This window comes from Salmo salar, chromosome 20 (assembly GCF_965601325.2).
Source record: "Salmo salar chromosome 20, fSalSal1, whole genome shotgun sequence".
NCBI lineage: Eukaryota > Metazoa > Chordata > Actinopteri > Salmoniformes > Salmonidae > Salmo > Salmo salar.
The window spans coordinates 16766222-16828532 of NC_138310.1; the positions used below are offsets into that span (position 1 = coordinate 16766222).

The window sequence follows — 62311 nt, forward strand, 5'->3', positions numbered from 1 at the left end:
AATGTGCTAACTTGATATTTTTTTCTTCTCACCACACTGCTCCTCTGACCTCGGTCCCAATAATATGTCATGACATTTCTCCTCTCTACTATTTCTTTTAAGGAGGTACGGCATGATGGAGAATAAATACAAAAAAGAACGTCAGCCGCTTGCTCACATTGCAAAAGTACAGGAAATGCAGAAGAGGTTTGGGAGGTAAGGGGGAAAAAAATAAGCCCAGATGACACCGAAAATGAAGACCCAAGGTAATTGCCGACAGGATCATTGCAGAAACTGAGAAGAGGGGTGTGGCCATGGAGTTGCTGAATCTCTACAAGACGACACTTCTCTCACACGGAGGAGGCTCACAATGGTAATTTTTTAAAATCAATGTTACTGCATGTAAAATGTACCCTTAACAGAATGCAGCCGTTCTAATTCTATTGATTGTAATCCAGCCTTTTTATTACACACCCTCTAATTTAAGGTTTGAAGGTCACTGCAGCCATTTTGCGCCTCTTACCTCTTCAAAGATCCAAGTGGGCTGTATGTCAGACAGGGTATGTATTTCCCAGCAGACAAATAAATAAATGCAAAGTTAGTAGTGCTGTGCAAGATGTGCTGTGCTCAGTTAAGTTACTGTTTGAAATATGACTTGAGTAACCTTTGACTTTTTATTTTTACTTCTTGCAATGTGTAAAATTCCTATCACTTACCAGAACAATAGAGGGGAATCCCTTTTCAGATGAAAGCCACATCCAGCTCTTCCTGGATGGATAGAAGCTACTCACTGAAAAGCCGGAGGACATCTCCATGGGATTGGGAGTGGCAATGGGTGTCATTTCCTTCTTAATATTGAGTATGCAGCATCAGTAAAAAGTATTATGCTGTTAATTCAGAAATGTGTTCTGGGAATTGATGAGGGGTTAAATTACCTACAAATTTTGTATGAATGAATCAATAAAATGAATTGGCTAAGTTTGCCAATCAATGTAACTTGTATTTTATTGTTATAATTCATAATAGATTACAAAGGACAAAAAGATTCCTACAGGAACCTTAACACCCTAAAAAGGTGCTTTGAGGGAACTTTAACGGTTCCTCAGGGAAAAGGTTCCTGGAAGCACCAAAAGAGGTTCTGCCGGCATTGTAATCTGAGGAACCTTTTCTTTTTAGAATGTACACTAAGCACATTAACCTGCCTTTCCTTCTGATTTCATGCCCTATTTTACATCAAAGTGTGTTGTAAACAAAATATTGAAAAGAGCGGTCTGGTTGCCTCAGACACTTGTAGTTGAACAAGTCATTACATTTTAATTTTTTTTGTCGATAACTTGCGCTTAGAATGCACGACTTGACTCAACCTGTTCTACTTGGGACTCAACTTGACTTGCTTGTGACTCAGTCCCACCTTTGCACAGCTGTAACAATGGACAAAAACTCTCGGAATGTATTGGGGTCGGATTTGATGGTGAGGTATTCCAGATCGGGAGAAAATAACTGGTTCCTGTATGTTGCGACAATCACACCTTGAGTTATAATGAAGCACCACTCGGCCTTTAAATTTTCCTGGAGTTATTTCTTCCTACCCGTACGATGGATGAGAACCCTGGTGGGTGGGTTGGCTAGACAAATTGAAGAAAGCCACATTTCTGTACAGATTGTCGCAGTTCCTTATGTCCCTCTGAAAAAAGATCCTCGCACTGAGCTCATCTACCTTATTTTAGAGATTTTACATTTGCAAAGAGCCTTTGAGTCCTTTAAATCATGGACACCTGTACTTATGACCCTAGCTAATGTCATGCATGGTCACTGACACTAACACAAATTATGGGCATTCCTATGGATGTTTTACATTTCTTTTGTACCTGATATCATTTATTGCTGACTGTTTTTACCAATGTTACGTTGCCATGTGTTTCTGTCCCGCTGTGTTGTGATATCTTTTCCTGTGATTGCAATGTCACTGGTCTGGCCGTCAAATAAATACAAATGTTCATTTATCCAGGAGAGCTGATTTAAGGTTAAACAAAACTAGGATGTCTCCTTCAAGCTCCCATTTAAAAAATAGGTCCAATGCAGCTGTTATTTCAATTGAGTATCTTACTGTGACTTAATGGTCAAACTAAAAAACAAAATTGCTTCTTAGCAAAGTGCCATTTTTCAAACAGAATTAGTTAAGACTGTCAGAGGTCTAATTGGAGGTATATGTAACCGGAACACCAGCTGTTATTGGCTGAGGAAAGTCATTGGTCTAGTAACTGATACTGCCTAGTGATGTCAACTGGCGGTCCAAAAACCCCACACTGCCAAACAAGCTGAAATTTCACTGGGTCTTTAAGCAGCTCTTACACTAAAGTGCATTCAGAATTTTAGTATGAAAATCATGACTACCTTGCCCCTTTCAATTTAGCTTAACCCTTTACACTCAGGAGAATTGGCCTCTATGGATAGGGCAAAATTGAAATGTTTCTTAAACTATGAAAAGCACAACACATTCTCTACATTTGTTAACTCAAACCATTCAGTAAAAATAATATACCTGGAAAATGTGGGTTAGGTACGTCAGACCAAAAATGACCGGTGTGAGAGAGGACTAACTACGGTCTGTGGTGCCACAACTCCGAAGTGTGCACAGTTCATTTCAATGCACTTTGACAACTATAACCACATTACTCACAAACTGGATGGAAAATTCACAAAAGTATTTATAAAAGCCAACAATGTTCATTTGACATGGTGGTGTGATCTTTAAGTGGCAGTGGAAACATGTGAAAAGCAACGTGAAGTGTTGGGTCACATGTTCCATGAACTGAAATAAAAACATCCCAGAAATGTCCATATGCACAAAAAGCTTCAAATTGTGCTCACAAATTTGACATAACTGAGCATTTTCTCCTTTGCCAAGATAACCACCCACCTGACAGCTTCTTGCTATGCTACACCTGATCGAACAGGTGCACCTTGCCACAGATGTCTCAAGTTGAGGGAGTGTGCAATTGGCATGCTGATACTAGAATGTTTACCGTAAGCCACCTCCAGTTTGAGAATTTGGCAGTACATCCAAATCTGCAGACCTATGGTGTTGTGGTTCTGATGTCAAAGTTCTAACAATTCCCCAAGGGGGTGGTGTTATGGACAAATTGCATTTTATCAATAGCAATTTGAATGCATAAAAATACCATGAGCCTGAGACCCATTTAAGGTCTGACTAGAATCTTATTCCTAGTCATGTGAATTCTAGATTTTGGCCTAAAAAAGAAAAACCTTCTAAGTTCTTAATTTACCCTTATGCAGAAAATAAAATATTGCCAATTAGCAAGAGGGATGGGCTTCTTGTCACAAGTTCAGAACAGCTGTCAGTCAAGACCAATACAGCGCAGAGCCCTGAAGTCATTCATAGCACTACAGCGTTCCAATTTAGGTGCTTGTATATGTATGTGTAAAGGGCTACATATCAAATGTAGCAACCCGTGGTGTAAAGTACTCAAGTAAAAACATACTATTTATACCCACTACATTCCTAGAGACAATGTAATTTTTACATCATACATTTTCCCTGACACCCAAAGTCCTTGTTACATTGACAGGAAAGTGGGCCAAGTCACTTAGACTTGCGCTTTCATCCCTACTGCTGCCGATTTGGCGGACGCAAACACAAACGCTTAATTTGTAAATTAATTCTGAGTTTGTGTGCCCCTGGCTAGCTATGAATAAAATTGCTGTCTGGTTTGCTTAATAAGCTATTTGAAATAAATGTACATTTGATAAAGTGCAATTCCATTTGATAAAGTACATTTATAGCCAAACACTTCCTCAAGTAGCATTTTATTGGGTGACTAACTTTCTATTAAGGCATCTTCACTTTTACTCAAGTATGACAATTGGAGTACTTCCTACCACTACATGTAACTTTTCAGAATCATAAAAGCTCTTTTATAATTGGAATACTGTTCAAAGGCAAAGTCATTTAACCATGTGGTCAGAACCAAATGAGTTCATTTCATTGCCTAAAGGTCTATAATCTGAAACCACATCTCACTTGTGTAGACCTACTCAAAGGTAATCCCCATGGACCAAAATCATTAGAATTGTGTATAAAGAACAAGCCCATAGAAACTGCAACATTCTTTATTGATAAGGCATAAATGCCGTTTAATTATTTACGCCACAGATGACACCACTTCCTGTGAAAAAAAGCAAAAGTTGTGTTAGGCCAAACTTGAAGCTTATTTGATTTTAAATAAAATATAGAACAGCCTACTGTACCTCTGAAAAGTTAGTATCGTCAGGTGAAGGTTGTGTAGAGGGAGAATCTCCATGTTTCTCCAAGTCAGTCATACTGGTCTGCTTTACCACAGGGCCTGCTCGCCTAGGAATGGAAGAGAATAGGTTCAATCTATTGACAAACAGCTCACATTAGAAAGCATTCTAAACACAAGAAACCTAGTAGATTGATATGTTCAACTAAATGGTGGAGCCATACAAGCAGTTTGGATGGCGTACCTTGTGTTTGCAGCCTTCCTCCTGATCACGGCAACGAGGACACTGATAACTACAATCCCAGCACAGAGACCAACAGCCCCATAGATTAGTGGGCCTTGCATGGTCTTGGTGAGCTGGTCTTGGCAGGAGTCGCCACTGTAGCCTAGACCACAGGCACAGGAGGTGCCCCCATTGGTCTCCACACACTCTCCATTCCCATTACAGCGCTTCTCGCTACACTGCTGCTTGACATCCAGGTTTCTCACCAGCCCACTGTTGTCCAGAGAGGTGGTAGTGCCAGGATCTGCAGACATGGGAATGCTGGGGCTTGGAGGCAGGGTTGGAGCTTTGGACTGGACTTCAGACTGCCCTTTGAGATGGACACCTGATGGAGAATCAGACTAGTTTTGTATTCAATTGAGGTTAGGTTATGACAGTAATCATGGTCCAGGGAACCCAAGAGCTGCACATTTGTTTGCCTTAACACAACTTAAATAATCAAAGCTTGTGTTAACCACTTCAGGTGTGTAGTGCTAAGGATCCTCTAGGACCAGGTGTGGGAAATGCCAAGTTACAGCTAAGATTGTTAATTTCAGGCATTGCTAATAGAGATCTCACAATTCTCATCCGAGGTGTCAAGGCAGTCAGGATGCCCATCACAGAACTTCTCCAGGGGGAGGCATGTGTGCCCGTCCAGACAGGGTCTACTACCAGCTGGGCAGTGCTGGTCTAGGGTGCAGTGTGTGGCATTGACTGGTTGATGGCCATGGGCACACCTACAGGTCCTACCACCAGGGACAGCCAGACACAAGTGACTGCAGTCTCCATTCCCATCTGAGCAGAAGTTGAAGCCTAGAAATAGATGTGTATGAGGAAGAATAAAATGTGAGAAGTCTCAGTAAATAGAGTAGTGTGCAAATGTTGTGGCCTTTCTTACCCATCTGGCTGGACTTGCTGTAGGCCTTCAAACTGACAACTTCAGTGTTGACCTCAAACCAAAGTGTCTTGGTCAGTTGGTTGTCTCTATACCAAACTTGGGTCATGTCTGAAACATTTGATATGTTCAACAGCAATGATAATGCAAAACCATGGTGAAAGAACCATTACCCTTAGTTCTACTTTGATTAATGTATCAGAGCTATCTGGCTACAGTAATATGTGGCACTCAGTACTGGCAGCTGTGTAAAGAATAATCTACATTACCACGGTCTGTCACCCAGAGGAGCATGCCGTTGCTGAGAGCAAATGCAGTCAGGCCATCCCCAGTTGTAAACTCATTGTATCCAGACCCATCAACTCTGACAGAGCCGATCACCCCAGCACCTGGAACATAAAATAAAAGTATTCCATCACCACCTATAGATTGACTTAAAAGGAAGGTTTGTATTGTATAACAGTGGTTCCTCACCGATGTCAGCCCAGTAAATCTCCCCGCCATCATTGGAGAAAGTCAGGGAGGTGGGCTGCACAGCATCCTTCCAAACCAGCGCTCGCTTCCCCCCGTCCATGTGAGCACACTCCACATGAGCGCCTTCCCCCTGCTTGGCCAGGTTGGTAAAACAGAGTCTTCCACTAAGTGGGTGAAGAGCTATGGACTCCAGACTTCCCATATCAGGAATTAACACAGCAGTGTGTTCCCCATTGGAAGAGGTGACCTGCAGGCGTGGCTGTTTGGTGCTACTCCAGTATACATTGAGGGTTATCCAGTCTAGAGCCAGGGCTGTGACAGTGTCTCCTTTAAGTTGCAGGAACTGGCCACGAGGCACCAAGCTGGTCTCCTTCAGCTTGAAGAGGCCTACAGAAGACTGGCCAGAGTCAGCCAGGTACAGGATCTTGTCTCGTAGGGTGTAATCTAACATGGCTGCCTCATTGACATTGGCAAGAGGTAGGGAGAGGTGCTCAGGCCAGGTCTTCAGGCCCACAGCACTGAGCATGGTCTGCAGGTAGATCTAGAGACATATATACACATACATCTAAGTACATGGTGGTGGAGAAGTTTGTTGCTTACTCCTAAATTACTGCACACAAGTAGCACGCAAAGCCAATCGGGCTTCCAGACTCAAAGTACAGGTTATTACTGAGAGTTGTGATGTTACCAGGCATTCCTATGAGCTTTTCATTTGAGAGGACAGGGACTTTAATTCATTAACATGTAGCATTGAATATAGTGCGGTATCAAGTGAAGTGGGTAAACCTGAGTGGGCAGAGTCCTACCTGTGTGACAACAGTTGGAGACAACACCAAGAGGAAGGCCGAGTTGACCAGGTTGGAGCAGTTGAGGCCATCATCCGCTAGGAGCAGACCAGAGGGACACTTGCAGACCCCTTTGGGGCCAGGGGCCAACACACACAGGTGAGAGCAACGAAGTTTCTCACAGGGACTATCGGTGCTTGTTTGCAGCAGTGGATGAATGACCTGCACCCCCAGATACATACAAATCATTAAGCACACATTTGAATACGAACATGTTCTTCGTGCAATTACAGCAAACCCATGAGATTGCCATCTTATTTAGGTGAAATTAATATATTTCCAATTCACACATTGAAATAGGGGAAAAGATACTTGCTTTGAGTCCAAAGGGTTGTGCAGGTCGTTTGAGTAGAACTTTGCAGTTCTTTCCAGTGATTTTATCAGCCCCTTGAATAGTTCCCCTCTTGGTGTCTGACCAGTAGAGCAGGTCATTGAAAACTGTGACTGAGAATGGGTTGGTGGTCTCCGTCAACTGCAGAATCTTCAGGAGGGAAAGGAACAGAGCGGACATTGAAATATGGCTTTTAGGTTATCCAACAGGTAGGATTTCATTTAAAGCACCGTTACACTACAAGTCTGATCTAGTCCTATGCAAACACCCATCCATTTGTAGTACCTTGACGTCCCCGCCATCCAGGGTGGCTGAGCCAATGCACCCAAGCTTCTTGTCCGTCCAGTAGAGCCGCTCCCCTATTGGGTCCACAGCCAGACTGCCTGGCCAGCTGAGGCTGTGACTGACCACCACTCTTCTCTCAGACCCATCCATTCCTGCCCGCTCAATTTTTGCCTCGTTACTAATTGCCGACCAGAACATGAGCCTGCAATTAAATCCAAATCAATGTTTGTTGATTACTGAAAAGGTATCCTGAAAACACAACAAATCATTAAATAACATGAGCCTACAATAGGACACCAAGATTGTTTAGCAGAATGTATTAATTCAGTCAAAATTACCCTTCTCCAAACAAATATAAAAGCACTAGAATGTTTATTTGGGTGCTGTTCATCAGTCACAACTACAAAATATACTTGCCCCTTCTGTGGCAGGAGTGCCAGAGAAAGAGGTTGTTCAAAGTCCTTGTCAAGAATGACAGTGAAATCCAGAGTGCTTGTAATAGTTGAGTTTAATCCAATAGCAATAATCCGACCACCTCCAATGCCATCAATCCAGTACAGGTTTCTCCCTACCCAGTCAACAGCAATGCAGTCAAATTTGACACCTGTAGAGGTCAAAATGTTTAACAATAAATGAACAAATAACTTTGACCCGTTTTCACAGTGCCATTTACAGCCGCAATTGTTACGCTTAATTTAACCATGATACTAACCTTTGAAAAGAGTGCCTTGTTTTTTTTGGTCTAGAGAGGACCACTTTATGCTCTCTGAATCCAGGCTGACCCAGAACACCCTCTGATCCCGCCAGTCATAATCCACAGACACAATGGATTTCTTAGCAGACGACACCAGGACATCCAGACTACTGCTTCTCAGCCCAACAAGGAACAGGTCTGTCTGCACAGAGGCCAGAAGATAAGGCTCACCTGTGGGAAAAGAATGTGGGTTGGTATAGACCTGTGTGATGTATACGAGTACTTCAGCTAACATACCCTGCATTCCAAAAGTCAGTTCACTGACTTGCACATTGATCCCCAATTTAAAAAAATAAAACAAGCAGAGGGAATTTCCATGATTGTCACTAAGCCTTGATATTTTACCCATGATCTTGCAGCGGCGGCCATCAGATTCCAGCAGGTAACCAGGGTTGCAGTGACAGTGGAAGGAGCCCTGAGTGTTTATGCATGAGTGGCTGCAAACACCTTGTCTACCACCTTCACACTCATCAATATCAAAACAGGACACTGCATCCTTGTCGAGCTGGTAACCAGCCTTACACCCACACCTCTTTATGTGAGAGAAACAGAAGCGGTAGAGGTGGTCAAACACAATGAGAAGCAGATAAGTAAAACAAATCTCTCAACAGCATTTCCCCATTACTCACTGTTCCCTGTGGCGTGCTGTAGCAGTTTTGGACACAGAGGGCTTTGTCTGGACACTTGGTTTCGCAGTCGCCACCCTCATCAGAACCATCAGCACAGTTTCTGACCAAGTTACACACCAGGGCTGTGTCCAAGCACTCCGACATACTAGCACACTGGAACTGGTGAGAGGGGCATGTTTCCACCTGACCACCTATTAACAAATGTACAAAAACACAACTTAGTCCATTTTTACTGATGTCTGAATAATTAAAAGGCTTATTCATTTACTATTACAAATCCAGTTTCAACATACCAATCCAGTAATTAACAAATCATACATAGCTAAAATAAGTTTCTCAAATTACGCACATCCTGCCTCATCACTTTCGTCAGCACAGTCCTTTGTTCCATCACATCTCCATGCTTTGGGAACACATTGACTCTTTGATGTACAGGCCCACTGGAACTCCCCACACTTCAATTGGACCATCTTGCAATCCTGAAAGAGAATTCAATATACTGCATTATACCCAAGTTTTGATTTACACCATGAGGTAAAAGCACATTAGCTACTAGCCTTGTAATTACCACTGCGCTATCGTATAGCGAACAGCCATGCAAGCTTGTGAGATCAGGTGGCTTGAGGCTATCCTAAATCAAGAGTAATAAATAAGGCTGTAACCCATTAAAGAACTCAATTCTACATCGTACAAATCTTTTACATTAGCCATCCTGCCTGTCAGTTTCTGCCCACTTGCCAACTCCTTAATGAATTGTCATGCGAAACATACTTCACCCAGGCCAAATATTCCCACCTTTTCATCAGAGCCATCTTTACAGTCCTGCTCCCCATCACAGACCCACCCCTCCAGCAAACACTCCTGGCTTTGTGGGCAGCGGCGGTTGGTGGTGCACTGGGGGGGCTTGGTGCAGCTCTCCTCGTCAGAGTGGTCCCAACAGTCAGGATGCCCGTCGCAGCGCATGCTTATAGAGGCACACTGACCACTAGTGCAACGGAACTCCCCACTGCTGCAGCTCTCATCAGCTATGGGTAAAGGGGACCAATCAGCAATTTCTTAAATTGAACTTCCTCTAAAATAAAGCAGTTTGGACAAGATTTGACAGTTTCAACATGGCCCCAGTTCTGCTTAAGTTTAGCAGTTCCTTGGAAATGAAACTAACCACAGTTGGCCTCGTCAGTGCCGTCCAGGCAGTCCCTCTCGCCATCACAGAGGAAGGTGTCAGGGAGGCAGCGGGTCTTGTTGTCACAGTGGTGAGCACAGCCCTCCATGGGTTTCAGGCAGTGCATCTCATCAGAGCGGTCCTGACACTGGGCCACCCCGTCACACACCTGCCTCAGGTCAATGCACTTCTTCCCATGGGTACACTGAAACTGGCCTGAACATACAGTTTAAGAGCAATCAATAGGTCACCTGTGACGAATATTTCTAAGATGGAACTCTAAATATGCACACCATGCAACTGTTCTTTGTGTACATGTTCAATGGGTTTGAGTGAATTCCTGCTAGTTAAAGGTTACAGTAAACATGTATTACACTAGAGAGCAGTACTGTCATGTACAGAATAAAAGCAGGTGGAGGAATATGCTTTTCAAAATGTCAAGCTACTATTCATGTTTATTTTTTATGTTGACCGATTCTTACCACTTCCACATTCTAATGAACACCCTTCCTCATCGGAGCCATCTTTACAATCTGCCTCTCCATCACACACATGGCTGTAAAGCACACACTCAATATTGTTCTGGCATGGTTTAGTGCCAAAAGTACACTTCAGGGGTGCTGGTACCGACATTGAGGTGGCATTCCCTTCGTTGTTGCCGTCATAATCTTCAGCAACAAAATAGCGATGATTTTTCTGAGCATCAGTGGAGTCTGAATCTAAGGGTGAAATACTGACTTTAGTATCAAAGGACAAGAGGCAATAAATTATAGCTCAACTTGTGTAAAGACAAAGGATCATTGTTTAAGCAAAACTCAAGAAGCTATAGTGACAGTGGGGGGGGGCATTACCACAGTTGGCCTCGTCGGTGCCGTCCAGGCAGTCCCTCTCTCCATCACAGAGAAAGGTGTCAGGGAGGCAGCGGGACTTGTCACAGTGGTGAGCACAGACTTCCATGGGTTTCAGGCAGTGCATCTCATCAGAGCGGTCCTGACACTGGGCCACCCCGTCACACACCTGCCTCTGGTCAACGCACTTCTTCCCATGGGCACACTGAAACTGGCCTGAACATACAGTACAGTTTAAGAGCAATCAATAACAATGAAATGGTGACCCGTGAGGAATATTTCTAAGATGGAACTCTGAACATGCAGTGGTCTACGCAACTATGTGCATGTTCTATTGGTATTTGAGTGAATGCGAATATGCTAGCTAGTTCAAAACACTGCTCCAGTTAACATGCATTACACAAGATGCTCTGGTTCCCACCTTCTGCGGTTACTGTACCACCAACTGAATTTCTCTGCCTGAAGTACCCCCTCATGTGCATTTTACTAGTAGGCCTATGGTCTCATTAGTCTTGAAGTACCCCCTGTGGATAGGCCATGTAAAACCCAGGGATCCTAGTAGCCCTGGTTGGGAACCATTGCACTAGAGCAGTATTGTCTTAAACAATATAAAACAGGGGGAGGAATATGCTTTTCAGAATGTCATACACATTTCTACACGCTGATTCTTACCCTTTTCACATTCTAATGAACATGTTTCCTCATCTGAGCCATCTTGACAATCTGCATCTCCATCACACACATGGCTGTAAAGAACACACTCAGTCTCATCCTGACATGGTTTAGTGCCAAAAGGACACTTGAGGGGTGCTGGTGCAGACATGGTGGTAAACCCTTTGTAGTTCCGCAATTCATTTTCAGAAACTTCAACATGATTATGACCATCAGAGTCTGAATCTGGGGAGATTAAAACTGACTTTAGTGTCAAAGGACAAGATGCAGTAAATTGACATGTGTTTACATAAGTTGAAAGATGTAATAAGGACCATGTTTTATCAAAACTTTAGAGGCAATAGTGACAGGGGCATTACCACAGCCTGCCTCATCAGTGCCATCCAGGCAGTCCTTCTCTCCATCACAGAGAAAGGTGTCAGGGAGGCAGCGGGTTGTGTTGTCACAGTGGTGGGCACAGCCCTCCATGTGCTTTAGGCAGTCCACCTCATCAGAACGGTCCTGACACTGGGCCACCCCGTCACACACCTGCTCCTGGTCAATGCACTGCTTCCCATGGGCACACAGGAACTGGCCTAAATGAATGGATTAAACACTACTTCAAAATGTTGGAGGGACAGAGATGTAACTTAACTGATGATTTTATTGATTTAAAGATCCTGAAGTCCATCCGAGGAAATCACTGATCTAACTCTAGAAAGCAATGTGAAAGCAATGGAAACCTTCAGTGCATGTGACAGTGCAGTCCTCCTCATCAGAGCCATCACTACAGTCGACTTCTCCGTCACACACATGCTTGTAGAGAATACACTCAGATCCAGTCTTGCAAGGTTTAGTGCCCAGGTTGCATTTCAATGGAGTCAGCACAGCGGCACTCAAAGCTATTTGGAAGTAAGGAATAACAAATAATTCTCTAAATATGAGATATCTGAACAATGACACGCAAAGGAATTAAAGTTAATCATTTTTCTGTGACTAACAATATGGATTGTATAGGGCGGTCTAGTCAGTTTTTTGGTACAACTATTGGGCATTCACATGCTGTTATGGAGTTATCAAAAGTTCAGAGTTACGACTGGGAAGTTTCACTTGAATGACTAAGTCATAATTACAAGTGGGAAACAGATTTTAATTAATTTTTTTAAACCCAAGTTGGGTACTGACCTCTCACCTCAACCAAAGACAACAAATCTATTGACAGTTCCAAACAGTGTTGATAACGTAGTTAGCCAAATGTATTATTAGCAACATTGGCTACTTTATGAAGCTAGCTAAATTCTTACTGGTGGCAGATTTAGTCCAACGTCAAAAACACTTAAACACAAATTCAACAGATTAGTGAAAGCCGTCAACCACAAGCATGCCCCATTACTCACCTGAGATTTCCAAAATTGCTATACACAGAAGCAGATAGAAAGCCATGCCTGATGAATGCAAGATGACCAAGTAATGCAAGTGCTCAGGTCAAGGATTTTTATAACGATGCCAGGTGATACTAATTGAACATTGAACCAATCAGTGAGGGTGAAGGAGCTCTATGAGGGTAATCTCACATGGACAGATGACAATTGTTTTTATTTTACTACTAAAAAAACAACATTACAATGTCTTTGTTCAATGTCCGATTACAATGGCCTCCGACTAACTGATCTACAAATTACCTTGCATCATAAATAACTCATTATTATTTGTAGATCAGTCAGTCATTCACAATTTACCCATGATACATTGAGGTTTTGATCCTCTCGAACACGGCCTTTGAGGACGACTTGTGGAGTTTGGGAGAATCTCAATTGCATTTCCTTGATTCCTTGCATCCTCTCTCCTCACCTCCTTCTAATGGGTTTTGAGAAGGAGGTGAGGAGAGAGAACGCAAGGACGAATCAAGGAAATGCGAGGAGGAGTCAAGGAAATGCAATTGAGATTCTCCCTGTGACCCAGTAGTCTACATTGGCTTCCTCTCTTTGGCAGTGTTCGAAAGGATCAAAACTAATGTATAATGGATAAATTGTGACTGACTGATCTAGAAAATAATAATAAGTAGTTAGTTATGATGCAAGGTTCTTTGTAGATCAGTCAGTCGGCAGTTGCCTGCACTGTTGGCTGCAATATTGAACACCCAGGGCTTGACTACTTTAAAGGCGATTCTTTTGACATTGCAGCTGACTTTAAAGGTTAGTCGAGACTGACTGACTGATCTACAAATCACCTTACATCCTAAATAACTACTCAATAGTATGTGTTGATCAGTCAGTCAGTCTAAATTTACTCATCATGGTTTTGATGCTCTCTAAATTTTGCTTCTGCCCATCCCGGTTTTCCACATCCATGCAGATGAATGGAAGGAAATTAGGAAAGGAAGCCACTTAGACTATTAAGATGATACCATGGTGGTGAATCCGTTCGTGTCAGGGGGCTAGGGTCAGTCTGTTATATCTGGAGTATTTCTCCTGTCTTATCCGGTGTCCTGTGTGAATTTAAGTATTCTCTCTCTCTCTCTCTCTCTCTCTCTCTCTATCTCTCTCTCTCTCAGAGGACCTGAGTCATAGGACCATGCCTCAGGACTACCTGGCCTGATGACTCCTTGCTCTGTCCCCAGTCCACCTGGCCGTGCTGCTGCTCCAGTTTCAACTGTTCTGCCTGCGGCTATGGAACCTGGACCTGTTCACCGGACGTGCTACCTGTCCCAGACCTGCTGTTTTCAACTCTCTAGAGACAGCAGGAGCGGTAGAGATACTCTGAATGTGATCGGTTACAAAAAGCCAACTGACATTTACTCCTGAGGTGCTGACCTGTTGCACCCTCGACAACCACTGTGATTATTGTTATTTGACCCTGTTGGTCATCTATGAACATTTGAACATCTTGGCCATGTTCTGTTATAATCTCCACCCGGCGCAGCCAGAGGAGGACTGGCCACCCCTCATAGCCACCCCTCATGGTCCTGTGTGGCTCAGTTGGTAGAGCATGGTGTTTGCAACGCCAGGGTAGTGGGTTCGATTCCCACGGGGGACCAGTACGAAGAAAGAAAAGTATGCATTCACTACTGTAAGTCGCTTTGGATAAGAGTGTCTGCTAAATGACTAAAATGTAAATAGCCTGGTTTCTTCCTAGGTTCTGGCATTTCTAGGGAGTTTTTCCTAGCCACTGTGCTTCTACATCTGCATTGTTTGGGGTTTTAGGCTGGGTTTCTGTATAGCACTTTGAGATATCAGTTGATGTAAGAAGGGCTTTATAAATACATTTGATTTGATACTGTAATAGCGTGCTCAGCCCCCTCCTGTACTCCCTGTTCACCCATGACTGTGTGGCCACACGTCTTCAACTCAATCATCAAGTTTTTTGACGAACAAGTGGTAGGCCTGATTACCAACAATGACCAGACAGCCTACAGGGATAAGACCCTAGCGGAGTGGTGCCAGGACAATAACCTCTTCCTCAACGTCAACAAAACTAAGGAGCTGATCGTGGACTTCAGGAGCCAGCAGAGAGTACGCCCCATCCACATCGACGGGTCGCAGTGGAGAGGGTGAAAAGATTCAAGTTCCTCGGTGTGCACGGACAACCTGAAATGGCCCATCCACACAGACAGTGTGACGAAGAAGACCCTCACGAACTTCTACAATGCACAACTGAGAGCGCCCTGTCGGGCTGTATCGTCTCCAGAGGGTGGTGCGGTCAGCCCAACGCACCACCAGGGGCACACTCAGTGGTGTAGTGGAGGGTATATGCAGGTATACCCACTTATTTTTCAGTGAGCATTGCATATACTCACATCTTAATCCCCACGATGCATATCAAAGTAGTGTAGTGGAGGTATATGCTGTATCAATTAATAAGGTTTGATTTAATTTATTAGGATACTCATTAGCCGACGCAAAAACCGACAGCTAGTCTTACTGCGGTCTGACACGTAATGAAAAATACATTACAAACAAAAGAAAAGATGACAAACTGATGGAACAGACTAGAATGTTTAGCTTAAAATGTTGATAAAATATTTCTTCACATTTTAGGCACAGCAATGTGCAAGCACAAGGTGGTAGGCCTACGCACCAATGTTCCAAAATGTAATTTGCGGGAAAACACCTTTCTAAAATGTGCACCACGCATGCGAGCGGTTTCATGGACAGAGATGAAAATATCCATTCGAAAATTAGAAAGAGGTGAGATTAAAGATGCAACAACTATCATGGTTACTAATATGAATAGGATAATGCCTTTCCCAGCTAAACAATGAAAGGAAGAAAACCAACAGAACAGGAAAATAATTAATCAGAAACCTGTGAATTTCTGAGTCAGTTGACAGCCTCATTTATCTGTTCAATAGTAGGCCTACCAATAGCTTACCTGCACAGTACAGCTTGGGTTGGCCTGACTGTGAAAGACCAATATGGGATTGATCATTTTTGGTCATTCAGTGTGTCACTGTTTCTCATAACATTTTCACACAGGGTGCCTTTCCTTCACCGGGTGGCCGTTTGGAAATGTTTTGTCAAAATTAGAGTATACCCACTTCTCCAGAAACCACTAGGCACACTGCCTGCCCTCCAGGATGTCTACAGTACCCATGTGTCACAGGAAGTTCAAGAAGATCATCTAAGACCTCAGCCACCCAAGTCACAACCTGTTTACCCCGCTACCATATAGTAGGCGGAGACAGTACATGTGCATCAAAGCTGGAACTAAGAGACTGAAAAACAGCTTCTATGTCCAGGCCATCAGACTGTTAAATAGTCACCACTAGCCCCACTGCCCAGTATCCTGCCCTGAACTTAGTCACTGTTACTAGCCGGCTACCATACGGTACTCTACCCTGCACCTTAGAGACTGCTGCCCTATGTACATAGTGATTGAACACTGGTCACTTTAATAATGTTACATACTGTTACCCACTTCATCTGTAAATCCTATATAACTACTGTTGTACACTCCTTTCATATGTATATACTGTCCATACGCACCATTATATACATATATGTTTTATATCCGGACTCTGACATTGCTTGTTCTTATATTTCTTAAGTTGTTTCTTTTATTTTGGGGATTTGTGTATTAATGTTTTGTATTGTTAGGTATGGTGCGTTGTTGGAGTTAGAAACATAAGCGCCGATGCACCTGTGGGGGGTACAGGTTAGTCGAGGTATGTGCAGACCTATGCGACCAATACCATTTGATTTGATTTAGGAAGAGCTTTGAAACCTGCCACTCTGATGTGTTAGATCAATGATTTCAACGGAGGAATGAGAGATACACAAGCCGCGGTTGCTACTTTCAAACAGAAACATCATATAAAGTTGTCTCATCAACCTGTTATCTAAAGTAGCCTTTGCCTGGATTTTTTTTTCGCATGAAATCTTATCTTTGAGTAACCAATTGTGCATCATTTCAAATTAGGGGATGCCGCTACATGCAATATTTCTTTCCTCGCCTCTAGTCTTTATGGAATATGAGAAAGGTTTATCAGTTATATCAATTCATATAAAAGTATGTATCGGAAGCTAGTTCCTCACTCTGACAATGTCAACGACAGATTCGAAAAATAAACCATGCTGTCAAATAAACAAAAAAGATTGACATTGCTGTAGGCCAATCCGATATGCTAAAATCATATCATTGTCTTATTTGATCCAATCAGGAGGGATTAAGATTCTGAATGCAGCTAGCCTACTAGGGTGTCTTTCTTGTTCAGGTCTAGGTAACTTGTGAAGCTAAGCGGCTAGCCAGGTATCAGATTTGAGAAAATACACCAATCTTCTCGTCGAGATAGCGGCTACATTTATAGTTGGGTTTAAAGGAAAGGTTTCCCCCTTTGTCTACTGCATATATCGTTACACGGAGAAGAGCTCGAGATTCTCATCATCTAGGGGTAATGCAATGCTTTTCATTTTCCCTCGACTTTTGTTTTGTGTGATGTTAGCTGCAAGGGTTTTTTACATTTGGTCTAGGTATCCTATTTATCACTTCAAGTGTTAATATAACATGTGATTGTTATTCTAACTGGCAATGGTGGTGGTGTATCATGTCGCCATCAAATAATTGTCTCATTATAGTATACGTTAGCGAACTAGCTAGCTCGTCATTTAGCTAACGTTAGCTGTATTGAGTAAGCCTGGGTTAGCTAACATTGGCTAGCTAGCTAATTGTTGCGCTGAGTCTTGTTGTAGCACAACAATAGGAATTGGCGATAATGTACTCCAACCATACAAGTTACGTACTCAATCATTTGCTTAGCTTTTCATAGCTACCTTATCTATGAATAATCAATTGTTAAGTTGGCTATCTAATTTGACTAGCTATATAATTAACGTTAGTTGATTTACTGCTGATAAAATGGCCATCAACCAACCGGCCTGGAAGTGCTAGCTAGCTAACGTTAGCTATGGCCCGGATAACTAGCTAGTCTCATACCTTAGTCGAGATAGCTAGCTTGCTACTACTTGTACCTACAATAAATAATCTAACCAGCATTGGAGTTTATGAATTAAACAGTTAATCACTGTAGCTAGCTAACCACCCGGTAAATGAAGATGTGGTGTTATACAGAATCCACCCGCACTGTTATTATTTAAATATTATTTTTGTACATGTGTATATTCGCAAACAATGGTAGCTATGATGTTAACTTGTTGCTATAGCCAGCAGATCCGACCCACTTGCTTACAGCTGCACTAGGGTTGGACAGCATTCCTGTGTATATTAAAGGGGAATGGAAACACAAGGCTTTAGAACACCAGCTAACTAACTTTAAATCGCCATAGTGGCATTTTTGCATTACTGGCAGGTTTTCCAAAACTGTCTGAAAGACCATGAACTCTGCGTGCATTACAGAGCAAAATTGCTAATATCAAACAGTATATGAAAACATGCTACATATTTTGAAAGCTGAGAAACAGCCCTTTCAAATGATATCAGTCAAGACAAAACATGTGAACGTCTATCTTATACGAACATCTACGCTTTTCCCCCAAACTGCCATTTAGACAACATCCTAATGAAGATAGAGGAAACACTTGAGATTATTGAGTCTTCCGTATTTTGTAAGGATTGAAACTCAGAATAGTAATACACTACATGGCCAAAAGTACACTACGTTCAAAAGTTTATGGTCACTTAGAAATGTCTTGTTTCAATGTCAACAGTGACGAGGCAACTCCGGGATGCTGGCCTTCTAGGCAGAGTTCCTCTGTCCAGTCTCTGTGTTCATTTGCCCATCTTAATCTTTTATTTTTATTAGCCAGTCTGAGATATGGCTTTTTCTTTGCAACTCTGCCTAGAAGGCTAGCATCCCGGAGTCGCCTCTTCACTGTTGACGTTGAGACTGGTGTTTGCGGGTACTATTTAATGAAGCTGTGACTTGAGGACTTGTGAGGTGTCTGTTTTTCAAACCAGACACTCTACTGTACTTGTCCTCTCGCTCAGTTGTGCACCGGGGCCTCCCAATCCTCTTTCTATTCTGGTTAGAGCCAGTTTGCGCTGTTCTGTGAAGGGAGTAGTACACAGTGTTGTACGAGATCTTCAGTTTCTTGGCAATTTCTCGCATGGAATAGCCTTCATTTCTCAGAACAAGAATAGATTGACGAGTTTCAGAAGAAAGTTCTTTGTTTCTGGCCATTCTGAGCCTGTAATCGAACCCACCAATGCTGTTGCTCCAGATACCTAACTAGTCTAATCAAGGCCAGTTTTATTGCTTCTTTAATCAGAATATCAGTTTTCAGCTGTGCTAACATAATTGCAAGAGGGTTTTTTTAATGATCAATTAGCCTTTTAAAATTATACGCTTGGTTTAGCTAACACAACATGCCATTGGAACACAGGAGTGATGGTTGCTGATAATGGGCCTCTGTATGCCTATGAAGATATTACATACAAAATCTGCTGTTTCCAGCTACAATAGTCATTTACAACATTAACGATGTCTACACTGTATTTCTGATCAATTTGATGTTATTTTAATGGACAAAAAATGTGCTTTTCTTTCAAAAACAATAATTTCTAAGTGACCCCAAACTTTTGAAGTATGTGTATATATATATATATATATATATATATATATATATATATATATGGGACAGATGGACATATTTGTCAAATGTATTAAGGAACTATTGTCATTCTCAATGGATTCTGAAAAAGGTTACTTGCTGTTTAGAGGTGAAACATTTTGAGAAGCTCCACAGCTCACTGGCAGTGGTGAGTTAATTAGATCAGAAATACTATCAGAGCTCCCCAAATGGGCCAGGTAGGCTAGGCCTACTTCTGTTTGCGTAATCAGGTGCTTACTCAACATTGACATAAGCGCACCAAATAAAAGACAGTGAATAAATTGAGAACTCTTAAATGGAATTAAATAAACCAAAACTTGTTTCTCAAATGTAGCATAGGTTGTGAGCTCTGCAAACAACGTGTCCACCCCGACAATGGGAACGGTACATGACTGTAACAATATATTGAATGCATTAAGAGAAATTACCTTAGCCAAACAAACATTGTAGATTTAGAACAGTAAATGTACTACTGGTGTGCCAGCCCCACGGCCTCCGAACTGAGACATGCGTGAATCAGGCAGGAATGTATTAACAGAAATTACCATAACCAAGGAAACATTGTAGATTAGAAATTGTGGGAATTAACTGTAAATGAAGGCTACTACATTTACATGTAGGTTACTACATGTAATGGGGATAGACATTAAAAATCAAAGGGCGAACTATTCACAAAATATAAGTTATGAAATGCTGAATGAGCACGAAATGGTGGGAAAGAGTGCATTCTGGAGAGAGATGTGCCTTGTGCATCTTAACCACACTCCCCTTCTTCTAGGACCGTGGCTTCCCTGCAGCCTCAATCAATTAGTCCACTGAGAAAAAACATCTATTTTGCTACTTCTTGACCCCAAAAAATGTAATCTCGGCTGACCAACAGCCTATCAACCAAACAATCGACCAGTGGACTAATTGGGGTCAGCCCTTGAACCCCTATTATTTCATAGTCCGTGTAACTTATGTGATTAATACATTTTACTCCAGAACTAATTTGGCTTGCCTGAACAAAGGAGCTGTGACTACATTTGAGTAATTACTTTGTATCAATATATATATTTTTTTAAATAAAATAAAAATGCATTTTTATTTCACTTTGACAGAGTATTTTGAGTAGATTGTTGACAAAAAAATTACTATTTTAAATACATTTTCATCCCACTTTAACACAATACAATTTGAAGAAATCCAAGGGGTCGGGATACTTTTGCAAGGTAATAGTACATAACAATAATACATCATTGACCGTTACCAGCTAGACCAGGATGATTTAGTTGCAAAGCTGACTACCAGCCTGAGCTTTCAAATGTCATAGCTTTAGCTAGTTTTCGTCATAAGGGTTAAGCTTCAGCCTTAGGCTACATTCATTCTTGCAATCAACAGCCAGCAAGTTTACTATTCTTAGGAATCATATCACATATAAACAGACACCTAATGATCTAGCTAGCTAATAATTATATGGGTATCATACATTTTACTGGTAAAATAGCAATCCTGCAGCCCTCTTAGTTGTGGCTGGTAAGCTATCTGCTGTAGCTAGTTAGCTGCAAATCGAATCAGACACTAGCCAGTTCATTTTAGCTCTTAGCTAGCTAATACTAATGATGACAAATGTTCTCCAAATTGTCAATATCAGCATTTTATTTTGTACAGTTATCAACGTCTACATTAACATAAAGACAAAATGAGCTAAATCAAGTAGGCTGGCTAACTAGCTACCTTGTTTTTGGCTGACTGTCAAAAGTTAATTTCACACTCATCTTATCAATCAGAAAGATATATATGTACATATTATAATTACTAACATAAAAACAAATTGTTGTCCTGATCTCAAAGCTGTCAAAGTTGTGAGAAACCTTTCAGGTCCATTAGAGGCGAGGGTCCTTCCGGTAGCAGCATTCGTTCACTTTCAGTCCCTGTACCAAAACTCACAATTTGCTCAAACCTGCCAATAACGCAATTGGCGTCAATCATTACTATGGCAATTCAAGATGGCGCTACCCATACCTCAAAATAAACGTTCAATATAAAAATACTAAAAAGAAACATGAAAAGTGTTGGTTTTATGAGCTGAAGTAAAAGATCCCTGACTGCAGTTCGGTGTCGTAATGGACTTTAGTGGACAAATGCTCACCATCGATGGACACTGGCAGGCTAGAGAAGTGTGCTCTTCACGGGTGAATCCCGGTTTCAACTTAACCGGGCAGACGGCGTCGTGTGGGTTTGATGATGTCAGCATTGTGAACAGAGTGCCCCACGGTGGGGTTGTGGTACGGGCCAGCATAAGCTACGGATAACGAACAAAATTGCATTTTATCGATGGCAATTTCAATGCAAAGCAATACCGTGACGAGGTTGAGGGCCATTGTCGTACCATTCATCCGCTGCCATCACCTCATATTTTAGCATGATGATGAGGATGCATGGCCCCATGTCACAAGGATCTGTGCACAATTCCTGGAAGCTGAAAATCAAACAGCCTGAGCAACTCTATGTGAAGATGTGTCGCGCTGCATGAGGCAAATGGTGATCCGCAACCATACTTTTTTAAAGGTATCTGTGACCAACAGATGCATATCTGTATTCCCGTTCATGTAAAATCCATAGACTGATTTTCTTATGAACTGTAACTGTTTTTGAAATTGTTTGTTTTTGTTCAGTGTATGTTAGTGTATGCACATGTTTAGTATTAGTGGATGGAATATATCTAGTTGCTTGGCTTTACTTCCTACGGTGTTTCCATTCCCCTTTTAAGACACCACAGAGCCAGCGTGAGCTATGGTTCGGAAAAAGTACCTCAATCCAGGGATGTACCCTGAATTGTCCCATTATCCCAACTGTTACACCGAGAAGATTGAACAACTGTTTTCCGAGCCATATCTTGTGCCGGCTCCGCAGTATCTTGATATACACTGTGTACCAAACATTAAAAACACATGCTTTTTCCATGACATAGCTTTTAACTGGTCAGTCTATGATCCCTTATTGATGTCACTCGTTAAATCCACTGCAATCAGTGTAGATGAAGGGGGGGAGACTGGTTAAAGAAGGATTTTTAAGCCTCGCGACAGTTGAGACATGGATTGTGTATGTGCGCCATTCAGACGGTGAATGGGCAAGACTAAATATTTAAGTGCCTCTTGAACGGGGTATGGTAGTAGGTGCCAGGCGTACTGGTTTGTGTCAGGAACCCAACGCTGCTGGGTTTTTCACAACACACAAGGGGTAACTGTTAAGCAAGAACGGTCCACCAGCCAACTGTGGGAACGCGTTCAGCGCCTTGTAGAGCCCATGCCTGACGTATTGAAGCTGTTCTGAGTGCAAAAAGGGAGGGTGCAGCTCAATATTAGGAAGGTGTTCCTAATGTTTTGTTTTTTATTTATTTAACTAGGCATGTCAGTTAAGAACAAATTCTTATTTTCAATGACGGCCTGCCTGTTCAGGGACAGAACGACAGATTTGTACCTTGTCAGCTTGGGGATTTGAACTTGCAACCTTTCGGTTACTAGTCCAATGCTCTGACCACTAGGCTACCCTGCCCCCCCCCCCCCCCCCCCCCCCCCCAATGTACACAGGAAGGCTGTCTGACCCTAGTGCAGCTGTAAGCAAGCGGGTTGGATCTGCTGCCTAATGTAACTGCAGTTGTAGCTGATAAAAGGGTGTGATGGTGGGATTAGCTGACTAAACTCAACTCCCTGATTTTATGGGTGGTCTTGAAAAACTAGTTGGATAAATCCCTCATCCACCATAGCCGATTAGTGTGGGCGGACTGGAGCTACGATGTCGCATTTTTAAAATGTATTTCAGCACATAAAGAATAGCCCGCTATTACACTCAACTTCGGAGCTCCAGTTCACCCACACTAGTCGCTGCTAAACTCCATCATAAATTGTGGGGTTGAGTTTAATCGGCAATGGTGGATAAGGGATTTAACTAGTTTTTCAAGACCACCCATTCACTTTGAAAAGGACCCCACACACAATCGAATGCATTATCACATATCACAATCTCTTTTTTCAGACATTCATTACTGAATTCCTGTTTGATTTTACCCTCAGGTGTCATCTCTTCTGCACATATCTAGCTCATCCTCACACCAGCCCTGTGATTCCTCACGAAACAGAGGGACCACACCAGAGAAAGGGCCAAACTGTGCCTCCCTTCCTCCAGGTCCCCTCTGCCTCCCGAGTGTGTTTTGAGTTCTCTCAAGAATCCTCCTCGCTACACCCAAAATGTCCTCCATCTTGCCTTTCACCCCTCCGGTCGTGAAGAGGCTCCTGGGGTGGAAGAAGTCAGCCAGCGGCCCCGGGGGAGCAGGGGGTGGAGAACAGAATGGCCAGGAGGAGAAGTGGTGTGAGAAGGCTGTCAAGAGCCTGGTTAAGAAGCTGAAGAAGACTGGACAGCTGGATGAGCTGGAGAAGGCCATCACCACCCAGAACTGCAACACCAAGTGTGTCACCATCCCCAGGTACGTAACCCCATGCCAGGTAACAACACAGAGCTCTGCTTACAGTCGTTGTATGGTTCTGTGGAGTGACCATGCATCAGAAACCTTTGTATGGAGATGATTATATACGGTGTATTTTTCCTGTGTATTTACTATCAGCTAACCCTTTAGTGGCCTCCTCTTTCTTTAAACAGCCTCTCTAACATACGAGGTCCTAAAACAGAGGTCTTAACTCCCAAATTATTTTCTTCTTTCTGTCCTCCATTGAATCTCAGAAATTGTCCTACAGTTAGTTTTGTAAATGCTGACTCAGCACCCCACCATGTACTTATGCCATGCTTTCAAAGTATTCATACCCCTTGATGTATTCCACATGTTGTTGTGTTACAGCCTGAATTGAAAATGGATTAAATCTATTATTTTTTCCCCTCATCATAGCATGCCACCATCATGCTTCAAGGTAGGTATGGTGTTAGACAGGTGATGAGCTGTACCTAGTTTTCTCCAGACATAGAGCTTTGCATTCAGGCCAAAGAGTTCCATTTTTGTTTCATCAGATCACAGAATCTTTTTCCTTATGCTCTGTCTTTCACATGCCTATTTGCAAACTACAGGTATGCTGTGCTGTCATGTGCTTCTGTCTAGCCAGTCTCCAATAAAGCCCAGATTGGTGAATTGCCGTAGGCTCTAATTCTGGCAGGTTTTCCCATCTCAGCCAAGGAACTTTGTAGTTTTGTCAGTGGTCTTGAGTTCTTTGTCACCTCCCTGACCAAGGTCCTTATTGCCTGGTAGTTCCATATTTTGGAGACCACTGTGCTCTTGGAAACTTTCAACACTTTAGAAATTGTTTTATACCCTTCCCTAGATATGTCTCATCACAATTCTTTCTCGGAGATCTACAGACAGTTCCTTGGACTTTATGGTATAGTTTCTTCTCTGACATGCACTGTCAACTGTGGGACCTTTTTATATAGACAGGTGTGTTTATTTCAAAATCATGCCCAAACAATTGAATTGCCCACAGGTGGATTCCAATCAAGTTGTAGCGACATCTCAAGGAGGAGCAAAGGAAATTGGATGCACCTGAGTGCAATTTGGAGTGTCATAGCAAAGGGTGTGAATACGTATGCAAATTAGATATTTCTGTATTTCATTTTCAATAAATTTGCAAAAATTTCCAAACATGTTTTCACTTTTGTCATTGTGTGTAGATGGGTGAGAAAATACATTTTCAATTCGGGCTGTAACAACAAAATGTGGAATAAGTCAAGGGGTATACTTTCTGAAGGCATTGTATGACATTTGTCTGAGGATGTCAGGTAATCAGCCAGTTAACCTTGATGTCCTAGAGTAGAACATGTTCTCTGGGTATGTTGTAAAATACCCTTTTTATTCGTTGATGACCTGCTTAGAACAGTTCACATGTTTGTATGTATATTAGGTACTGAGTAAATTTGTATAGATCTTGTTGACAGGTGGAATCAATATTGTGTAAACCAATAGGTGGTCTTGTAAAATGTATTGCAACCAGGGCTCGGAAGTTCGACCATTTTGTTCACACATGCTCCTAAATGTTTTGCTGTGCGACCAGACATTCTATTTTGCGAGCACCAGTGCGGAGGGAAAAAAATCTCCCAGATAGTAGTTGCAATGATTCAGCTTCGCTGTACCGTTATTTCCGAGTGCCCTAGAGAAAAAACACCGCCAATTCGTACCTGTCATTACTACAGTGAAAATGGCTTGTTTCTAGCTCAAACAATATATGACCGGTGCAACGTTTTTTATATTCCTATTGTGCATTGGCGGGCTGCATTTTACATTCATTAACCATGTCGTGGGCCGTACCAAAACCACTCGTGGCCATTTGTTTGCACCTTGTTCAATCATGTTACTTCATTAGGTAGCTAGATAGCGAACAGCCTGGTTACTTTACCAGTATATCCAAACATTTGGGGGAACAAATAAAGGGATAGCTTCTTCTGGAGATTGATGAATGAATGACTGATCTCTTGCATGTCGTCACTGACTCACCAACCCTGCGCTCTTTAAACCCTCTAAGATTGATGTCTGCGCCCGTGCGGAAATCGGCGACGTCATCACCTTTTTATTAAATACAACGCTGTGTTTACGCTACAAATTTCCAGGTTTTTGCATGGGCTGCGTCTCAATCCGTGGATCGCCGGTGTCAGGTTTCTGAATCTGCGGTAGTTTGGCGCGGTGTTTGTCAGACATGAGACGATGCCAAAAAGTTACTGTTCACTAAAACATCCGTAAAGTCGTCTGAATGGTTTGAGCTAGGATTCCACTATCGAAAACTGAGATTCTCATGAACACAGACATGTTGCCTGTTTTGCTATACGACGCCCACAAGCTTCACAGGACTCGTGTGACGTCAGTCCTTTCGTTGTGCTAACTTTTTGATTTCTTCTCAGTAATGTCTGTAAAGTCAGTAAAGTCAATGGTTTGAGCTCACTAGGGTTGGGTGACTATAACAGTTGCATCGTCCATCGACGATGTTTGACCGCTATCATTGATGGTGACGTCATTGCGATGTTACAAACGATGGTTTACCATATTTGAGCTTGACTGCACGCAGTCGGGCAGCGCATCGAGAACAGTACGTTTCTGCTTTGCTTGACCAACTTGTAGGCAAAATAAATTGTGCCGTCGGAAAATCCCTCCTTGCAAACCAAACAGCCAATAATATAGGCCTACCACAGGCTACTGCCAATAACAGTTTCAGTAAAGGTTACTTTGACAGGTTTATTCATATTCTTGAATTTCACAATGTGCTTGGAAAAACTCTTGCAGCAGCACTTTCATTACATGTGAACACTTTTTTTTTTTTTATTGGATTTGTCTCACAAACAACTTTAATTTGAATGGCTTACAAATGGTGCATTTATATAAAAGTCAACAACAATCAGATAAAACCAATTATTTAGCCTATTACATTCTTTAACAATTGAATGAACATTGGGCTAAAAACGAATAGTCCTATTATTCTTAGGCTGTGCCTTTTTTGCTTATCAAACTGTAAAAATCCTAAATATACAATCGGATAAAACAAATAATTTGTAACTTCTTTATAACAAGGATCACCTGCATGTTCTCCCCCATAGTAGCTAACTCTGCAGGATGATGGACGTTTGTAGTCCTTTGCCCTGATAATCTTTTAGCAAATTCTGCAAGTGACTTGGATCAGGTCTGCTGGCTCACCTTCATCATTCAGCCTGAAACTGAAGAACTGCCAAAAAGGTGAACACGTAGTTTTCTTTCCCACCAAGTCAGCCATCGTGCGAAGGCAGCCTATACTATAGTTAGAGAGTGAAATCCTGTCACTTATTTTTTTTGTCAACTGTCAAAATGTAGCCTAATGGAAGAATGGCGCAAATGCACTAACCCAGATGATCAAGATGAAATGACAATAGCCTACACTTGATACAGCTTTAATATTCGTTTTTAAAAGGTAGGCTATTATAACTGATATCTGAGAAACATGGCCCTACCAATTAGAAAATCATTTTGTTTTGAACAATGATTTAATGACGTTGTGTGGCTTTTGTAACAATTTAAATACGATTTACATTATGCACCAAATCACAGTTCTAATAGAACCAATGTATTATTTTCTATTGCCTTCTTCCCTCCCCCCAAAAAATAGATAGATATATAAACAATACAATTGTATATCAACAATGTTTGGACCGGACGATGTGTCATTGTAGACACTGTCCAACCCTAGAGCTCACACCCACAAGCTTCACAAGACTTTTATGAAGGTAACCCGGTACCGGCCGGTAAAAAGGACTAAAAGTTAATAGAATTACAATATGCCCAAACGCGATCCAGATTTTCATACCGTTTCTGTACGATACCGGGCTATATGGTATTACCGAAGGTGCACACAAGGGGTGCTATTTCAAAACGACACACAAAACAATTTAGGCAACAGGGATCTTGATCCATGAGGGGATTGGATGCATCTGCTGTAACCAAGAAGCTTGATCTTGACATCTAGCCACTTAGCTAGCAAGTTAGCAAACCAAATGCAAAACTGGAGCCCTCAGCTGGACATCATTTATTTGACGCTAGTTATAAGCACTGGCGTAGCACGGTTTTGAAAATCATACCGGTATTCGATATATCGCACAAGCGGTATATTTCTCAGATATAGGGCAGACACTTCAAAACATACTTCCTTTTGATAAAAAAAATAAATGTTTTGGCATGTATGAAAGTTATTCAATGTGTTTCTATGGGCTAATAGCAATAAGGCCAAATTCAATGTTTCATCAAATATATACTTTTATATATCAGTTTATTTAAAAAAAAATTATATACCTACATGGTTTCTACCGATGATTTTTTTAAAATTTTTATTTAGAGCCCTGATTGCAACTCGCCAACTCCATGTGTCATGCTTATCATGTATTAAGAGGGAAGTTTAGAACCTATTTCAGAGCTCTTTTAGGAACACAACATATAGACCTACCCTATAGTTTAGATTCAGTCCCACTTCTGAGGTAGGCTATATCAGCTCTGAATTCTGATTCTGGATATTGTATCAGAAGCAAATATCACATCATATTTCGCCATTCCATTTTTATTTAATTTCTAGAGTTAATTTTGTAATCATTCCTTTCTACGTGTCCATTAGAATCACAAAGTGAATTGTAGAGGGTGGTTAAATGGAAATGTACTTTTTTTCCAAGGTTGCGCCCTCCTTTTTCTTTTAGTCCCATTGTGTGTCTTCTGTGTTTACTTGAATGTCTCAAGATAAGTTAAGTGCTTCCAACCTACACAGCTGTGGTGGAAAAGTTTCACAGTTTTTCAGAATATTTGGTACAATGCCACAGTAACATTAATGTTTTTTTTTGTCTTGCATACTGTTTCTTTGTATATACTACTATACTCCAGAGGCGGCTGGTGGGAGGAGCTATAAGGGGACGCGCTCATTTTAATGCCTGGAATGGAATTAATGGAACCGTATCAAACATATGGAAAGCACATGTTTGACTCTGTTACATTAATTCCATTCCAGACATTACAATGAACCCCTACTACTATAGCTCCTCCCACCAGCCTCCACTGCTGTATTCCCATCTTATGCCGTTTTTCTTTATTCCGTCAAAAGGCTTCTCTTATTTGGCGTGTCTTTTTTCAGTTCCTGACTGAAAGAATGAAATACCTAATTGAAAATGACTCTAATAAAAGAGGCCTTTTAATGTTTACATTACCCATACTGGTATTTCTGAATGACTCATGCCCCATGTTTATCATTTGTTTTTGTTTTGTTTGGTTTTTCTGTGCACAGCAATTGCTCTGAAATATGGGGACTGAGTACACCAAATACGATAGAACAGTGGGATACCTCAGGCCTATACAGCTACACTGACCAAACCAGGTGACTATCTATCCTCAACTGTCCTGTGCTACATACTGTTTTACAACCTTGATGTGGGAAGTAATCATTCCAGGGGGGTGAGAGACATTGAGAACACAAATTCCATTCATGCCTCTATCATTCATACCTCATCACTCCCCTCTTCCCCTCTCCACCTTTTGTCTTCCTGGCCACATGCATCTCCATCTCTTCCTCTCTTCCTATCGTTTCCTCCCCCATTTCTTCCTTCCCTTACACTTTCAATTCTCACATCTATTTCCTCCATTGTCCATCCTGTCAGATCCCTGGATGGGCGCCTGCAGGTCTCCCACAGAAAGGGTCTTCCTCATGTCATCTACTGCCGCTTGTGGCGATGGCCCGACCTGCACAGCCACCATGAACTGCGTGCCATCGAGGCCTGCGAGTACGCCTTCCACCTCAAGAAGGATGAGGTCTGCATCAACCCCTACCACTACCAGAGGGTGGAGACCCCAGGTAGGTTGTCTTTTGAACCAGTGGTGTGTGTGCTGACTTGTAGGTGCCGTAAAAGCCTATGTTAACAGCTAGTTCTGCGATTCTTTCTGCTGGCATGAGACATGAAAAAGGATGGGATAAGTGGGAATAGTCTTCATTGATATTTTGTAAAGAACTTTGAACTTTGTTTGACATTTGAAGAATCTTCTCTCCTCTAGTTCTGCCTCCTGTACTTGTGCCAAGACACTCGGAAATTCTGACAGAACTGCCCCCATTGGATGACTACACTCATTCCATACCTGAGAACACAAGCTTTCCTGCGGGGATCGAGCCTCCAAATAACTACATACCAGGTTTGTGCATCTACCATGAGTTGATATGCAAATGGCCTTCATGATAACGATGTATCAGGTTCAACTCATCAGTATTTTCCCCCCTCTGTTACTATAGAAACACCACCACCTGGATACATAAGTGAGGATGGAGAAGCCAGCGATCAACCGATGAATCAAAGTATGGACACAGGTATATTCCACTTACCTCAAATAGGAAGTTCTAACATAAAATAAGAAAGAAAACAGTTGTCAAACTGTCAAGTTTCGATTTGTTGATTAAATATCTTAGTGGATTCTTTGCAACAATAAATCCGACCATGCGACTTAATAATTTTATTTTTGTATTTTTCATATCAGGTTCTCCTGCTGAATTGTCCCCCGGCACCCTCTCACCTGTCAATCATAGCATGGGTAAGAATAACTGTCTCTCCACGTCTGTCTAAAGCATCAGCCATTTATCAGTCACTTGTAATCTGACCAAATTTGACAACATTCATTGAGTACTATTTAGACAGCCCAGTGCCTACTCTGGAGATCATTGGTCTAGTCCCGTCAACATGTGTAGTTCCTTTTTATAATGACATCCCCCATGTTTTTCAGACCTGCAGCCGGTGACCTACTCTGAGCCTGCGTTCTGGTGCTCTATAGCCTACTATGAGCTGAACCAGCGTGTTGGAGAGACATTCCACGCTTCACAGCCCTCTCTGACCGTGGATGGTTTCACAGACCCCTCCAACTCAGAGCGTTTCTGTCTGGGCCTGCTCTCCAACGTCAACAGGAATGCCACTGTAGAGATGACCAGGAGGCACATAGGTACAATGGGCGACGCCACAAGAGGCACACTATTCCTTATGTGGTGCACTACTTTTGAAGGCTTTGGCCAAAAGGAATATGGTGTCAATTCAGATTTGCACAGGATTTGTTCTGTAATTTAACACCCATGTTTTGTTAGTGCTGAGAGATTAGTGCTTTTTGAGTTCAGTTCTATTATTAAAAAAAAAAATGATCACTGTTTTCGGTTTCGATAATTAAAGAAACAAACATTAAATGTATTGTGAAATAATGATTTTAGAGCTTTTTAATGGAAATGCCAAAGCCCAAAATAGTGAACTTCAATTTCCAAAACATTGAAAATATTCCATTGTCTCTGTCAGGTCCACATTGGGTAGACGTCAATAGAAAAATATGAAATAATATATTTGTTGTGTATATTACTTCGTTTTTATTTGATGACTTTCCATTTTTTGGGTATTTTGCCCCCTTTTTCTCCCCAATTTCGTGATATCCAATTGCGATCCAATTACGATCTTGTCTCATCGCTGCAACTCCCCAACGGGCTCGGGAGAGACGAGGTCGAGTCATGCGTCCTCCGAAACTGACGACCTAAATCAGCCTGCAGGCGCCAGACCCCATTAGGGGTCGCTAGAGTGCAATGAGCCAAATAAAGACCCCCCCCCCCCGGCCAAACCCTCTCCCAACCCCAAAGGCGCTGGGCCAATTGTGCACCCCCCTATGGGACTCCCGGTCACTGCTGGTTGTGACACAGCCTGGGATCTAACCCGGGTCTGTAGTGACGCCTCAAGCATTGCGATGCAGTGCCTTAGACCGCTGCGCCACTCGGGAGGCCACGACTTTATATTTTTTTATTCCTTAAAGTAATCATCTCACCTTTGCTCAAGTAGTAGCTGTCAGCCAGCCAGGCCCTCTGACGTTACGTACAGTAGTCTTTAGTCATCCAATTTAGCGTGCCTGCCTAAGTTTTCTGTAGACCTTTCTAACGAATTCATTTGACTAGTTCTTCAAAGTAGATAAAGCTATACTTAAACTAATTGTCTCTGTCCCTCTCGTCGTTGTGTTCCATGCGGTCTGTGTGTATCTAACGGTTCTAACCTAACGTGGCAGGTGTAAAAGTGTATCCATCCAGAGATCTGTATACAATGGCCGTCGTCCCAAAGGTGGTAAGGCAGGCGACAAGCTCAGGTCCAAAATAAAGCCATAGAAACGGATTGTGTTTATTTTAGAAAGATTTTGGCGAGAGTGCAACCTCTCGCTTCGCCTCTTCCTCTGATCAGTCTCTGAGCTGGAAAAAACTTGCGCAATGGATTATGGTCATTGTAGTTAATTACCACATTTCTGCACTGAACTAGGTTGAATATTTGCGTAATGAAAACTACAGCTTCCTTCATCCCAGTGTAGTTCTTGAGTTGATTTCTCAGATTTCTCTCGTGAATTATTTGATTTCTCTCTAAAGAAACGACCTGTTGGACTCACAAAAAAACCTAGAACTAAATGGAATTAAAGTAATTGAGCAGCACTATGTTTTGTAGCTGAAATACTCATGCTTATTTACACTGAACAAAAAATATAAACGCAACATGTAAAGTGTTGGTCCCATGTTTCATGAGCTGAAATAAAAGATCACAGAAATGTTCTGTACGCACAAAAGGCTTATATCTCTCAAATTGTGTGCACTAATTTGTTTACATCCCAGTTAGTGAGCTTTTCTCCTTTGCCAAGATAATCCATCCACCTGACAGGTGTGGCATATCAAGAAGCTGTTTAAACGGAATGATCATTGCACATTATAAAAGGCCACTAAAATGTGCAGTTTTGTCACACAACACAATGCCACAGATGACTCCTGTTTTAAGGGAGTGTGCAATTGGCATGCTGACTGCAGGAATGTCCACCAGAGCTTTTACCAGAGAATTGAATGTTAATTTCTCTACCATAAGCAACCTCCAATGTCGTTTTAGAGAATTTGGCAGTTTGTCCAACCGGCCTCACAACCACAGACCACATGTATGGCGTTGTGTGGGTGAGCGGTTTGTGCCCCAAGGTGGCGGTAGGCTTATGGTATAGGCAGGCATAAGCTATGGAAAACAAACACAATGGCATTTTATCGAAGACCATTTGAATGCACAGAGATACATTTTCGTGCCATTCATCTGCTGTCATCACCTCATGTATCAGCGTGATAATGCACGGCTCCATGTTGCAAGGATCTGTACACAATTCCTAGAAGCTGAAAATGTCCCAGTTCTTCCATGGCCTGCATACACACCATACATGTCACGCATTGAGCATGTTTGGGATGCTCTGGATCGACGTGTACAACAGCATGTTCCAGTTCTCGCCAAAATCCAACAAGTTCGCACAGCCGTTGAAGAGGAGTGGGACAACGTTCCACAGGCCACAATCAACAGCCTGATCAACTCTATGAGAAGATGTTGTGCTGCATGAGGCAAATGGTGGTCACCAGATTTCTGATTCATGCCCCGTTAAAACATTTTTTTAAAATAATTATATCCACGGTATATGTGACCGACAGATGCATATCCGTATTCCCAGTCATGTGACTTGATTAGGGCCTAATGCATTTATTTCAATTGACTGTATATGAACTCTAACTCAGTAAAATCTTGGAAATTGTTGCATTTATTTTTGTTCAGTATATTTTGCATTATTTCACAGGAAGAGGAGTCCGGCTGTACTATATTGGCGGTGAGGTGTTTGCTGAGTGTCTCAGTGATAGCGCCATCTTTGTTCAGAGTCCAAACTGCAACCAGCGGTATGGGTGGCACCCAGCAACCGTTTGCAAAATTCCTCCAGGTAACTGAGACCAACACCATCTCTTTGATTTCTGATGTGCTCACTCCTATACTCATTTCATAGTATTACTAATATGTTTTCTGTTGTCTCAGGTTTCGATTATGTTTAGTTAGTCTTCCTACTTGTTTCTACAGAAAATATAATATTGTTAGCAGGGAGGTTCTGCAGGCTTTACTTATGTTCTAAACAAAGTCCATACATGATTCCCAGCTGACCCCCTCCTCCCCTCACTCCCTCAGGTTGTAACCTGAAGATCTTCAACAACCAGGAGTTTGCAGCACTGCTGGCCCAGTCCGTAAACCAGGGCTTTGAGGCTGTGTACCAGCTCACCCGGATGTGCACCATCCGCATGAGCTTTGTCAAAGGCTGGGGGGCTGAATACAGGCAAGCATGATGACTGACTATTACAAGAGTACTTTTATTCTTGCAGTTGTTCACATCTAAGTAGTTAGTAGACGATGGATAGTCGGAGGAAGATGGTAATATTAATGTACTCATTGGCATACATAAAAAAATAACATTGTAGCTTGCTAATGGTCCGCTTTTCTGGATTTATAGGAAGTTTGGAATGTTTAAGGAGCTGGAGGGGTATTCAAACATTACTTGTCCCTCTTCAACAATACCTTTTGTTACAGGGCAAGAAGTAAAAAAAAGTTCAGGCTAACCTTGGGTTTTGGGTGATGTTCCTGTGATTGCATGCCGAGTGATTTCACTAATTTGGCTTTGTTGTGGTCTTTTTTTTGTCTCCCAGACGGCAGACTGTCACAAGCACTCCCTGCTGGATTGAGCTGCATTTGAATGGACCCCTGCAATGGCTGGACAAAGTGTTGACTCAGATGGGTTCCCCTTCTGTACGTTGCTCCAGTATGTCATAATCCAAGAAAATGACCCAAATAGTCGCCCACTCAAAGATCATAAAATTCGAACTTGAGTCCCATTGTGAAAAAAAGCTGCAGAATACATTTCTGCTGTAACATACTTCATAGTATTGTGGCCTAGTGCCACGTCCCTGTCTAAACGCACACACGCCGTGAGACAGACTTTTCAGAATATAATTTGGCACTTTGTTACCCATCTTTGCGTTGCACCTTGTTAAATTGCTTTTCCCCAAATCCTTAATATTAGATCTATTTGTGGTACAAATAAAATGTATATTGGTTTTAAAGTCCAGGGATGAATTGTTGTAGGCAGGGGAAATACCAAAAAATATTCTACATAGTTTCTCAGTAAGAGAATGCTTGTATAAGTAACACAAGCGTAAATGCTAAATATATTCATCCATCTTTTTGACCATGAGGTAACTTTTCTCTGGGAAACATGGATACATATTTTTTTTTGTCAGGGGGAGTTAGCTTGGTTAAGAAATTATGATGGCCTTTGTTGCTTTCTCCTTTAAGGGAAATGCTAAATTATGTTTTTAAATGTAATTGCTTAATTGACGTAATTAACTATTTTACTCTTGTCAGAATATTATTATTATTTTTTTTTTCTCCAGATGTGTGTCGTTGTAAGACACACTTCTTAATGGACATATAGGAATGTTTAGCAAAAAAACTAAACAAGCTGCAAAATCAATCTGGCTATAGTTGACATTAATTTGAGCTCTTTGTCATTATATGGCATCCTCAATGTTATTATAGGTAGCCTATGTTTCATTTCCACCACACACAGCCTCAGAATGCAGGCTAGTAAGTCCTGAACTTGCTTAAGTTTGGATGCACAAAGCAGGGACCAGAGAATATCAGCTCCAAAAGCTTTTTCTCATGTTTCACTGGGTGTCTAAGTCTCTCGAGGTGAATTATTGAAAGGTTATTTATCTTGGAGAATTAAAGGTATCAGTGAATTTCATTCTATATTGTGTTTAGCCTATATCCCCTTTCTTTTGCTACTTTTTTGTATTCTCATGTATTTTTATATATAAATATACTTAAATGTTCTTCTGTCATTCACTTTTTATTAGAGTTAATATTTTCAAGACTGCCTGTTTTTAAGTGACATGGCTCGCAATCTATGGAGAGCATGGATCATTCCAGTTTATTTTTTTTAAAGGTTAAACTTTAATCTAATTCCAAAAAAACCTGCCCCACGTAATGTTAACAGCTATTTTTTCAAAAACAAAGAAAACAACAACCTGGTACATCAAAAGTACACAAATCAAAGCTTAAATGCCTGTAACCTGATATCTGTTTTCCTGCAATGTATGGTTAGGTTATGTGACTCAGAGGCATGTTGTATGAACTTTTTTTTACTCATTCATCTCTTCACTCTTGGAAGCCATTTGGTGCTCAATAAAGGATAAAAGGTCAACCATAAAACAGTTATTTTTTTTCTTCATATTTTTTATTTTTAGCTAAATGTTACAGAAACTTGGCAGTATTCCATATTCTTACATGAGAAATGAAACTGCACACTGGGACATAGATTCTGTATTAGTGTATGTATTTGTTCTTGTCTATAAAATACAGTATGTACAACAAGACTGAGCTTGCAGTATGCCATTGTCATTTTGTGGCTGTTGCAAGATTTTTTTAACATCTGTTTTCTCCCTTCTCCTTTATTGATGTTATTAATCTGTTAACCTTACGGCACTAGTGATTGTACTTTGTAAGTGCAACTACTGTAGTGAGTTTGGATTTGGGGAACTGAACCATGTGTTAGGGTCCAGTGTTGAAGCCTTGTACCATTGGCCTACGAGATATGAATGTGAAGAGTACATAACAAATCTGAAGTGGACCAGACGTACATAACAGTAGAACAGTAATATGTGTATTTAACAGTAAACTATTTGCAAAGCAGTCAGTATAGTAGTTGTCACAGTTGTTTTACCAGTAGAGGGCGTTATTGATAGAGCAGGGTTTTTTTTCTGACCATAAGCTTCTCAGGCGTGTGGCATATTATGCAGACTTCATAAAACACTAATAAAGATTTTTATTCTCATGATGAACATGTTCCTGTCACCTTTATTAACACGAATGTTTTCCACTGATCTCAGTCTACAGTGGCGTCCTCATGTTTACATTTTCTCATCTATAGAAATTAAATTTGACCGTTTATAGTAAATCGTTGCAAATTGAGTCTTTGATCTTATTAAATGAGAGCCATTCAATTATATGTCTATGTTTACATCCCTAGCCTCCCAGGAATATTCGTTTTTGGACAACGTTTTCAAGCACTAACACCATCAAATCAATAGCTACCCATTTGGCCATGAGTATGGATTATTATTATACATTATTGGTATTACATTGGCCGTTTACCTTGTCACTCACTTTTCAGGAAGTCACGCTTTCGAACTGCTCGTTCATTTAGTCCTTCTCAAGCTGCCATAGCTGCATTTAGGCAACGTCACAAGAAATACGTGAAGCTGCTAAAGTTAGCTAGCTAATACTTTACAGATATCAATGGCGTTTACATTATATTCCCTTATTCAAGCGGTGATTTTGTGTGTTAATGCTGTCGCCGTATTGCACGAAGATAGATTTTTAAGTAAAAGTAAGTGGCTGTGCATATTTTGTTTAACATTACTTTCAACAGTGTTTTGCTAACGTTAGCTAGCTACACTAGTAATACGTGGAAAAGCTTGTTTATTGATACAAAGATATCGCTTATGGCCTAGTGTTTGCATATAATATAGCATTTTTCCCCCGTCTAGTTGGCTGGGGTGTGGACCAAAGTGTTGGTGGATTTGGTGATGAACCAGGCATCAAAGTGCAGCTAATGAACCTTGTCCGCTCTGTGAGGACAGTGATGAGAGGTATGACCATAGAGATGGATAGAGGACTTTAGCAAAGATATGTGTGTGTGTGTGTATATATATTATAACTAACCCAAGATACACTACATGATCAAAACTATGTGGACACCTGCTCACCTTGCACTCCTTGTAAACAACGCACGTTTTAAAAACTTTGTCAAAGGGTCACGTCTACAAAACTTTGGAAGTTTTGGAGACAGAACTGTATTGAGGTTGGGCTTTTCTTCGATAAGAAAATCTGCAGAATGTCGACTCAGTTCCATCTCGCTCCATACTCTCCCACTGCCATCTACTTGACTTCCTCTCCTCACCATATTTGGTGAGGGGTGAAAATTCCTTCCGGATGCTTCAGATTTATACATCCGGTGAAACATCTGGCTCCTTGTTCTATCTGTGACTTTAGTGCCCAAAAGCTTGTTTTAGACTGAGCAGCGCCATTGATTACTTTCACCATTTTGAAGTAGTCAACTGGGCGGGACTTCATATGGGTTGTAGTGATGTGCAGTTGGTGAATGATTTATGCTTTTTTATACTGACTCGAGAGTCATGATTAGTTTTTCTGAGTGACCTGTCATTTTGGTTGTTCGTTTGATCTGCTGGCCATATTAAGTCCCACAGCATGATTGATACACACTCAGTGGTTCCAGAGACGTTCTCCGACCATAGAAATAGCGTACATAGAACAGATGTACTGCTTCTTAGACTGGCTTTCAATGAGAATGACGGATTTATAACTCACATTTCTATGTGAATTTGATCGGGTTGCGGAAAAAGTTACGATGGACACAGCTTTATAAACAAACTTGAACTCGAGAACGAATTGTTTGAGGTGCTGCATTTCGCTAACGATATTGTGCTTATCACCCTCACAGCAGTCAAGCAAGGTGGAGTTGGCATAGAATCAAAGGATTGTTGACAAGATGTGAACTATATTTCCTTTCCTAATCTTTATTGAAAACAGAAATAAATCTGTACAATGACCACTTGTCTTTTAAGTTCGTTAGTTGTTGGTTAATTTTGGTTAACTAGCTAGCGACATTTAGCCATATTGGCATAGGCGTGACAAGTCAAAACACCTCAAAAATAGACATGTTATCAATAGCAAGATACAACAAGCTGAAACGAGCCACCTGCAATTCCCCACATTGCAACGTGTTGTAATTTTTAATAGTTATCTGATCATCCAGAATCATAACACACAGAATTTCGCCCCATCGCCCGGGCATCATTTTCGTGACGTTGTAGCCTAACCCATCTATGGGTTAAGGAAGGATCACATAATTCCATCAGGTTACCAGGAGGGATCAGGCAATGAATTATACTCTTGAGAAAACATTCCATAACTGCGGGTGGCAGTAAATTACCAACCTTTACTTTATACCTGTTCAAACCACACATTCTACGTGGCAGTGTGCACCCTTTCCGTTTGTTTGACAGCACAAAGTAGTAGTACAAAAATATACTGCTCAAAAAAATAAAGGGAACACTTAAACAACACATCCTAGATCTGAATGAAAGAAATAATCTTATTAAATACTTTTTTCATTACATAGTTGAATGTGCTGACAACAAAATCACACAAAAATAATCAATGGAAATCCAATTTATCAACCCATGGAGGTCTGGATTTGGAGTCGCACTCAAAATTAAAGTGGAAAACCACACTACAGGTTGATCCAACTTTGATGTAATGTCCTTAAAACAAGTCAAAATGAGGCTCAGTAGTGTGTGTGGCCTCCACGTGCCTGTATGACCTCCCTACAATGCCTGGGCATGCTCCTGATGAGGTGGCAGATGGTCTCCTGAGGGATCTCCTCCCAGACCTGGACTAAAGCATCCACCAACTCCTGGACAGTCTGTGGTGCAACGTGGCGTTGGTGGATGGAGCGAGACATGATGTCCCAGATGTGCTCAATTGGATTCAGGTCTGGGGTACGGGCGGGCCAGTCCATAGCATCAATGCCTTCCTCTTGCAGGAACTGCTGACACACTCCAGCCACATGAGGTCTTGCATTGTCTTGCATTAGGAGGAACCCAGGGCCAACCGCACCAGCATATGGTCTCACAAGGGGTCTGAGGATCTCATCTCGGTACCTAATGGCAGTCAGGCTACCTCTGGCGAGCACATGGAGGGCTGTGCGGCCCCCCAAAGAAATGCCACCCCACACCATGACTGACCCACCGCCAAACCGGTCATGCTGGAGGATGTTGCAGGCAGCAGAACGTTCTCCACGGCGTCTCCAGACTCTGTCATGTCTGTCACGTGCTCAGTGTGAACCTGCTTTCATCTGTGAAGAGCACAGGGCGCCAGTGGCGAATTTGCCAATCTTGGTGTTCTCTGGCAAATGCCAAACGTCCTGCACGGTGTTGGGCTGTAAGCACAACCCCCACCTGTGGACGTCGGGCCCTCATACCACCCTCATGGAGTCTGTTTCTGACCGTTTGAGCAGACACATGAACATTTGTGGCCTGCTGGAGGTCATTTTGCAGGGCTCTGGCAGTGCTTCTCCTGCTCCTCCTTGCACAAAGGCGGAGGTAGCGGTCCTGCTACTGGGTTGTTGCCCTCCTACGGCCTCCTCCATGTCTCCTGATGTACTGGCCTGTCTCCTGGTAGCGCCTCCATGCTCTGGACACTACGCTGACAGACACAGCAAACCTTCTTGCCACAGCTCGCATTGATGTGCCATCCTGGATGAGCTGCACTACCTGAGTCACTTGTGTGGGTTGTAGACTCCGTCTCATGCTACCACTAGAGTGAAAGCACCGCCAGCATTCAAAAGTGACCAAAACATCAGCCAGGAAGCATAGGAACTGAGAAGTGGTCTGTGGTCCCCACCTGCCGAACCACTCCTTTACTGGGGGTGTCTTGCTAATTACCTATAATTTCCACCTGTTGTCTATTCCATTTGTGATATTTATTGTCAATCAGTGTTGCTTCCTAAGTGGACAGTTTGATTTCACAGAAGTGTGATTGACTTGGAGTTACATTGTGTTGTTTAAGTGTTCCCTTTATTTTTTTGAGCAGTGTATAATTGTTGTCGATAGTTAACACAGCCACAAAGTCAAACTCTTCCTATTTCTACAATTTATCATCTTAAAATCTGACTTTAACCTAACCTTAACCACACTGCTAACATTATGTGTAACCGCTAACCTTAAATTAAAACCAAAAATCACATATTTTTGTTTTCATACATTTTTTTCGATATAGACAATTTTGACTTTGGCTATGTCATCTAGTGGAAACCCTTCAAAATGGAGATGGCCTCAGTGGTGCTGCACGTGCTCTCACAGACGCCATAATGGGACAGATATAATGCGATGTCCATCTAAAAATCAATACCATATTCAAATATCAAAAAAATATATCTGCATTCATACTGTTGTTTTTTTAAATAGATTATTCTTGTTTTCCTCTAACAATTTGATGTTGACCAGACTGAACTGAGACTGGTCTGGCATTATTCATAATCTTTACTCTCATCTTGCAGTGCCCTTGATTGCTGTCAATTCTGTCTGCATTGTGTTGTTGCTGCTTTTTGGCTGAAGAGAAGACTGGACTGAATTTGGACGCTGAACTAAGAGAAGACACTTTTAGGGGTCAGGGGGATGTCACCCTGGCACCTGGAGGAGAGACCCCCCAAGAAGAAGAGCACACCCACACGTTTATGTATCTCAGAGATTCAACATTAAATTTGATTTCCTTTATTATTATTCCTTACCTCATTTGTCAAACCTGTTGGGCTTAGGTCAGGTTATGTGACAGTTCAGATGCAAGAAAAATCTGGGTTTACTACATTCACAGTTTCTTTTACAGACACCTGTTAGTCAATGTTACAGCACAAAGCAGTTCAAAAGTGCCTACGGTTGCTTTTGGAAGATTTCTTCATTGTAAAAGGATAATTGACTTTGATCTCATGATTCAACTTTCTTTCTCCTTATTTGAAATTGTGGTGCATCACAGTTCTGATGGTATATTCTATGTATGTTGCTTTTAACATATTCCTGGATAAAAAGTTAAGTGTATGTAATTTGAACAGATCTACTCTAAAACACCATTAGTTGGGATATGTCATATTTTGTGTCCCATGCGGAATTTAATTATGTATGACCTTTTCTAAGTAACTTTCTATGAATTACTTTAAAGAAAATAAAGATTTTTTAAAAATCTACCACTTTTGAGTTTGTTCATAACCCAACATTAGCTATAAAAAAAGACTGATTTACTGTAGTACATTACATAACTTTTTGGTCCCAGAACACACTACCTACTTACACAACTTTTCTTTGATCATGGCTGTGTCAAAACCACATTAAGAAGACCAAAGAGACCTTGCTGAAAATATATTTGCTAAGTGGCTAATTGTTTGCATGTAAACAAAATTAATCCTTCCTATGGCAAATCTGTAAAAAATGTTAGCAATACCCTGTACAAATGGCATCAATCAGTGCACTCTTGAACTAGCTGCAAACTTGAGCACAAGGGTGACCAAATAAAGTGGGTGCTTTTACCAACACGGGTGTATTTACATACGCTAGTGTTGCTTTCAATTGTATAACTGTTGGTGGGAAGGCCGGTTGGTCATGACGACGGGGGAATAGAGCTCCACGTTGGAGGTGTCATAATACCAGTCAAACAGGGAAATGGTTCCAATCATTCATTTTTCCCATAGAGGATTTTAGAAACACTTCAAATAAGGGCTGTGTTTCGTGTAGGTTTACCCTGGAGTGACGTTTTGATAACCATGCAAATCTCTCTCGGATATAAACTTGGAGTCACACGATGATTTGTTGTGTGGTCCACTCCGACTCGGGAAAACCTGCAGTTTATTAGGCTACAGATTAAATAAATTATGAGCTTGATGCTCCTTTCCAATTAATATTGAGGGTCTTATTCTGGTGACATGATGATCAATGCTTGGCTGCCCTTTGACAAATAAAAATAATCTTGCTCTTTTGTCCATAATAATCTGATCATATAGGCTATACCCACACGGTATCTGCGAGCTGTTGGCTAGAGCACATGTGCCAAGACTGGAGTGGGCACATTCGCTATATAACAAATTTTTTTGGTGACAAAACCATCAGTAGAGTTGCAAACAAGATGGAAAGCCTTTGTAACTCGGTACATTGGAATTTAACCGCAAAAAGTAATTTTTATGTGCGTTACGTCATCACGCACATCCTTTCCACTGGGCACAGACGTCAATTCAACATCTATTCCACGTTGGTTCAACGTCATTTCATTGAAAGGACGTGGAAATAACGTTAATTCAACTAATGTGTGCCCAGTGGGTTTTAACTGCAACAAGTCAATTTGATGGAAGCACATGTTTTTATTCATGTTTGACTGACAGACCTCAAGATAGATTCCATGCTATATGTGGCTCAGTTGGTAGAGCATGGTGTGTGCAACGCAAGGGTTGTGGGTTCGATTCCCACGGGGGGCCAGTACAAAAAAAAAATGCATGAAATGTATGCATTCACTACTGTAAGTCGCTCTGGATAAGAGCGTCTGCTAAATGACTTAAATGTAAAAATGTAAATGTAAACTGAGCAGACTAGCTAATGAATTAGATAGGATTACGAGTAGGATTATGAGTAGAATTACAGGTTTTCAGATACAAAAACTACAGTCATGCTGATGGACTAGATCTCTCTCTCTCTCTATCGCTCTCTCTCTCTCTCTCTCTCAATTCAATTCAATGGGCTTTATTGGCATGGGAAACACATGTTTACATTGCCAAAGCATGTGAAATGGATAAACAAAAGTGAAATAAACACTAAAAAGTGAACAGTAAATCTTACACTCACTCAAGTTCCAAAAGAATAAAGACCTTTCAAATGTCTATATACAGTGTTGTAGCAATGTGCAATCAGTTAAAGTACAACAGGGAAAATAATAAATATGGGTTGTATTTACAATGGTGTTTGTTCTTCACTGGTTGCACTTTTCTTGTGGCAACAGGTCCCAAATCTTGCTGCTGTGATTGCACACTGTTTTATTTCACCAAATAGATATGGGAGTTTATCAAAATTAGATTTGGTTTTTTTCGAATTCTTTGTGGGTCTGTGTAATCTGAGGGAAATATGTCTCTAATATGGTCATACATTTGGCAGGAGGTTAGGAAGTGCAGCTCAGTTTCCACCTCATTTTGTGGGAAGTGTGCACATAGCCTGCCTTCCCTTGAGAGCTAGGTCTGCCTACAGCAGCCTTTCTCAAAAGCAAGGCTATGCTCACTGAGTCTGTACATAGTCAAAGCTTTTACTAAATTTGGGTCAGTCACAGTGGTCAGAAATTCTGCCACTGTGTACTCTCTGTTTAGGGCCAAATAGCATTCTAGTTTGCTCTGTTTTTTTGTTAATTCTTTCCAATGTGTCAAGTAATTATCTTTTTGTTCGCTCTCTCTCTCGCTCGCTCTCTCTCTCCCTCCCCACTTTCAGTCTGTAGGCATATTTGTATTGGGTTCTGCTACCATGTCCACCTATGCAAGGGGTTGATAACAAATCAAATCATATTTGTCACTTTTTAACAGTTGTAGACCTTACAGTGAAATGCTTACTTACAAGCCCTTAACCAACTATGCATAATTTTTTTTAAGAAAGAAAGAATTAAGAAGCAACAATAAAATAACAGTAGCAAGGCTATGTACATTTTGTTAAGTTACAGCCTCATGCTAAAATGGATTAAATATTTTTCTTCCTCATCAATCTGCACACAATACCCCATAATGACAAAGCAAAAACAGGTTTGTATACATTTTTGTGAATTTATAATAAAATAAATTACATTTATATAAGTATTCAGACCCTTTACGCTGTACTTTCTTGAAGCACCTTTGGCAGCGATTACAGCCTTGAGTATTCTTGGGTATGATGCTACAAGCTTGGCACACCTGTATTTGGGGAGGTTCTCCCATTCTTCTCTGCAGATCCTCTCAAGCTCAGGTTGGATGGGGAGCATTGCTGCACAGCTATTTTCAGGTCTCTGAAGAGATGTTCGATTGGGTTCAAGTCCGGACTCTGGCTGGGCCACTCAAGGTCATTCAGAGACTTGTCCCGAAGCCACTCCTGCGCTGTCTTGGCTGTGTGCTTAGGGTTGTTGTCCTGTTGGAAGGTGGACCTTCTCCCCAGTCTGAGGTCCTGAGCACTCTGGATCAGGTTTTCATCAAGGATCTCTCTCTGTACTTTGCTCCGTTCATCTTTCCCTCAATCCTGACTAGTCACTCAGTCCCTGCCGCTGAAGAACATCCCCACAGCATCATGCTGCCACCATCATGCTTCACCGTAGGGAATGTGCCAGGTTTCCTCCAGATATGACGCTTGGCATTCAGGCCAAAGAGTTCAATCTTGGTTTCATCAGACCAGAGAATCTTGTTTCTCAAGGTCTGAGAGTCCTTTAGTTGCTTTTTGGCAAACTCCAAGCGGGCTGTCATGTGTCTTTTACTGAGGAGTGGCTTCAGTCTGGCCACTCTACCATAAAGGCCTGATTGGTGAAGTGCAGCAGAGATGGTTGTCCTTCTGGAAGGTTCTCCCATCTTTACTGAGGAACTCTGGAGCTCTGTCAGAGTGACCATTGGGTTCTTGGTCACCTCCCTGACCAAGGCCCTTCTCCCTCGTTTGTTCAGTTTGGCCAGGGAGCGGCCAGCTTTAGTAAGACTCTTGGTGGTTCCAAACTTCTTCCAAACTTCTTCCCAGATCTGTGCCTCGACACAATCCTGTCTCGGAGCTCTACAGACAATTTCTTCGACCTCATGGCTTGGTTTTTGTTCTGACATGTACTGTCAACTGTGGGACCTTATATAGGCAAGTGTGTGCCTTTCCAAATAATTTCCAATCAAATGAATTTACCACACGCGGGTTCTCCAATCAAGTTGTAGAAACCTCTCAAGGATGATCAATTGAAACAGGATGCACCTGAGCTCAATTTCGAGTCTCATAGCAAAGGTTCTGAATACTTGTGTAAATAAGGCATTTCTGTTTCTTATTTTGAATACATTTGCAAACATTTCTAAAAACCTGTTTTGATTTGTCATAATGGGTTATTGTGTGTAGATTGATGAGGGGGGAAATAATTTCATCAATTTTGGAATGAGGCTGCAATGTAACAAAATCTGGAAAAAGTCAAGGGGTCTGAATACTTTCTGAATGCACTGTATATAATGGAAAATATTACAATAGCTTTTTTGGTTGATAGACAAGTCTGAGAGCATTCACTTTGAGGTATCTTACATCACTTTAGCAGTCTGAGGTAATTCAACTCAGAGAGAGTGCTCTCAGTCAGGCCAACTTGTAGGGGCCTTAACGATTTGGGGGCAATGCTATTGAAGAGCCCACTAACCCCAAATTGGACATCGAATCAGTCCATAGGGGCCCCCTATGTTTAATTTTAAACATTAGTCTCAATGCCTACCGTTAACTTTGTGCCCTGTTATACAGTGAGTGTAGAAAACATTAGGAACACCTTCCTAATATTGAGTTGCACCCCCTTTTGCCCTCAATTCGTCAGGGCATGGACTCTACAAGGTGGCGAAAGCATTTCACAAGGAGAGCTGGCCCATGTTGACTCCAATGCTTCCCACAGTTGTGTCAAATTGGCTGGATGTCCTTTGGGTGGTGGACCATTCTTGATACACAAGGGAAACTGTTGATCGTGAAAAACCCAGCAGTGTTGCAGTTCTTGACACAAACCGGTGTGCCTGGCACCTACTACCATACCCCGATCAAAGGCACTTAAATCTTTTGTCTTGCACATTCACCCTCTGAATGACACACAATCCTTGTCTCAATTCACTCAAGGGTTAAAAATCCTTCTTTAACCTGTCTCCTCCCCTTCATCTACACTGATTGAAGTGGATTTAACAAGTGACATCAATAAGGGATCATAACTTTCACCTGGATTCACCTGGTCAGTGTGAATCCAGGTGAAAGCTACACTCAGTGTTTATATGCTACGTTCGTTCATACCTCATAATGCTCTCTACTAACCCAGGGCCCTGTGTTTCTAACATGACATACCTGTTTTTCAAGCTTTAAATCAAGATATTAGAATGACAATAAAAATGAAAACAACAATCGGAGGATTGTACTGGACCCTTTGGCCCCGCAAAATAAAAAAAAGGGAACAGTTTGATGAAAAAGCTTTAAATAAAGGTTACAGTCCAGGTATGTGACATGATCATAACATCCCTGTAAAACATGAACATTGCAGTGAATTAAAAGCAAACCAAAGACAGAAATTATAACGAGAGGTATATGTTTTATATTATTTAACATTAGTCTTCATAAATCATATAAGGGAGAGAGACAGAAAGAAGAGCCAGGGAGCAGAAGTGGAGGTGAGAGTTCTTGAGGGGGATACGACCTTTGAGGATTTCATACAGAAGAGTCTAGGCGAAATAGAGGAAGCATATATCTTCACCAAACACAAACAAAAGCCTCTTCACTACCACTGTGAAAGGCATGACAACCGCAAAGGGAAGTCACCTGGGCAGCCTGATGAGACCAGGGCAAACAGCTGTAAGGCCTATGTGTCCTTTGACCTAATGGATGGACCCACCATCATAAGAAAGATGTTCGGGCACACTGGACACAGTAACATGACTGAAGAGCAGAAAAACAACAGGATCCACCCAGACCTGACGTCCCACATTTCATTCCTGGCTGTTGAAGGGAAGGCGTGCCATGAGATTGCCATGAGTGTATCTAATGGAGTGTTCTAAGGCTAGAGGCTTCATGGACATGCAAGATAGGTGCTATGTCAAGAATGTCAAGAACAGGATGAGTCGCTAGAGAGGCATCACAACAGCGATTCTCTGAGTGTGGATTCTCAAGCTAAGACGGACCTGAAAAAACGAGACATTGAGCATCCACTGCTCCTCATTCTGCTCCTCTTTCTTCAAAATCAAGAGCAGGCAGAAGATGGTGAAATGTGGTAAAAACCTGTAGCTCGTGGATGCATCCTATTCTGGTGTTTAAACAAATGGTAACACTTTACACTAACAACATTCATATTCGTTCAACATCAGTGAAGAGACGTTTTCAAGATGCGCACATAGAGGGTCGAACGATTATCAAAGCCTGTGTGACAGCCTGTGTGGCAGTGGCACAATGTGTTACGGATGTGGTGCAGAGCCACTACTTTCTGGGTTAACTTGCTTAGACCTGCATTTCTTTTTCAGGCCACACTGCATATGGCTATGCCATCTACACACTAGTTGTCAGGGATGAGGGTGGGTATGGCTTTCCTGTGGCAACTTTCATAATGAGCCAAGGAAAATGTTGCATTCTGCTTGAGGAAGATCAGGAATGCTGCGCAAGAATTTGAGACCAGGTATTTGTTCTGCATTAAGATGAATGGCTGTAGATCTACAGTACATGTAGGCTAACTACAGTGCCTAGAAAATCTGTAGACATTGTGTACGTGTGCAATGTGAGTGATTTATAATTATCTTTAGGGCCTTTATGGTGGACAAGGACATGAAGGAAGTGGGGGCTACAAAATAAGTGTTCCCAAATGTCCACATCCTTCTGTGCTGGTATCACATCTAGCAGGTAATTATTATTATAAGAATGGTTTTAAAGAACGCTTTTGACATTAATTATGTTCACTTTTAGGCTAGGATAAAAGAATACACTGAATGATAGGGTTATCTTTTTGCAGGCTGTAAACCGGTGGATTACAACAAAAGAATCTGGCATTACAGGAATGGACCACCTGGATGACTGCATCACATACCGGAAATTCCGTAATGTTTTTCTGTCAATACACTTTACAGGATAAAGACTTTGAAGACACTTCAACAACACTGGAGGAAGTGCTTCTGTATCCTTTTGTCCTGGCCTACCTGAGGAAGTACTGGCTTTCTTGTGCCATGAGAATAGCAACACCAAAAATCTCACTGAGAGCTATTAAAAGGCATTACTGTCTGTTCCTTGGCCATTTTAATGAATGTTGAAAAGCTATCCATTGATTGTGGACAAATAACAAACCTGTCAGGATCATATACTGTACCTGTCCACCCCAGCAAAACCCCAAATATAAGGAATTATTCCTCTATTGTTAGGAATTTCTGTTGTCATTCAAGTCTTGTTGTTTAAACAAATGATTTAACACTAACATGCTGGTCACTGTCAGTCCTTGTCTTTGAAGTATTGTTTTGTGTATCATCACAGTCTTGGAATACCATATTACTGTATGTTATAGATTCTTCCTGCGACTAAAATATCAGTTCCTGAAAGGCACAGCCAGCCAGAGATTTGACGATTTCCTGAATCTTCTAACGCATCAAGTCAATGGAGGATGGACATTACTGCCTCAATTCTATGTTTCTGTCAGAATGTGCGTTGCAGTGCTCAGTGCTCAGCTATTCACTCTCTTATTAGTTGGCCCCGTCTGCAGTGCAGACATTCATCTTTCATTGATTTTAATCCTTTCAATCTCATCATTCGATTATTGTTCATATTTTGTCAAATGATCACAATATGTGCATTGTTTGGTTACGACAAGCAAAGTATTTATACTAGGTAGTTTGGGTCCTGGATGCTGATTGTCTGAAAGCCGTGATATTTCAGACAATACTTGTTTGCTGTTCTATTTATGTTGGTAACCGGTTTATAATACCAATAAGGCACCTCAGGGGTTTGTGGTATATGGCCGATATAGTCGGAAGTCTGAGATTTCCGAGTTCCCAGTTGTTTTGAACGCAGCATTCCTCCATACAATTGAAAGCAACGCTAGTGTATATAAATACACCCGCATTGCTAAAAGCACCTGGCTTCTCATCAATTTTCTGAAAATTGAAAATATTCTGATACATTTCTTCATTGCTGGGTTTCCAGCATGTGCCATATATTTTCTTTATACAAACATGTATTGCTTTTATAAACTACTTAAAGCTAATGTCGTGTTTGACAGTCATCAAAGAATTTTATGTTTCCCTACCTTTCTCACTCTTCTTAAAAGACAGGGTCATTTATACTCCTGCGATGGTGATGTCAAAGGCAGAGTCTCTTGACAATGTAGTAGTCAAATTTGTTCTAGGGATATGATTTAATTTCATTATAATCATCATTTCAAACAGCACGCTGCCTAATAAGATGGTTGTTAGAAATGTCCTTGTTTTTTAAATAAAATAAAAAATGTTGTCCATTAAAATAACACCAAATGGATCAGAAATACAGTGTAGACATTGTTAATGGTGTAAATGACTATTGTAGCTGGAAACGGCAGATTTTATATGGAATATCTACAGTTGAAGTCAGGGGTTTACATCCAAAGTGCCTGTTCCATCTCCTCCTGATCTTTCTCAGACACAAAATAACTACAAGACAATCACCGGCCCCATGAGACCCTGCATCACTTAGTGGCACGCTGCATCACTTAGTGGCACGCTGCATCACTTAGCGGCACGCTGCATCACTTAGCGGCACGCTGCATCACTTAGCGGCACGCTGCATCACTTAGCGGCACGCTGCATCACTTAGCGGCACGCTGCATCACTTAGTGGCACGCTTACAGAGTCATATATAGAGATATGATGTATTGTGTATATGTTGCAGCACACTTAGTGATGGAATCTCAGAACAAACAACATTGCAGGTTGCTATATCCTGTATCCTGATATAAGCAGCCACAAGTGAGAGTGAGATCAACAGTAAAGTGAGATCTACAGTAAAGTGAGATCTACAGTAAAGTAAGATCTACAGTAAAGTGAGATCTACAGTAAAATAAGATCTACAGTAAAGTGAGATCTACAGTAAAGTAAGATCTACAGTAAAGCGATAGTTTTGTACCTGATGACTTGAGATCCAGCAGGATTTCATTAATCTCACAGTGAGAGTCATTGACTGGCAGCCTTGGCACTTCAAACTGGGATATGTCCACTGACTCCAGTGCATCTGAGGGAGTTGCTGAAAGAAAGAAAGAACATATAAAACAGGTTGTTATTGGTAAGGAATATTTCTTCTCAATGACTTAACTGGCTCAAGGTTAAATAAACAGATGACACAGGACTTTGCGATTAGCCTCAATCACAGTCATTCTACACGGTAAATGCTGTTCCTAGATATACAGTACATAGGCGTACACAGGCCCATTATCAGCAACCATCACTCCTGTGTTCCAATGGCACGTTGTGTTAGCTAATCCAAGTTTATCATTTTAAAAGGCTAATTGATCATTTGAAAACCCTTTTGTAATTATGTTAGCACAGCTGAAAACTGTTGTTCCGATTAAAGAAGCAATAAAACTGGCCTTCTTTCGACTAGTTGAATATCTGGAGCATCAGCATTTGTGGGTTTGATTACAGGCTCAAAATGGCAAGTAACAAATAACTTTCTTGTGAAACTCGTTAGTCTATTCTTGTTCTGAGAAATGAAGGCTATTCCATGCGAGAAATTGCCAAGAAACTGAAGATCTCGTACAACACTGTGTACTACTCCCTCCACAGAACAGCGCAAACTGGCTCTAACCAGAATAGAAAGAGGATTGGGAGGCCCCGGTGCACAACTGAGCGAGAGGACAAGTACAGTAGAGTGTCTGGTTTGAAAAACAGACGCCTCACAAGTCCTCAACTAGCAGCTTCATTAAATAGTACCCTCAAATCACCAGTCTCAACGTCAACAGTGAAGAGGCGACTCCGGGATGCTAGCCTTCTAGGCAGAGTTGAAAAGAAAAAGCCATATCTCAGACTGGCTAATAGAAATAAAAGATTAAGATGGGCAAAAGAACTGGACAGAGGAAGATTGGAAAAAAAGTGTTATGGACAGACGAATCTAAGTTTGAGGTGTTCGGATCACAAAGAATCACATTTGTGAGACGCAGAAACAATGAAAAGATGCTGGAGGAGTGCTTGACGCCATCTGTCAAGCATGGTGGAGGCAATATGATGGTCTGGGGGTGCTTTGGTGGTGGTAAAGTGGGAGATTTGTACAGGGTAAAAGGGATATTGAAGAAGGAAGGCCAACACTCTATTTTGCAACACCATGCCATACCCTGTGGAAGGCGCTTAATTGGAGCCCATTTCCTCCTACAACAGGACAATGACCCAAAGCACACCTCCAAACTATGCAATAACTATTTAGGGAAGAAGCAGTCAGCTGGTATTCTGTCTATAATAGAGTGGCCAGCACAGTCACCGGATCTCAACCCTTTTGAGCTGTTGTGGGAGCAGCTTGACCGTATGGTACGTACAGTGAGGGGAAAAGGTATTTGATCCCCTGCTGATTTTGTACGTTTGCCCACTGACAAATAAATGATCAGTCTATCATTTTAATGGTAGGTTTATTTGAACAGTGAGCGACAGAATAACAAAAAATCCAGAAAAACGCATGTCAAAAATGTTATAAAATGATTTGCATTTTAATGAGGGAAATATGTATTTGACCCCTCTGCAAAACATGACTTAGTACTTGGTGGCAAAACCCTTGTTGGCAATCACAGAGGTCAGACGTTTCTTGTAGTTGGCCACCAGGTTTGCACACATCTCAGGAGGGATTTTGTCCCACTCCTCTTTGCAGATCTTCTCCAAGTCATTAAGGTTTCGAGGCTGATTTTTGGCAACTCGAACAGATTTTCTATGGGATTAAGGTCTGGAGACTGGCTAGGCCACTCCAGAACCTTAATGTGCTTCTTCTTCAGCCACTCCTTTGTTGCCTTGGCTGTGTGTTTTGGGTCATTGCTATGCTGGAATACCCATCCACGACCCATTTTCAATGCCCTGGCTGAGGGAAGGAGGTTCTCACCCAAGATTTGACGGTACATGGCCCCGTCCATCGTCCCTTTGATGCGGTGAAGTTGTCCTGTCCCCTTAGCAGAAAAACACCCCCAAAGCATAATGATTCCACCTCCATGTTTGACGGTGGGGATGGTGTTCTTGGGGTCATAGGCAGCATTCCTCCTCCTCCAAACACGGCGAGTTGAGTTGATGCCAAAGAGCTCCATTTTGGTCTCATCTGACCACAACACTTTCATCCAGTTGTCCGCTGAATCATTCAGATGTTCATTGGCAAACTTCAGACGGGCATGTATATGTGCTTTCTTGAGCAGGGGGAACCTTGCAGGCGCTGCAGGATTTCAGTCCTTCACGGCGTAGTGTGTTACCAATTGTTTTCTTTGTGAGTATTGTCCCAGCTGCCTTGAGATCATTGACAAGGTCCTCCCGTGTAGTTCTGGGCTGATTCCTCACCGTTCTCATGATCATTGCAACTCCACGAGGTGAGATCTTGCATGGAGCCCCAGGCCGAGGGAGATTGACAGTTCTTTTGTGTTTCTTCCATTTGCAAATAATCGCACCAACTGTTGTCACTTTCTCACCAAGCTGCTTGGCGATGGTCTTGTAGGCCATTCCAGCCTTGTGTAGGTCTTAAATCTTGTCCCTGACATCCTTGGAGAGTTCTTTGGTCTTGGCCATGGTGGAGAGTTTGGAATCTGATTGATTGATTGCTTCTGTGGACAGGTGTCTTATATACAAGTAACAAGCTGAGATTAGGAGCACTCCCTTTAAGAGTGTGCTCCTAATCTCAGCTCGTTACCTGTATAAAAGACACCTGGGAGCCAGAAATCTTTCTGATTGAGAGGGGGTCAAATACTTATTTCAGTCATTAAAATGCAAATCAATTTATAACATTTTTGAAATGCGTTTTCCTGGATTTTTTTGTTGTTATTCTGTCTCTCACTGTTGAAATAAACCTACCATTAAATTATAGACTGATAATTTCTTTGTCAGTGGGCAAATGTACAAAATCAGTAGGGGATCAAATACTTTTTTCCCTCACTGTAAGAAGTGCCCATCAAGCCAATTCAACTTGTGGGAGGTGCTTCAGGAAGCATGGGGTTAAATCTCTTCAGATTACCTCAACAAATTGACAACTAGAATGCCAAAGGTCTGCAAGGCTGTAATTGCTGCAAATTGGGGATTCTTTGACGAAAGCAGAGTTTAAAGGACACAATTATTGTTTCATTTAAAAATCATTTTTTATAACCTCGTCAACGTCTTGACTATATTTCCTATTCATTTTGCAACTAATTTCACGTATGTTTTAATAGGAAAACAAGGACATTTCTAAGTGACCCCAAAATTTTGAACAGTAGTGTAGGTTCAACAAGGATCTACTGAGGAGGTTCTGTAGTGCTGCTGGATATGGCCTTGACTACCCAGACACTGAGTTCAGGGATATTTCTCTGTGTTACCCAGAGACCCACTGTCTGCGGCTGCTTGTCATGGTCATACAATGTATGACCATGACACCCCTTCAAATTAGTTGATTTGATTATTTCAGCCACACCCATTTCTGAAAGGTGTATAATATTGAGCACACAGTGATGCAATCTCCATAGACAAACATTGGCAGTAGAATTGCCTAACTGAAGAGCTCACTTTCAACATGGCACCATCATCAGATGCCACCTTTCCAACAAATCAGTTAGTCAAATTTCTGCCCTGGTATATCTTTCCCTGTCAACTGTAAGTGCTGTTATTGTGGAAATGTCTAGGAGAAACAGCGGCTCAGCCCCAAAGTGGTAGGCCACACAAGCTCACAGAATGGGACCGCCGAGTGCTGAAGCGAGTAGCACGTAAAAATCGCCTGTTCTCGGTTGCAACACTCACTACTGAGTTCCAAACTGCCTCTGGAAGCAACGTCAGCACAAGTACAATTCATTGGGAGCTTCATGAAATGGGTTTCCATGGCCGAGCAGCCCCACACAAGCCTAAGATCACCATGCGCAATGCCAAGCGTCAGCTGGAGTGGTGTAAAGGTCGCCGTCATTGGACCCTGGAGAAGTGAAAACACATTATCTGGAGTGATGAATCACGCTTCACCATCTGGCAGTCCAACGGACTAATCTGGGTTTGGCGGATACCAGGAGAACGCTACCTGCCCGAATGCATAGTGCCAACTGTAAAGTTTGCTGGAGGAATAATGGTCTCTGGGTGTTATTCATGGTTCAGGCTAGGCCCCTTAGTTTCAGTGAAGGGAAATCTTAACGCTACAGCATACAATGACATTCTAGACAATGCTGTGCTTCCAACTTTGTGGCAACAGTTTGGGGAAGGCCTTTCCTGTTTCAGCATGAAAATGCCCCTGTGCAGAAAGCGAGGTCCATACAGAAATGATTTGTCGAGATCGGTGTGGAAGAACTTGACTGGCCTGCACAGAGCCCTGACCTCAACCCCATCGAACACCTTTGGGATTAATTGGAACGCCGACTGCGAGCCAAGCCTAATCGCCCAACATGGACACATCAGAGCCAGATGAAGTGAAGACAGTAGATATCAATGTTCCCTGGACTACAGGGCTGAAGTTATTATAGGCTTTCCCTACTACTCTCCACATTTTCTCCTCCTAACTTCCTCCCAAACTCTCTGGCTACAGATATCCCCATCTCTGTCACCGCCCAGTTCAAGAAGCCGTTTTTAGTACCAAGAATAGTGACCATTTCGTTTTGGGAGAGTGCACGAGTGCAGTCCTCTCCAGTGTGTCAGCTTCCAAATGGAGCAGTACGGGAGGAAGATACCTCACATCATGGGAAGAATCTGCAGGACCACAGTAGAGAAAGTGAATTAAAATGATCAGTTATGACTTTGTATAAATATCATGTAGATGAAAGTTGTAATAATAAGGATATGAATTTGTATGAATCTAATTTTTGCCAATATGTGGCATCATAGTCAGTGTGGCATAGGCTTTATGGTCCAGCAGGTGTTTTACACAAATGCATCTTCGATCCAAAGTACCCCAATACTGCTACCCTGCAGAATAAATATTTGCATCAAACAATAACTGAGGTGTAAACGCATTTTCTGTGTCCTCCTCTACAACTCCAATGCTGCTATGTTCACAGAAGTGGCATAGGCTACAGGGAATGGAGACTTTTGAATATTTGATATCCTTGTTCATTGCCTTTATGTATGTGAAAGTATTTCCTCTTGTATTATTCATTGTAAAACATTTGGTTATAGGGGACGAAGAGAAGGAATTTTCATGCTTCCCTGCACTAGTGCGATGTTTCTTAGAGCGGGAGACTGTTGCTAACATGTTCTTCCTGAGGTGTGGACAGGGTAGATATGTAGAGGAACATCAACAGTATTGTATCATGGAAATGCTTTGTAGAGATCCAATAATTAAACTATACTAATGTTTAATGTCAGTGTCTCTACTCAAGCATCTTTTCTGAGTGGAGATTTGATTCTGGATTGTATGTAAATGTTCAATAAATATAAATACAATTAATTGCAGTTTCATTTAATGTGGTAAAGAAATCATCTTTATTGTGAGTGGATTAGGTGACGTAAAACCATTATATTGTCTGCACGCCCATAGAGATGTAATTCTGCTGTTGTAGAGTTGGAAATACCATCTTTAAATGATGTGATCAGAAGCTCAGATCTCTTCCGCCTTACTGTATGTGGTAGTCGTGTGAGTGTAATCAGTGGAGCATCCCATGACTGCCTATCCTTGCACAGAGAGGATATGTATTTTCTGAGTGCATGAGATGAGGCAAGGAGGGGGTGGTTGTGAAGAAAGGCATCTATGTTTGTAGACCTTCATATCACTAGAAAACTGAACCACGCCTGACAATATTTACAGTCTGACTGCCCACTGATCAAATCCTGACAATATGTCCTACATGTGATGTGACGTGATTTACATTAACCCCCTGACATCTTGAAGAAGAAGCTTGAAGGAGGTTTACTGCTCAATGGAGGACTGCACAACTTTTGGTAAAAGAAAATTATAATCACTTTGCCTGCAGCTCTTGTACATTCTGGAAGCATTGCTCAGTGATTGTTGTTGAATGGGATTGAGGAAACAGTAAATCATACTGTACCTATAGCTTGATTGTAGGTAACATAATGGCATGTTTGGTCTTACTGCAGCTTATTAGGCTGTGTAGCAAAGCTTTGAATGAATCATACTTGTGTTTTTTTTGTTGCGATGAAAATACACCTAATTCCCCACTCAGTGACCACAAAGCAGCATTTGCACTTCATGTATCATCATGCAGAGACAGATGGCTGGATTCTGGAACTATTCAAGGACATATGAACATGACTATCCACTATTTTAATAAAAGTAAGTCCAAAAATGAAAATGTATTTAAATTCCATGATTGTGAAACCAAGCAAATTAGCTTTGATTTCGTTATACACAATCAGACTTTGTGCAACTGTTTCTGACTTGAAATGCAAGCCAAAAAGCACACTGATGCTTTACCAAATGGGTGTTCACTGGGAAATTATTGGGACCCCATTTTCCTTCCACATTTGTCTTCACAGTCAGATGTACCATGCCGGTGTGAAAGTACACTGAACACAAATAAAAACGCAGCATGTAAAGTGTTGGTCCCATGTTTCATGAGCTGAAATAAAAGATCCCAGAAATGTTCCATATGCACAAAAATCTTATTTCTCTCAAAATGTGTGCACAAATTTGTTTACAGCCCTTTTAGTGAGCATTTCTCATTTACCAAGACAATCCATCCACCAGACAGGTGTGGCATATCAAGAAGCTGATTAAACAGCATATATCATTACAAAGGTGCAACTTGTGATGGGGACAGTAAAAGGCACTCTAAAATGTGCAGTTTTGGCACACAACACAATGCCACACAGATGGCTCAAGTTTTGAGGGAGCTGCAATTGTCATGCTAACTGCAAGAATGTCCACCAGAGCTGTTGCCAGATAATTTAATGTTAATTTCTCTAAATTAAGCCGCCTCCAATGTCTTTTTAGAGAATTTGTCAGTACCTCCAACTAGCCTCACAACTGCAGACCACATGTATGGTGTCATGTGGGGGAGCAGTTTGCTGATGTCAACGTTAAGAACAGAGTGCCCTATGGTGGCGGTGGGGTTATGGTAAGGGAAGGCATAAACTACGGACAACGATCACGATTGCATTTTATCGATGGCAATTTGAAGCACAAAAATACCTTGACCAGATCCTGAGGCCCATTGTGAGGCAGATTTTTTAAAGGTGTCTGTGACCAACAGTTGCATATATCTATTCACAGTCATGTGAAAGCCATAGATTAGGCACTAATACATTTATTTCAGTTGACTGATTTCCTCATTCGAACTGTAACTCAGTATAATCAATGAAATTGTTCCACGTTAAGTTTATATTTTTTGTTCAGCATAGATTTATTTTCTTACAGGTATGGGACACAAGTAGCAAACACAGTTTTTTTATACTACAAAAATGACATGGTAGCCTGCTTTTCACTGAAAATTATAATTTAACAATCATCTAGTTGGTATTTGGAGCGCACGCTTCCCAAATTGCGGGACCTTCCAACTTTAGGTTATGCCATTTAAATCTTTTTTTTTTAAAAGCTAATAATCATCTGTGGCCAAATCATGGTTGCTGGTGTAGTATCCTATTTTTTATGATTTGTATTTATTTATGTATAGACAGGAGTAAGAAAATTAGACTATATACTTTTGGCAATTCATTTTATTTAGCTTCCCCTAGCCGTATGGACACGGCGCCTATGCCTTTCGATGTGGCATTAACAACCAGTCATGATGTTTTCATCTGATTGTCAAACGATCGTGTAGACAAACCCCAACAGTGCACTGTCCACCCGCAATTTGATGAATGGAATGGGGCATCAGTTACAAAACACCTTCGTTTAGTATAATAGCGTTATGCGATTGTCCTTAGGGCTACACTTGTAGCCTTAATTGATGCATCCACTGTTGTTAACGCGCGCCTCGGTCTCGGCCACTCATCTCCGCCTTGTCCGCGAATGTTTCTGCCTCTGCACCTTGACAAAATGTAAGTGTTCTCCTCAAACCACAAAGCAATTTGGAGCGTATACCATCCGGTTTCCAGTAAATTGTCACATTTATCATGCGGCTGACATGCAGTAATGTTAAATAATGGTGTAATCGCCTATAGTTTTTTGGGCATGTTGTAATAATTGTGATAGGCTCACGTTTTACCAGTATGGCGTACCCCAACTATTTATTTTACCGGGACGCCATAACGGACCATACCGCCTTACTTTCATCTCTGCTTAATGCTCTCTTCTATGGATAGCAGAACCTATTGTTAAACTACTGTACTGTATGTGGAATGTCACAGCATACCCCCTTACAATATAATGCAATAATTGTGTCATTTCAAATCAGATTTTCATTATTGATCCATTTTCCCTCGACCACTAAGCCTTTTTAAATGTTGTATTATTAATTCATGGAGTACCTATTCCGTAATGCTTAGAACTCAGTCATGTGTAACAGGGCCAATCCTTTAAACTATGGAATGCATTCCAGTTAGTGTGTCTGGAATGGCAGAGCCCTGCTGATGACTAAAAGCCTGGGCTATGTCTGGTTGGATGATAGTGTGGTTTAATGTCCCATCATGCCCTGCCCACTGGGAACACACTGGTTGAATCAACATTGCTTCCAATTTTCAATGAAATTAGTTGAACCAACATGGGATAGAAGTTGAATTGATGTCTGTGCCCAGTGGCTAGTACCATTCTCCCTCAATTTAGATTATGTAAGGCTTTTAGGGGCCAACTGTAGAAGGAGCAATGTTTGCATCACCCCATTACAACAATTTCAATAACACCTATTAATAAATTGTTAGACTAACAAATTCATATCCTGAATAGATACTTTGCCGAAACATGTTCTTACTAACAACTGCTTACTGTGTGTGTGTGGCAAGGTAGTATCTTATGGAGCTGCTACTTTTAGCAACTGTCCCTCAGTTACTCACTCACTTAAAGGGAGAATCTCCACACTGTCGATTCTCCTGAAAGGGTTTAGATCCTATGGGAATTTCAGTTATTTTTGCCTCTTTTAAAGTACTCACTTCATTAATTTATCTTTAAAGGCCTATACTAAATGGAAGCATGTTCCCTCTTTGTACCAATCACTTTGTTATCATAATGACTATTTCACATGCTCCTGAATGGACTGTTTTGTTTGATACAGTATTGTGCGCTAAACTAATTTAAAGGTTTTAACCAGTCCACACTGGATAGATCAGAAAAAGAGTAATTGAATAAGAGTGTTATTGTCTTTCACAGGTGTTCCCATAATCGCTAAGCATGGTCTCTGAGGATAACTATCACAATGTTAAAACTGGGAAGCCTGGAGCTCTTTTAGCTCAAGTGAAATAAAGATGTCTAAGTTATGTTATGACAAAAGGGTGGTGATGATAATTCCCTTTTCTATTTCAGTGCAGCGCACCTCAGAGAAGTGCATGAAGAAACAAAGGAAAAGCAAGAACAGCGCAATCCACGTCTCCTCTCCAGTGGTGGAGGGCGAAAGGAAGCTTGATGGAAGCAGTTTGACAGTTTATGATGACGGCCAGAAGGTGAAGGTGGTGTATGAGGTATACCCTGGTGATGTCCGCATCATGGAGAATGATGCCCACTCCCAAAGACTGTTCCAGGTCACCAACAGAGATGGTGGAGGAAAGGTGCCCTCTCCATCGGACGTAGTCACCAACGGCAGGGGACAGAACGACCTACAGGATCAGAATGCTCCAAAGGTCTGTAACGTAATGTTGATTTGTGATGCCTCCACCGGCCAGCCCTGCTCTGGGCCTGAGGACAACTCCACAGACACACACGAGACTCTAACAGAGACTTCAACTATGACCTTTGTGGATGCACACACCATTGATGAGTCGGGGGAGACACACAGCCTTCTCTGTGTAATGGAGGTACACATTAATAAGGAGTTTGTCCTCATTGATGATGATGATGACGGTGACATGTCCCTAAGAGAGAAGACTGTCACTAACATGTCCATCATGGATGGTAATGCTGCAGACCTGGTCTGTGGCAGACGGCTGTCCATCTCTACTGACACTTACTCTGAGTGTAAAGAGGAGAGTGTGGCCCCGGAACCCACTGCACAAGCAGACACACACACTAAAAAGCAGCCCTGTTGCTTCTGTTCCATTCTATGATCATTCTATCTGTTCCTTTTTATGAGCATTTCATCCATTCACACTGTATCAGAGGCAGAGCACATACTGTAGTAAATTTTAGTTTTTGCAATTTTGTATGAATTTTCTATCAATCAATCCCTATTGTCTTCAAAAGCTGCCCACTACTCTGCACAAAGTGAGTGTGATGATGTTAAAATTATGGTTATTTGTCATGTCATGTCACTGCACAGTATTTGCATCGATTTTGCATTCTTATTTATAGTGTTGGGTAATACGAAATAAAGGTGCATAGTGAAATAATCAGCATTTCTCTTAGCTACTTAGGACCACTGAATGCTTCTTGAATCAAACCCTGTGATCTGAATAATAGGTTCTCTACAGAAAGCCTTTGAGTGAACCTTGTGTTGATTTCCATTTATGTTCTGCTTGCTCTTCTTCACTTTAGATAGACTTTTAATACTTGTACTTTATGTACTAATATGTGTCCTTTGTTTACCGTACATTCAATAAACTTCACATTTTTTGCATTCCTAAATATTGTAGTCAAATGTCTTGAGAAGTTATCTGAAGTAGAGGCCCATGCCTGCTCTATACATTCTATGCCTATTGTCACGGTTGTCGTAGGAAGGAGCGGACCAAAGTGCAGCGTGATTATCGTTCCACATTTTAATTGAACTGTGAAAATATGCAATACATACACAATAAACTAAACGAAAACAACAAACCGTGATGCAGAGTTGAAACATACACTACTCAAAACAATCTCCCACAAACCCAGGTGGAAAAAACACCTACTTAAGTATGATCTCCAATTAGAGACAACGATGACCAGCTGCCTCTAATTGGAGATCATCCCAAACAAAACCCAACATAGAAATACAAAACTAGAACATGACAACATAGAAAAACTAAACTAGAAAACCCTCCTGTCACGCCCTGACCTACTCTACAATAGAAAATAACAGCTTTCTATGATCAGGACGTGACACCTATTTAGTTACAATGTTGTGTTACCATACATTGCATCCTCCTCTGTACAGTATATGTGGAGAGACCCTAGTGGAGTGTTTGTTTGGTGCTTTTGAGGGACAGGCTGGTGCTGTTGGGGCTAGGGGGCAGTATTTTCACGGCCAGATAAAAAATGTACTTGATTTAATCTGGTTACTACTCCTGCCCAAAAACTAGAATATGCATATAATTAGTAGATTTTGATAGAAAACACTCTAAAGTTTCTAAAACTGTTTGAATGGTGTCTGTGAGTATAACAGAACTCATATGGCAGGCCAAAACCTGAGAAGATGCCATACAGGAAGTGCCCTGTCTGACAATTTGTTGTCCTTCTGTAGCATCTCTATCAAAAATACAGCATCTGTGCTGTAACGTGACATTTTCTAAGGCTTCCATTGGCTCTCAGAAGGCGCCAGAAAGTGTAATGGTGTGTCTGCTGTCTCTGGGCGAAGAACAGCAGGAGAATTTGTTAGTGGTCAGCCTGGGAACAGTGAGACTGAGAGACGCGTTCATGAGAATTCTCCATTTTTTTCTTTCAGCCTTTCAATGAATACAATGTCGCCCGGTTGGAATATTATCGCTATTTTACGAGAAAAATAGCATAAAAATTGATTTTAAACAGCGTTTGACATGCTTCGAAGTACGGTAATGGAATATTTAGAAATTCTTGGTCACGAAATGCGCCCGCGCGTCACCCTTCGGATAGTGACCTGAACGCACAAACAAAACAGCGGTATTTGGATATAACTATGGATTATTTGGAACAAAAACAGCATTTATTGTTGAAGTAGAAGTCCTGGGAGTGCATTCTGACGAAGAACAGCAAAGGTAATCCAATTTTTCTAATAGTAATTCTGAGTTTGGTGAGCCCCAACTTGGTGGGTGTCAAAATAGCTAGCCGTGATGGCCGGGCTATGTACTCAGAATATTGCAAAA

General features: G+C 41.5%; 3 protein-coding genes across 4 annotated transcripts; 2 read left to right on the forward strand and 1 right to left on the reverse strand.

Annotated features, from left to right (window-relative positions):
• Nucleotides 1–4094: 4094 nt before the first annotated feature.
• Nucleotides 4095–12915, reverse strand: LOC106580049 (uncharacterized). The gene is made up of 23 exons (XM_014160614.3): nt 12775–12915; nt 12121–12279; nt 11758–11973; nt 11399–11623; nt 10730–10942; nt 10361–10597; nt 9879–10094; nt 9512–9741; nt 9066–9195; nt 8717–8907; nt 8433–8619; nt 8046–8258; nt 7751–7937; nt 7334–7535; nt 7034–7198; nt 6679–6879; nt 5873–6413; nt 5668–5787; nt 5402–5509; nt 5083–5316; nt 4486–4849; nt 4249–4351; nt 4095–4166 (listed from the first exon to the last, which is right to left on the reverse strand). Exons 1-23 carry the CDS (start codon nt 12818–12820, stop codon nt 4143–4145), a joined length of 4512 nt encoding a protein of 1503 aa, XP_014016089.1. The 5' UTR covers nt 12821–12915; the 3' UTR covers nt 4095–4142.
• Nucleotides 12916–17039: 4124 nt separating this feature from the next.
• On the forward strand, nt 17040–36634 carry LOC106580048 (SMAD family member 2). 2 transcript variants are annotated; one of them, XM_014160612.3, is made up of 11 exons: nt 17040–17267; nt 23499–23908; nt 29205–29294; nt 29575–29768; nt 29966–30100; nt 30198–30272; nt 30440–30493; nt 30683–30895; nt 33557–33694; nt 33934–34078; nt 34446–36634. In XM_014160612.3, exons 2-11 carry the CDS (start codon nt 23673–23675, stop codon nt 34567–34569), a joined length of 1404 nt encoding a protein of 467 aa, XP_014016087.1. In that variant the 5' UTR covers nt 17040–17267; nt 23499–23672; the 3' UTR covers nt 34570–36634. The 2 variants fall into 2 exon arrangements, with proteins under 2 accessions (XP_014016087.1, XP_014016088.1); XM_014160613.3 differs by having other exon boundaries at nt 30198–30260.
• A 391-nt stretch (nt 36635–37025) lies between these two features.
• On the forward strand, nt 37026–41611 carry ier3ip1 (immediate early response 3 interacting protein 1). Its single transcript, NM_001141661.1, is given in 3 exon segments — nt 37026–37186; nt 37347–37448; nt 40940–41611. Coding segments are annotated over 3 exon segments (249 nt in total). The 5' UTR covers nt 37026–37095; the 3' UTR covers nt 40996–41611.
• The last annotated feature ends 20700 nt before the right edge of the window (nt 41612–62311 follow it).

Coding starts and splice junctions, on each gene's coding strand:
- LOC106580049 (XM_014160614.3), bottom strand. CDS start 12,820: ATGGCTTTCTATCTGCTTCTGTGTATAGCAATTTTGGAAATCTCAG. Junction 9,196..9,511: donor AAGATGGCTCTGATGAAAAG/GTGGGAATATTT, acceptor ATTCTCTTTCAG/GATTGCAAGATGGTCCAATT. Junction 6,880..7,033: donor CACAACCCTTTGGACTCAAA/GCAAGTATCTTT, acceptor CTGGGGGTGCAG/GTCATTCATCCACTGCTGCA.
- LOC106580048 (XM_014160612.3), top strand. CDS start 23,673: ATGTCCTCCATCTTGCCTTTCACCCCTCCGGTCGTGAAGAGGCTCCTG. Junction 23,909..29,204: donor AAGTGTGTCACCATCCCCAG/GTACGTAACCCC, acceptor TTCTGTGCACAG/CAATTGCTCTGAAATATGGG. Junction 30,101..30,197: donor TCCAAATAACTACATACCAG/GTTTGTGCATCT, acceptor CTGTTACTATAG/AAACACCACCACCTGGATAC.